This window comes from Artibeus jamaicensis, unplaced genomic scaffold (assembly GCF_021234435.1).
Source record: "Artibeus jamaicensis isolate MK-2021 breed Jamaican fruit bat unplaced genomic scaffold, CSHL_Jam_final contig_525, whole genome shotgun sequence".
Classification (NCBI taxonomy): domain Eukaryota; kingdom Metazoa; phylum Chordata; class Mammalia; order Chiroptera; family Phyllostomidae; genus Artibeus; species Artibeus jamaicensis.
In genome coordinates this window covers 12,272,930-12,343,866 of record NW_026521874.1, presented here as the reverse complement: position 1 = coordinate 12,343,866, position 70,937 = coordinate 12,272,930, and the positions used below count along the sequence as shown (strand labels likewise).

At 53.5% G+C, this 70,937-nt stretch overlaps 1 protein-coding gene across 3 annotated transcripts; it reads right to left on the bottom strand.

The window, feature by feature from the left end:
* Positions 1-10,637: 10,637 nt before the first annotated feature.
* CMKLR1 (chemerin chemokine-like receptor 1) lies at positions 10,638-51,522 on the bottom strand. Of its 3 annotated transcripts, XM_037156132.2 has the most exons (3): positions 51,155-51,522; positions 15,348-15,423; positions 10,638-14,720 (listed from the first exon to the last, which is right to left on the bottom strand). In XM_037156132.2, exons 2-3 carry the CDS (start codon positions 15,348-15,350, stop codon positions 13,605-13,607), a joined length of 1,119 nt encoding a protein of 372 aa, XP_037012027.2. In that variant the 5' UTR covers positions 15,351-15,423; positions 51,155-51,522; the 3' UTR covers positions 10,638-13,604. The 3 variants fall into 3 exon arrangements, with proteins under 3 accessions (XP_037012027.2, XP_037012028.2, XP_053525737.1); XM_037156133.2 differs by lacking the exon at positions 15,348-15,423 and having other exon boundaries at positions 51,155-51,520; XM_053669762.1 differs by lacking the exons at positions 15,348-15,423; positions 51,155-51,522 and adding an exon at positions 48,803-49,201.
* Positions 51,523-70,937: the final 19,415 nt, after the last annotated feature.

Below are 70,937 nucleotides of genomic sequence, written 5' to 3'. Positions count from 1 at the left end.
CAGGAACCCCCAGCTCTGCAGCCACTGTGTCCTGGACTCAGGGCACTGCTGATCCTTAGCTGTGTGGCTTGGGCACACGTCTGGACCTCCCTAAGCACCTGGTTCTGCCTCTTTAAAGGGGGGGGGCGCTCATCACCATGGTCTCAATGAGCATTTGGGGTAGAGTGAGGTCAGGTGGGTGAGAGCCAGACCTGCCTGCCCCTGTGCTGTTCAGGGAACGTTTGGGGAGGGGCCTGAACATCTGTCCTTAACATCTCCAAAGACCCAGGGTAGGTTCTTAGTTCCTGGCAGCCCTGAGCCCCAGGGGACACAGCTCGGGAAGGGAGAGAAGACTCAGGTGATGCTAATCCTATTACTGATACATTAGCCACCCTGCAGGATCACAGAAATCAGCGCCCACTCTGTGGAGCTTCTCCATCCCCACTGTGCCAGTCCCCAGGGTCTCAGAAGTCTGGGAAGCAACTGCACGTAGATGAGCGGGAAAATTTCATTCCACTGCGGCAGCGCCTAGACCCCGGGCTGCAGCAACAGTGATAATGCAGCCCAGAGTCAGGCAAAGGTGGGTTCAGCTCCCACCAACATTATCAGCTCCCCAGCCAGGCCCCCTTGGGCAAGCAGCTTCGCCTCCCCGAGCCCGCATTCCTCCTCTCTGAAATGTACAAAAAGTGGTCAGTAATTGTGGAAGCTTGTTAATACTGACCTTCAGGGTGATCACTGGGACACATTCCAATTTTTAAGACCCAAAGCCTGTTGCGAGCGGCAGAAAAAGTCAAGAAGTAGTGGTACTGCGTGTCTCTCCTGGAGACAGAGCAGGGTCTGTTAGGGAGGAGGAGGAAGAAGGGACGTTCGGCCCTCACGTGTGAGGTGGGATTGTGCAGCCAGGCTGCGGCTGAAGTCAGTCGAGGTATTAAGGGTGGATTTTCCAACTTCCTTTATTGTATTCCTTTAACACACAAAAGCCTTGCCCGGAAGTTGGCTCGTAGATACCGCCAGGATGAGGAGCGGACCTCTTCCCTTTACAACGCCAGTGCCTCCCACCAATGACTGGAGAATACAGCCTGACGGGGGCAGTGTGGGGCGGGGTGGGGAGAAAGGCCTCCTTTTGCTGGAGGAGAAGAGGAGAAGCGTTCTGGAGAGTGGGCTGGCCAGGGGTTTACTTGGTCTTCCCTCTCCCAGCTTTGCTCCAGGTACACAGTGACCTTCAGACCAGCTGGATTGCCCCGTGCCCATTCTAGCTGAGAAGAGAGCAACTGAGGTGTGTGCGGGGAGGCAGGTTATATTTGGGGGGAGCTAAGGGAAGCTTGTCAGCCAAGCCCAAAGCAAAGGCCTCTGTCCATGGTTTTCCGCTCACTCACACAAGACCAGGGAGAAGGCAGACATCTTTCCACGCTGGGGAGGGCAGAGGGCTCGCAGGCGCTGCAGACGCCTCCCCCACCTCTCCATCGACCAGGCCCCACCCTCCACACACCCCAAACCACCCCAGGACAAGAGCAGGGAAGGGCAGTGTCTTAGAGGCAGCTGAGTATGTTTTTTCCAGGGGAAACTTAGCTCGGGAACCAAGTTAAAACTAACACTGGGACTACGATGATGAACCTGTTTAGATCAACGTGCCATGGCTGCTGCAACCAAATACCGCAGCCTGGGGGACGTAAACGACAGAAATGTACTGTCCGGGTTCTAGAGGCTGGAAGTTCAAGTGCAGGGTGTCAGCAGGGTCTGACGGCTTCAGGTCTCTCTTCGTGGCGTGTAGACGGCCATCTTCTCCCTGTGTCTCTTCTTACCCTCTTTCCTCTGTCCGTGTTTATACACAAACTTCTGTGTTTATGAGGACACCAGTCATATTAGAGGACCCAGCCCAGCGCCCTGATCTCAACCTGATTACCCTGTAACACCCAGGTCCCGATCGGAGAAACTGGGGGTCAGGATGTCAAAATAGGAATTTGGGGAGATGCCATTCAGCCTGTAACATGGATAAAGCTTAATTTTTGTTTTGGGGGGTTTTTGGGGTTTTTTTGCCAATGCAGGTTAGAGTTGAGAGGGGTTGAGAGGGATGTCACCAAAAACACCGGATCCGCTCCAGACAAAGAAATTGCATTTTCTTCATACCCCCAGATGGTAGCCAGCACCCAATGTGCAGCCCCCGTGCATCACGGAAGCAGGTTGGGGCTGCCTCCCGAACCAACAGCTTGCCTTAGACGCAGCCCCGGAGAACACAAAGCAAATGCAGGCTCTCCAATCAATGAAAAAAAAATGTAGTCAAACATGACAACAGCGAGAGCTGGCAACCTTTCCAGCCCATCACGTTTTCCAGGTGCGGCGTGAGCCCTGTACGTGGATTATCTGACCGACTCCGCGTGCGACCCCAGGAAGCATTCCTCTTCTGTTCCCAGCCCCACAGACGGGGACACCGAGGCTCCGAGAAGAAACGTTATTTGCCAGATGAAACCGGCCTGATTCCAGACCCAGTGTGTGTGAGCACCACCCACCCCACCAGCCCCTTTCCTGAGCTGGCTGACCTTTTCTGGAAAACTCCAGATATCTTCCCTCTGCTCCAAGGACCAAGGGGGTGTGCAGGGACCTAGAGGCTGGGCTGGTGGGCAGAAAGCTCAGGACAGGCAGATCCGCCAGCTTCCCAGGGCGTGCGCTTCAGGCTTCAGAAGCTCACAGCAACAACAATAATACTTCTTAAAAAAAAACAAAACAGCCTAGCTGTCCACTCACAGGGCATGGCTAAATAAATTCTGGTACTTGTGCTGTATCTCTGAGGCAATCGCTTGAATAATCAACATGATAGAGGGGGACGTTTGGTGACCTGATTAAAAAGAGGATAAAAATGTCACAAACAGAACAGACAGGTTCTGGCAGAAGTGACGCCTGCTTGAGTGTGGTCAGTAGGGTAATTACATGGGTGTAGTAATTTGTAATTTTAATTTGAACACCTCACCTAAAATGTCACACAGTGTGCTTGAGTGTGATATTGTTATGTTACAGAATTACACGTGTATGATTTTGTAATAAAAGAGTTTATAAAAAGGGGTGTTATTTGTGCCGGACCCTGTATATACAAATCTTTCTGCTAGATAGATATTGAAGGGTCTAGATGTCCAGACTAGACTGTAGATGATAAACTAAAATGATAGTTATGCTTATCTTGCAAGATCCCTCAAGTTCAAGGTGACTTCCTTTTTCTTTTTGCTGGTTCAGATATTCTAATTTTTTTTGCCAAAGATGGTGCATTATTTAATATACAGCGATTCCTCACTTATCGCAGGAGTTACGTTCCAGAGACCCCCACGATAGGTGAAAATCCTCAAAGTAGCAGCGTTGTATTTATTTTATTATTTATATATTTTAAGGCTTTATAAACCCTTCCCACACTCCTATAAACCTTTCCCACTCTCTTATTAACCTTTCCCACACTCTTATAAACTCTTCATATGCCCTTAAACACTTTCTACACTCTTAAACCTACGTAATTCTAACAACATATAAAATTCTATATGGGTACTCACCAGTGAAGTATACAGTCGTCCCTCGCTATATTGTGGTTCACTTACTGCAGCTTCACTGTATTGCGGGTTTTAAAAAGCCGCAATAAGTAAGAGCGGTATAGCAAGGGACGATTGTAAAGAAAAAGAGGAAGTCACTACTCTTGGGGGTAAATCATTCTGATTTTCTAAGAAATAAGTTCTTTATTTCTAACAGCTGTTTCCTTCAGGCCCCCCCACCACAACAATTTTGCTCAGATCTGAGAATTTATTTTTTCTGGTAACAAGAAGGCAAAGCTACACTCCGATCAGTTTGCTCGTTATTTTTTACAGCATCACCTCTCTTCACAGGGAGACACACCCAGATGCCTGTCCCTAATCTACTCCCCTTCCCACTGGCATTGAAACCTGATTGCATTTGAATGGTTATTCCTCTACCAGTGACTTCTGGGTGGATCCTGATTGGTTGAAGCCATCTCTTTTCTCCACCACTGATTGGTTTAGCAGTAGCCATGTGACACAGTTCTAGCCAAAGAGATGTGAGGGGAGGCCTGCCGGAGGCCCCGAGAGAGGTACTCTTGCCACACTCGGAAACACTCGCCTCTGCTGCTTGATGCCACTGGAGACTGGACATCTGATGCTCCAGAATCCATCTTATGACCAGGAGAGATGCCGTCCTCGGGACAAAGACTAACCTGTGAATATGACAGAGCAGAGAGAAGGAAACACTCTGGGTCCTCGATGTCATCGTTCAGCTGCTGAAGTCCCAAACTCAAGGTGTTTTTTATTACAGGAAGGAAAGTACTTTCCTCTGGGCTTCAGCCATTTGGAGTTGAGGTTCTGTTACTTGAAGCCAAATGCATCCTAATTGATGTCATCTTATTTCTTGTGACATTTGCTTGGTTCATTTCAAGTGGTCGGTCCAAAGAGCAATGCCAGCTAGTGTGGATGATGACTTTTATTCATTTCGTTTACATGCCCAGCCTTTGAAGATACACCGATTCTGCTTCTCTGCTTCTCGGGGTTATGCGGATGGATGTGTCTGCACCAACACGTGAAAGACTGAGCTGTTGATGGGGGTGGACCATCACACTGTAGACAGAGCAGGGAACAAAGGAACTGGGCACAGGGACAGCTGGGTTCTCACCCTGGCTCACCTCTGGTGGGACTAGTTTCCCATCAGGGGTCCTCAACTCAACTGACCATAAGGACCCTGTCATCTGACCCATTAAAAACAAGCATGCAGCCTTGGCTGGTGTGGCTCAGTGAGTTGGACATCATCCCATAAACCAAAAGGTTGCAGGTTTGATCCCTGGTCAGGGCTCATGCCTCGGCTGCAGGTTCATCCCCACTTGGGGTGTATATGAGAGGCAACCAACCAGTGTTTCTCTCCCTCCTATCTCCTCTCTCTAAAAATCAATAAGCATGTCCTCAGGTGAGCAGCTGTTTCCATGGAGCTGTCTGCATCCTTGAAGATGCTGTGGTCAGGGACCAGTACAATCCAGGACCAGAAAGGGGTGACATTTCAGATTCCAACAAGCTGAAATTGTCCCTGTGATGAACCTGGAAGGGGACCCGGGAGCCCCCACTCCATGCCCAATTTCGCGTTCCCTCAACCCGCCTTGGCTTCTGCAGTCCCACCTTTGGTGCCATCCTGTTGGGGGGAGCAGGGGGGCAAGAGCTGTTGGATGCAATCACTCTCTCTTGTATTCTGAGGAATCGGGGTTGGGGGAGCAGTCGTAGACAGTGACCCCCGGCACCCAGAATCAGTCTCAGTCCCTCCATCCCAGCCAGCATGTGAGTCTTCTCTCTCCAACTCCCGAGAGATCCAAGCCTTTATAACAGAAAGCCTTTCTGCACTCTCTTCTCATTTCTCGGTACCTAATTTATTTAACTCGGGAGGCAGAATATCAAGCGAAAGAGGGCCAACCACAAAGCTATACAGACATGGGTTCAAATGCCAGCTCTTCTACATACTAATATGTTGTAAGATTTATAAAAGAACAGTGACAGCTGTATCCCCAGAGCCTAGCACAGTGACTTGCACATAGTAGGTGCTCAATAAAGACAGCTGGCTATCTGTGTGGTTCTGGGAAATTCACTTGACCCCTTTGAGCTTCAACTTCTTCGTCTTTAAAATTAAGATAGGTTTACCGTTCGGGTCTCCAGTGAGGATGAAGGGGGATGATGGATGTGCAATGCCACTGGCTGCCTGTCACCAGGTCTGAAATTCTGTCACCAGTCACTCCTTCTCAGTGAAGCACTGGAGCCTGGGTGATAACCTGGGCATCGCAAGCTGCCTGCCATCAACCAGGGGCTCACTAGGCTGTATCACCAGCTATTTGCCAAGACTGGGACCGCCTCTCCCATCTTCCTGTCCCAGCTCCATGGCACCAGCATCTGGGAGATGCCCCTGGGTGTCAGGAACTCATTCCATCATCCAGACATTCGCTCTATGGGTGCCAAATATCTGCACAATGGAAACCAGGGCAGAGATGATTCCGGGTTCCGCCTCTCCCAGAGAGAGGCTCTGGGCTCTAGGGAATCTGGGGTCAGGTATCTGGCTGTGCTTCTGCCGCAGCCTCGCCCAGCGCCCAGTGGATTTCTCCATCCAGGATTTCAAAGTGGAAGCATAAACACAGGAAGTGTGTGGTCGTCACAGCTGTACCAGCCAAATCCTTAACAGAGGCCTGGGCCGGAAGAGGACTACAAAACAATAGGAAGCCGGGGAGGGAGGCATCTGGCTTCTTTATGTTCAGGCTGCAATTAATCAGACAAGGGGAAGAAAAAAGGCGGAGGGAGGCGAAACCTCCTCAGTGTGTGATTAATGGAAACCGCCCTCGTGTGTGACTGCTTCCGATGGGCCAAGGGAAAGAACTGTGGCTTCTCTGCTTCCAACTAAGTGACTTGGGGCCTCAGTTTCCATATCTGTGAAATGGGGATCATCGTACCATTCTTCCCAAGTCCCATCCCTTTGGAAAAAACTCCACAATACTTTACAAATGGGTATCAGATTGTCACGAAACTCCACGGTGACGATGCTAAAAAATAACTTCAGCCTATGGTTGTTTCTTCATTCATTCAACAAAAAAGTCTGGGTACCTTTTCTGTGCTAAACTCTGGGCACTGGGGACCCAGAGGTGAACAAGGCAGACAGAGTCCCGGCCCTTGACAGAGCTCAGCCCCGAGTAGGGGAACAGACTTAGGGCAGCCGCACACATATATAAATAAAACCCTTCCCGATGGCATGAAGCACTGTCATGAAAATAAAATATGGACTCTAACCAGCAGTGAATGGAGATGGGGGCTCCTTGACGTGGGGACGGGTCAAGAAGGTCCCCTCCAAAGAGGTGACATTGGAGCTGAGACCTGGAGGAGGAGGAGCGACCAGTCACGCAAACGCCCGTCCGGGAACTAGAGGGAGAGCACATGCAGAGGCCTGAGGCGGGAACAGTCTGGGATGGGTTAGTGTTGTTGCTGCTGCTGATCTGTTTTTTTCCCCTTAACCCCCACCTGAGGATATGTTCTCTGATGAGAGAGAGGGAGAGAACATTGATGTGAGAGAGAAGCATGGACGGGTTGCCTCCTGCACACACTCCGACCAGGGATCGAACCTGCAACCTGCCGGTTTGCAGGAAGAGGCCCCACCCACTGAGCCACGCCGGTTATGGGGATGTGTTTGTTTTCGAGAGGCAGACAGGCTGGCCTGGCTGGAGCACGGCATGAGGCGAGGGTGGGGGCTGCGGTCCTGGCCCTCCAGGGCCCGCCAGTCATGGCCGAGTGCTCTGCAGTAGAAGCTTGCTCGGGCTGCTTCGTGGAGAGTGGGTTGTAGGGGGCAAGCCTGGAGGTGGGGAGACCAGTGAGAGGCTGAGCCCCACCCAGATGAAGGAGGGCGGCACGTGGGAGCCTGGCATCTGCTGAGTGCTTACGCGAGGCGTCTCACTGAATCCTCACTGTGAGTGGCGAATTCTCATTATACCCATTTTACAGATGAGAAAACTGAGGCTTTAGAGGGATTTAGTAGCTTGCCAAGGTCATAGAGCCTCATTTAGTCCTAACTCCAGCTGATGTAAATGGTGCAGCTGGGATTCGAGCCCAGGTGGTCTGACTTCTGAGTGCTTGTGATCCCATGTCAAAGTCATCAATGGCCCTGTGAGTCAGGGAATCGGGCTGGGGTGGCCCCTGGGGGGACTCAGTCCTTCCTGAGACCCTTGGATGGACCCCACAAGTACCCCTTCCCTCTGCGATGCTCTTTTGAATCAGAGAGAAGCCCCCAGACTTGGTTCTGCCCACAGCACAACTGGAAGTGAGAAGTCCTTCCTCAGACATTGTTTTACTCTTTAAAAATCCTTTTATTGATGCAGAGCTTGCTCTCTGTGTTCATCTTACACATACAGACAAATGGATTTTTACATATGAAGACAGCCACGGCCCTGGACAGTGTGGCTCAGTTTGTTGAGCATCATCCCATAAACTGAGAAGTCACGGGTTCGCTTCCCAGTCAGGGCACAAGCCTAGGTTACAGGTTTGATCCCGGTCCAGACACATATGAGAGGCAACCGGTTGATGTTCATCAGGGGACAGCTTCTGTTTGCAAGTCGCTTTACAGTCAGACACGCTGGGGTCTGTCACTTATTAGCTGTGGGCCACTGGGCAAGTCACTTCACCTCTCTGAACCCCCATTTTCTCATCTGTGTGTGGACACAGCGGTGGTCCCTACCAGAAAAACTGCTGCAGGATCCAGAGATGATAGAAGTGAGGTGGCTGGAGGCTGCCCCAACTTTGGACATCTTCATGAAGATGGCCTACTGTTGTCGCTGTCCTGGAAGCTCTGAGACAACGCAAGCTGTCCCACGGACCTGTGCTTCCTCCTCCTTCACCAGCGCTGACCTCGCACCCACGGCCCATTGGCCAGGTCTCTGGGGCAGGAGCTGCGGGATATGCCCAGGTGTATCCCATCACCTGGCGGGAAGAGACTTCTGGAAGATCCCCCAGGACAGAACCTGGTAACCTCCAAGGTTAAACCACAAGTCCAAGTGCTCGTAGTCTTGTCTGCATCAATTCCCCACAGCCATCCAATCCCGGTGGTGATTGCAGCATTAACATGCCCGCGTTCCTTGTAGGTTAATATATGTATTATTTATAGGGCTTTATTATGTGCTCAGAGGGCTCCCCGGAGACATATAATTGTGCTTTGGGAGGTAAATTTGAATAATATTTACAATTAAGTTCCGTCAATAAAGCCATGCACCAAGGCCTCTGTAGAGCTGAAATGGCCCCTGGGTTGGTTTCCCACTAACCACTCCCCTGAGAAAGGCTTGGGGGGCTTTTAAATCCTCCAACCATCCGCCTCCTCCTCAGTCTACCTTTGCTTCCAGAATCCAGGCATCCATCAGCAGAGTCATTTGGAGGCTGCGGCAGCCCACAAGCCCCTAACCTTCTTCAACTTGTCCTCTCCAGAATGCCCCGGACACAGGGCATCATTTCCATACACAGTCTTACTCACTGTGCTGCGGGCCCCTCCCCTTTCAGGCCTCCAGATTCACTCTGCTCCCCCCCACCTGCAATTAACACTGCTCCCAGGCTCCCCCCACACCCCCGCCCCAGCTGCAGCACACTTTCCTGCATCTCCCACCAAACCAGCACCTGCCTCTCCTTCACATCTCAAGTGTCTCTTCCCTGAGAAAGTGTCCTGGGCCTTTGGACAAGGTCAAAGTCCCTCTGCAATATGTGTGTTGCACTTACTGAGGCTGCTTTCCACTCAGAGGGTTTTTGCCAATTATTGGCTGTCTCTCCCACTAGCTGGTACAGGCGCTGATAAGGCCAGAGAGTGAATGCCTACCACGGGGACTGGCAAAAAGTAGGCATTCAATAGGTTTTTATGGAATGGTGAGTGAGTGGATATATATACACACACATAGGTGGTTATGTAAGCGCATGGGTGGGTGGGTGGATGAGTGGACAGGTGGGTGGATAGGCAGGTAAAGGATGGCTGGATGGCTGTGTAGACATTCATCGGTCCTCGGGTGGCCTGATGTGATGCCAAAGAGCACAGAGGAGGGAGTAAGTCGTCCCGGGCTCCAGTGTCGCATCTGCCGTGGTTTGCTGTGTTATCCTGGGTAGGTCGCTACCTGTCTCATATCCTTGATCTCCAGGAAAATTAAATGAGTAGAGGGAAATTTGTCCAAGATGCCTACATTGTGAAATCCCAAATTTGGGGGCTGGTAAGCTGGGAATTTCAGGGTTTCACCCGCTGTCTTATAACACAGCTGTGTGACTTTGGATAGGTTGCTTGGCCTCTCTGAGTCTCAGCTGCTATTCTGCCAGGTGGCTGGGGAAGGCAAGGAGGAGTGTGGGGCAGGACCTCTGTCACTAGCTTCACTCTAGCCTCGGTCTCTTTCTTCCAGAGAAACTTTGTCCTCAAAGACAGGATGCGAGCAAGTCCCCCACTGAATTATTTCACAGCAGGACAAGTGGCTTCCTGGTCCTTCCTGGTCCTGGATACCAGTCCCAGCCACAAATTTCCAAACCCCGGGTTTGGCAACCACAGGCCCAGGGCACCGCAGCTCCAACCAGAGCATCGCGTGTTAGGGAGGTGCAGGAAGGAGAGGAGGTGGCAGAGGGGGCTGCGGAATCCCTGCCCACTTCCGTTCAAGCCAAGCACCGTGTGCTTCTGCAGACTTCTCAGGGGGAAGCTCTCAGAACCTCAGCTCCCTGGTCCGTGCAGTGGGAAAGGCTGAGCCAGAGGAGTCGGAAGGGCCTTCGTGGCTCTCACTCTCGGATTCTATCCTCTCCCACCCATCCAGGCCCCTGGCCCCACCACCCCACCCCCAAGCTGACTCTAGGCTCAGGTTTAAGCCAAACTTCTCCCTTGGCCAGCGCCCAGTCCATTTCCCCCTCCAAGCCCCCCATCCTCCAGCTCCTTCCTCTAAAGAGCTGAAGAAGCTGTGAGCTCAGGCAGCAGACCTGGTTCAAACCCTGGCTCTACCATTAATTAGCCTTGTGACCCTGAACAAGCGAGGTTCGCACTCCGAATGTCGCTCCCTGGATCCCCCAGGTGGGTCTGATGGTCCTCCTCCCACTGGACGCTTTGGGGGACGTGACAAGATGTGATGCCTGCACATAGCAGATGTGCTATGTGCATCAGTGATGCCGGCTCCTTTCCTTCATCGTTATTCTCCACTTCCATTGTGCTGTCCTCCCCACTTCCTGTCCCCACCCCCTGTCCTGTCCCTCTGCCTGCTTCTTAGCACCCCCTGGCCCACCCACCCCACCCGGGAGGCAGCTCTGAGACCCCAGGGTCCGGGTTGTGGCCCCCCAAGCCCAGGCTCAGGGGCACAAGGCAAGCCTGCTGGCTGCCTGTGGAGTAACGCAGGCAAACACACTCTGAATTGCAGGGACTTTGTATGTGCGACCGGTGGCGATCCCCAGAAGAAGCTTCAGGGACAAGATTGAAGAGGCTGTCACGGTGACATTTAAGCATTTGAGGGGATGTCACAGTCAGAACAGGAAGACCGGCGGGGCGGCCAGAGAAAGGACCCGAAGGAGGAAAACAGCTGGTTTGGATTTCGCTCCTGCTCATCAACTTTTCCAAAGACCCGATGATTTCCTGGCTCCCCGGGCCCGGCCTGGCGGGCAGCCACGCCGAGGAAGCAGCCCCGTCCCGGGGGCCAGAGGCCCACCTGGCTGCTGACTGTCTCTGGGACCTGGAACGCGTCCCACGCCATCTCAGGCCATGGTTGCTGCACCCCCACGAAGCTGGAGGTGGAGGCGGATGGGGGCGCTGGGCAACCCTGAAAGCCCCTGTCTGCTCCCCAACCACCCAAGTGCACACTGCTGGAAGCAATTGGAGGCTGCAGCTTGGGATCAGTTCCAAGCTGGCTTGTCACAAGCACAGGGACTCAAGAAGTGAAGGAACAGTCCATCTCTTAATGAGGTGTGAGTTCAAATAGCCCGTGGCCTTGGAGCCGACCTGCGCTCTGCAGATGCTACATCTGTTTAGGTGCCTCTTGGTGGAGGCCGGCTTCGCAGCGAGGGGACTTGGAAGAGAACAGAATGCAGACCTGGGGGGCCCCAGGGGCCTCGGGCCCGAGAGGGTCTCTCTCCAGCCAGGCCTCTGTCCCCACTGCCCTCCCTGAGGCCTCAGGGGTGCAGGACGGGGAGCCTCATGGGCATGTGTGTGGGTGGGTGTCCAGGAAGCCGCATTTTCTCTGCGGTGCTGGGTCGTTTTCTAAATCGAATCGCCAAGCTGACTTAAAGGCCACTAAGCTGTTTATATTAATCTGCTGAGGAACAGATATTGATGGTCAAACCCCCCAACCCCTCTCAAAACCTTAAGACTCTGCAGCCTTATTTGAGCCAGACAGAGATCCGGATTCAAATCCAGACTCTGGCAGAGACCAGCTGGGCCCTCCATCCAGTGGCTTAACCTGCTGCTAAACCTTGGACACCCATACGGAAAAGTGAAGTGAGACGTAATTGTACCTAACTCAGGGCAGCTGAGGGATGGAGGAGCAGACAGACGTAATGTGCTTATCACAGGGAGTGCTGACCCCACGTCGGCTATCGTTTGGGTCTAGGACATTCTCAGCAGACACGCCCTCTACACGGCCGAACAGAGCCCCCGGCTGGCTGCGTGTGTGCTGCTGGGCGAGTTGCCTGCCTCCCTGGAGCCTCGGCTTCGTCGTCTGTAAGAGGGAGAAGGACTCTGCGGCACAGGAAGGTGTTGTGCTGGGCGAGGAAAGGCCAAGGGGCTGCCCGCAGGTGCTCCATGCCTCTGACACCACAGGACCCGCATCCCAGAGGCACAGCTCAAGGAGTCAGGCTCCGGACTGGGCTCCATGACCTTGACCAAGCCCTTGGGTGCACTCAGCAGCTCACGAAGCACTCCCAGGTTGCTTTCTGACATTGATTTTGGACTAGTCCCTGGCAAGGCTGTGAGCAAGGACGAAGAGGAGATGCCCTCCTTGCTCACCTCTCCCCCAGGAATGGGGTAGGGAAGGAGAGAGGGATCCTGGGATGGGGTGGAGGCTGCTGGTGAAGCTGCATCCCCAACCCAGCCCCGCCAACAGAGCAAGTGCAAAGTGAGAACAGGGGTTGGGAGAAGGGCTAGCACCACCCCCACCCCCAGAATAACTACAGCAGAAAAGACCCTCACCCAGGGAGGGGCTCGGCGAGCTGCTTCACGCTGCAGCTACCGGAAGTCCTTCCTCTTCCCTTTCCCTCCTCCCCAGACTCCTCAAGGCAACCTGCATGTGTCGCCCCCACAAAGAGCCCCCGTGACCCCTCAGGACCCGTTGTTTGTCTTCCCAGGGGATCTGAAAGCCCAGTGCATGGTCCTGGGAGTTCATGGGCCCATGTCACCTTCCTCTCCCCGGTAACCCGTGCATTTCCACATGCCCGGACCCAGAGGGATGGCGTGAGTGGTGGGTCTGGCTGGCCGTGGCGTGGGCATGCAGGGAGAGGTGTGATCTGTGTCACACTGGCTTGCTCGGACCTCCTCTCTCACACCAGGAATGGACCCCGTAGCCCTCAGGTGGCAAACGTAAGGCCTGCAGGCCAAATCCAGCTCTCCACTTTGTTTGACCCAACCGGGCACCTTGTTTCTGCTCCCAGAAGCAGGGCCGAGCTCTTGCTTAACCGTTAAGGAGTAGATACATTCATACAGTCCCAAAGTTACATTCGGCCCTTTGAAGGCAACCGTGAGGCTGACATGGCCCCTGGTGAAAGTGAGTTTGACACCCCTGTGGTGTAGAGTATGCATATCATTACTGGGGAGCACACAGTAGGTAGCACGATCTCCCTGTCACATGCTGGTCACAGTTCAGGGGGGTGCTTGTGAGAATTCTCCCTTTTTTGCTTTGTGTTGGTCAAGGCTGGCATCCCAGGAAGCATGGGTTGCCGGTTCAAGGCTGGGAGCTGCATGTCATTCCAGGTCCCCCATGCCACTGGAAGGAAGGGGTTCCAAGCCCTGGACACCCCACTGAAAACACTGTTCTGCCCCGTGCAAAACACAGTGGGTGTTGGTGGGTGCTGAAGAGGTTCCTGCCGCGGTCTTGAGAGGCCTCAGATTTGGACGCCAAGGTTGGGAGCGTCCTCGGGGCTCTCCAGGCCAGGCTAGATCATGTTGGTCTCCTTCTCGTTCATTGAGGACCTCTCGTTTAACGAGGACATCCTGGTGAAGCTCCTGTGGCTGGGGAAGGAAGAGTGCCCTGTGTCTTCACTCAGAGCGTTGACCAGGCGGGAGAAGAGGGCCACCTTGAACTTCTTGAAGTCCTGACCCATGAAGACATAGAGAATGGGGTTCATGCAGCTGTTGGCGATGGCGATGGCAGTGGCCAGGGGCACACCCAAGCTGAAGACGGCACCAGGCACGGCGGTGTGGTAGAGCTCCAGGAGGTAGAGGGTGTGGTAGGGGCACCAGCAGAGGAAGAAGGTGATGATGATGGTCACGATGATTTTGAAGGGCTTCTTGCTCTTGGCCAGGCGGTTGCGCCGCAGCTTGCAGACGATGGTGAAGTAGCAGGCTGTGATGACGAGGACCGGGATCAGAAAGCCACAGAGGAAACGCGTGATGGTCACCACCATGTACCGGAGGGACCCCACGGAGTCCAGGCGGGGGTAAGCGGGCCACGGGGAAGAGCTGGCCGCGGACAGGCTGAAGTTGTTGAAGCAGGATATCTTCCCGTGCACGTTGGCCGTGTCCCGGAACACGAGGGACGGGGAACTCAGGAAGAAAGCCAGGACCCAGATGACCACGCAGGCCGCGTAGGCCAGCCGGAGGCTGCGGTGGTTCTGGGACCAGACCGGGAGGAGCACGGAGATGCAGCGGTCGAAGCTGATGACAGTCAACAGGAAGACGCTGGCGTACATGTTGTGGATGAGCAGGAAGTTGCTGATCTTGCACATGGCCGTCCCGAAAACCCAGTGGTAGTCCATGGCGGCATAGGTGATGTGGATCGGGAGGAAGACATTGAACAGGAAGTCTGCGATGGCCAGGTTGAGGAACCAGACAGTGTTCACCGTCTTCTTCATCTTGAAGGTGGCGATGAAGATCACCAAGCCGTTGCCCAGGATCCCGAGGAAACAGACAATGCTGTAGATCACCACCAGGAAGATGGTGATCACCCCGCTTTCTGGGGGGTGAAAGTCCTCCACGACGATGATGTCGGGATCTTCCGGGTAGTCTTCATCGTAGAGGAAGGAGCTGTTATAATCCTTGTCCCCCATTCTCTGCAAGGGGAAACAGGGGTGTTAGAGGAGTCTCGACTGGAACCTGCTTTGACAGGTTAACTGACACCAGCAAGGCCGATGTGCTTCTCCCTGGCAACGAGCAAGGCCAGTTCTGCAGTTGAACCACTTCCTGCTTTGCTGTTTTATTTATCTAACAAAAGCTGCCCAGCACCTCGTCCATACTGGGTACTAGTCTGAAGCCTTGACATTTATAAACCCTGTTCATCCTTGCAAAAGCTCAGTGGGGTAGGTAGGTGGAGAACCCCATTTTACAGATGAGGAAACCGAGGCACGGAGGGTTTAAGCCACTCATCCAAGGTCATAGAGCTGAAAGTCAACCCGACTTCAGCACCTGTCCTCTGGACAACCATGTTTTGCTGCCTGTCCGGGACCCTCCCTTTCCCTTTACAGTCTAGTGGGGGAGGTAAATATTTGTCAAAATTTTCCTTTTTCGTGGAAAAATCTCAACGATGCTAAGGGTAATGAAGGAGAAAGGCACAGTGCCATACACTTGGTCCCAATCATGTTCCCAAGACGCAGGGGACAGCTCTGCAGGGCTCCCACATTGTCAGTGGACCCCACCGGCGCCCTTTGGAGGCAGGAGTTCAGACCACAGGAGCCCCTCACCATTCACTGTGCCAGCGTCCAAAGCTCTGCTGAGTGGGCCCTCGTCCAGCCACCCTCTGTGCGCCGCTGAGAATGCCTACAGGGAAGAACGAGGAGGCAGCAGTTGGCTCCAGGTCTGAGAGCCACAGCGCTGGGTGGACTCACAGAAAAGGAAGCAGAGGCGAAGCAATGTGCCCGGGGTTCCTCAGCTGATGCGCAGCTGAGCTGGAATTTGAGCCCAGGGTGCTGACACCCGGGAACCCAGGCACTTTCCACCACCAGAGCTCTCCCCACCTCGACACAGGGGCTCCAGGCAGATGTCTTAGCCAGGTGACACTGCTGAGTGATGCTTCATTACCAGTGACTCCAGCTCTCCTCCATCTAAATTCACTGCTGGTCCTCAATGGATGGGAGGTTATATTTTATTGCATAAAAGTCACCTTTTGCTTTTATTAAGATCTACTTGTAACGTTCCATTGAGGACTCTGGGCTCTGGGGACTCAGAATTGAAGCTTGGATGTCACCCTGCTCTGCAGGCTGGGAGCAAATTCCAAGGTTGCCCAATAAGGGGTACCCAGCACTTCCTGGGATACTGGGAAGAGGAGGGAAGATGGCGACATCGCGGCTGTCCCCCCCTTACCTGGGGGAAATGTGGCTTAGTGTTCACAATTCTGCACAAACAAGCGGTCTCACTTTGGCACGTGAGGGTCACCAAGGAGGCTGGGGGCAACCAAGGCATCCAGGCGGGAGGTGGCTGGGTTGGGGTTTGAACTAGGTCTACAGAACCTGGGCTCTTCCCATCACTCCATGCTGCCCCTAAATCATGATCTGATGACCACCACTGAGCATATGCTTGAGGAAGAAATGACCATGTCCACATTCCCTGCACTGGGATGTAGAGGCCCCAGAGTCAAATAAAAGCTGCCGGAGCTCCGGTCATCACACCCACATTCCAGGCCGGAAGAAGGGAAAAGATGAAGGAACAGTGCTCCACAGGAGCTGCCTGTCAGTTGTAAGGCACGAGTCAGAGAAGCGCTCTGAGAAGCCCTGGGGAGAGGTATTTGACAGCCCGGGAGTCGGGCTTCCTGGAGCCAGCTTTCCTAGAGCCCCACGAGGCTGAAGTTTTACCCCAATGGCTGAGTTCTAAAGGACAGCTTTAAGCTAAGATGCTGGAACGAGGGAGGTAGAAGTGCCCTACCCTCCAGCATGGCCCCCTGTGCGGCAGTGGTGGTGTGGAGTGTCTGAGGCCCTGGAGGACGGTGAAGAGGAACGGACTCAAGACCAAGCACTTGGCACTGCGGCATCTGTCTGCAGAGATGCTCTGGGGACACAGATCACGTCATGTCTGGCTCTCCAGCTGGGCTGGGAGCCACTCAGGGTCAGAGGCCACTTCTTTACGTCCTTGACTGGGAGCCAGGCTGGGCCCGCACAGGGTGGCGCTGACATCTTCCGGGCATAGCTGCCCGTCCCCCCGCCACCCCTCACCCTGAGAACCGAGTGAGTCAGCGTCCCCAGTTGGCACATGTCCTCCCCCAACCCTGTCCCTCGGTCATTCCTGGAGGGGGCCCCACTCACAGGTTTGCTTTTGGCCTCTGTCCTGTCCCCACATACAACCCTCCTGTCCTGAGCTTGTTTCTGCCCCCAGGCCAGGTTGTAAGTAGAGGACACATGTTCTGCGGCCCAGACAGGCCACTGGCATTCAAATTCTCATCCTGTACCAACTTCCTATGACTTTGAGCAGGTCAGTTACCTTCTCTGCACCTCAGTTGTCTTAGCTATAAAATGGGCACGATCATAATAGTTTGGCCCTGTTGAGAGGATTGAACGTCACATGCAAAGTACTGAGGATGGTGCTGTTCCTGGGTGAGTACTAGCTTGTCATTGTCATTACCACTATTCTCATTCTTATCACCATCATCATCATCATTATTTCTCAGGCCTCCACTCTAAATTCCCTCCTAAAATGGCCTTTGCCTGGGAAGGTGGGCGGGGCCAAGAAGGCCAGAGGACCAGTGCATTCTGCCCACTGGTCTCCCAGCTCCAGGTTCAAGGGCAGGTCAAAGACAACACAGGTGAGGATTTTGCCTCTCTAAGCTCTGGTCTCATCAGTCCAATGGGGGTAAGAACCCGTCCATCACGTTGTCGGGAGGGTCATGTGAAATGCGAATGAATCCTTTGCCAATTTTAAATTGTCAAGAACTATAAAATTCTTGATATTTGTATTTCTCGTTATTGTATTTCTTCCTCCACAATCAGGAAGCTTATGAAAAAAAGTATCTGTAATTATATGTACATGATATGTGTACATACACAGGCAACCTTTACGTGAGTACTTATCGCAGTGTCAAACCCTGCTGTGCAAGACTCCATGCAATGCTCCCGACGACAGCCCTGCAAGGGTTTTGGTCCGCAGGTGAGAAAAGTGAGGTTCAGAGAGGTAAAGCAACTTGCCTGAGGCCACACAGCTGGGAAGTCCGACTCCAGCGTGACTTCCAAGAATCTCAAGTGAAGGGTCTCATGCCCCCTCTGCCTCCCTGTTGGATCAACAGACCCCAACCCCCACCGGTATGAGTCCCCCAAGCCTCCGCCTCGAACTCCAAGAGCCTGGACCTTCATCACATTCCTGACCCTCCACAGAGCTGCCTTCCCTGAGCCACCTCCCCGGTTCCCCTCCCCCTTCCCTTAAAGGCTCCATGGGAGTCACATCTGCAGTGCCACGTGAGCCCTGGTCCGTGACACTGTGCCCTGTCTCTGCCGGAGCGCCCTGACGAAGCCCCTGCCCAGGGAGAAGCACCGCAGCCTCCCCCCGAGGCACTGGGCTGCTTCCTCATTCCTGACGATGCAAGTTCTGCAACCGGTCACACCTGCCTTTTTGATATGGCCACAAGGAAGCTCTGAATCACGTTTGCAGGTCAAAAGCAGGAACTCCATTAACCCTGCTGGTCTGCAGGGTTCTGAATTGGTTTGGGCTGGTCCTCAGGTCACCATCTGATTATGCTGGATATTGGTTTTAGTTCCTCACAATAAATAATAATTGCTCAGTGCCCTCAGTAGCCCAAACCCAACAACAGATGCTTTAACTGCCCTCGCTCACACACCACCACTGACGCCCGGCACTGGCAGTTATTATCCTCCTGGTGAAGGTGAGGCCGGGACGCTGACGCACCCCCCTGGTGGCTCTGACCCTGAGCCCTGCTCTTAACTACTTTGCTTTCATCTCTGTTCACGCCCTTTCTCATGCCCCAGAGTCCCCAGCTACCCACTCCAGGGACACCTCCTCATTCAAATCTTTTTTTCCTGCCCCTAAGGAATCCACTGTCGTTTTCTAGACAATTTGGCTAAGGTCTGGGGCACACAGGAGAATCACTTGCCAAAGGCAACATCGTCCATCCCAGTGGGTAGGTGAGCCTGTGGCCAGCCTGCTACCCTCTCTGCCCTCAGCTCTCCAGAAGCCTGGGGGGCAGAGGGGCTGTCCTGGCCCGGTTCCTCCTGCGACCCTGAACTCACACCCAGTTTGAAACCAGGGCCTATAGCTGGCCTTCTCTGAGGCTCCTGGGCTAGACTCCCTGGGCCAGCTATGGCCGTCCTTGGGACAGTTCCCATAGGTCTCCAGGGGGAGATGCTAGGGAGGAGATGGTCCCAGAGGCAGGAGACCTGCTGTGGCACCTGAGCAAGTTGCTTCCCCTCCCTGGGCCTCAGTTGTGCAATCTGTAAAATGGGAATAATAGTATTTGAGCCCTGCCTACTCCTCAGGGCTGCTGGGAGGGAGACAGTCTCCAGACGCCTCTTATTTTATATCCCTTTTATCTACTAGCACCCAGTGCTGACCCCTCCTGCCCCCTTCATCTCTATACCGTCCAGCTCCCCAGGCTTATCTCTCTCTGAAGCTGACCGTGACCTACCTACCCACCCAGGTCACCTCCCCCCAAAACTTTCTGCCCTCCCGGTCTACTCCCTGCTCGATAACAGCTTCGTTCTTCAGCAGCCCCCGCTCAGGGCCTCGCACACAGCTAGCCCCAGATAAACATGTGTGTTACCATACTGGCACCATAACTTAGTGGGTACTTACTATGTGGCAGGCGCCCAGCTGTTCCCAAACAGCCCTGCAAGGGGGTGGCATCCTTTTCTCTGAGGTTTAAGAAACCTAGAGCTTGACTGACAGCTGCTGCATCGGTGAGCTCGGGCCACTGCATAACAGAGTCTGCAGACTGGGAGACGTAAAGGGCAGGCTTTTCCCCCTGCATCTGCAGACTGACAGATGGAGATCCAGGGGTTGGAAGGGTGGGTTCCCCTAAGGCCTCTCTCCTGGGCTCGTAGATGGCCATCTTCTCCCTGTGTCCTCACACCTTCATCCCTCTGTGTTTGTGTGTGTGACCTAATCTCCTCTTCCTACAAGGACACCAGTCAGATTAGGGTGAGGTCACCCACTCTAGTGACCTCATTTTACCCTAATTGCGTCTTTAAAGGCTCTGCCTCCAAATACGGCCACATTCTAAAATGCCGGAGGTCAGGGTGCTGACATATACATTTGGGGGGAGACTCAGTTTCACCCATAATGGCTCCGTCCCTGTCGTTACTGTTCTAAGTTCACATGCTCTCTGTGGCTCCCCCAGATCACTCGCTCAGTGCTGCAGCGTCTCACCCCAGCTCTGCCCCAAGGCCTGGCCGTGCCCGGGCCACGCCCAATCCGGATGATGGGCTATACGCGCGCACACACACACACACACACACGGGTAACCATCTCTAAACCCAACAAGGACTTGCCATCTAGAAAGTATAAGAAACTCTTTCCCATCCATCCAAACAGAAAATCCCCACAGAAAAAAACGGGCAAATGATACACCCAGTTAATTTGTAGAAGGGAAACCCGAAACCCAGGCATATGACAAGTGATACTCAGAGACAGGCAAATGGGAATCGCAACCAGTGACACCTGTGTCCCCACCAGACCGTGGCAAGGACTAGAACACTGGACGGCGTGCCCCTTGGCTCAGCAGGCTGAGGCGCAGGCCCTCACGCCACACTGTGGGGACCCGAGAACCCCTGTGCACCCCGCAGCACCCACCCCCAAGGAACACATGCCAGGGCCCTCCAGGGCAGCGGTTACGGGGCGTCCCTTGGCTTTGGTCCCCTAAGAAGCCTCAACTGTGGCTTCCTGCAGCAAAGGCGATCTATTCAGATGTTCCGGGGGAAATCAGGAGGGAAGTGAAAAAGCAGGATTGGAAAGGGGACGAGGCTGCACAAGGACTCGGAATGTGGCCTTGGCTCAGGCTGGGGGCTCAGGAACCAGGGGCCGGCGCATTTATATCGCTCCCCCCTGAGCTGCGAGTCGCAGGGACAGGCTATCAGGGAGACTGGGTACAGAATGGCCACAGGGCCAGGAAACTCGGGCAGCGGCGGCCGATGGTGGGGAGAGAGGGGACGGACGGGTGGATGCTGCGCAGCTGTTGGAAGCAGCAGTTATCTGGTGCACACGCAGCAAGGGGACACGAAGCATCTTGAAGCCACATACCCTCAGGCCCGAGTACATTGGACACATGCACGCGAGTGACACGCACAGAACAGCAACGCACGTGTTGTGAGAACACGGCCAAATCGCAAGGCCCACACTGAACGCATTAGAACGGCTCCCGGGGAGCGGAAACAGGAGGGGAAGGAGGAGAAAATGGGGCTCCCAGGAAACGAACGCAGTGAGAAGGAAAGTAAGACAAGTGTGGGGGCTTCCAGAGGCCGGTGGTGATGCAGATGGACATGGACGGAGGGCTGTCATTAAGTCAGCCCTCTGTCCTCTCCTGAGGTCCAGGAAAACCCAAGCAAACAAACATAAACCCCCGCCGGGCCACTGAATCCCCATGAAGCCATAATGGGCAGGCCAAGGAACAAAGAAGCAGCCTGACCTTGCCCCAGGGGCCGCCACAGTCCCACCCCCACAGCCTCCCTTTTCAGGCAGGGAGTGAACTTGGAGGAGCCAAGGAAGTCCCGGCATCAGGCCAGTGTGAGGTGGCTGTGCAGCGGCCAGGGCCCTGGCACCTCTTTGGCGAGGCCACCTCTGCCAGGGACCAGAGGGCCACCAGGCGGAGGGTCCCGCTGGCCCTGTCCTGCCCACACCACCACAGGCCCTTGCTGGGGAGGGAGTGGGCTGGGGCTCAAGGTCCCATCTGGTTCCTCCCACCACACAATGCCAAAACCTCAGGCAGATGTTCTTTGCTTAATTTTTTAAAAAAGATTTTATGTAGTTTTAGAGAGAGAGAGGAAAAAATGAAGGAAGAAAGAGAGAGAAACATCGATCAGCTGCCTCTCACATGCACCCAACTGGGGACCGAACCTGCACCCCAGGCATGTGCCCCAACCGGGGATCAAACCGGTGACGTTTTGCCTTGCAGGATGATGTCCACCAGTGAGCCATGCTCGTCAGAAATTTGCTCAGTTTTTGTTAAACAACAATGTCTATAGCCCCAGCACAGTCCTGGGCCTTCCTGGCACAGTCCTGGGCACTGTTACAAATGAGGAAACTGAGGCCAGAGAGAGTCAACAAGGGGCCCAAGGTCACAGGTAAGCAAAGAAGATCAAATTACTCATGAAGAGGAGGAAGCTCAGAACCTGCTGGACTGCCAAACCCACTCTCTTTCCTTGCCCACTGCCTTGCCTCCTTGGAACATTCTAGAATCCTCCAGTCTTTGCCCCAGGGGAACCCCCCCAGGAGCCCCCATGATATCATCCTGGCAGGGTTCTGGGTGTGCCTGTTACAGATGGGGCAAGACAAGGCTCTGAGTTCCCCTGAGCTTTTTCCCCAACCCCCTCCACCTCCAGTTAGTGACCCAAATGGGAACAGGCCATGATCCCAGAAGCTCTGGAAAAATTCCTTCGGAAGCAGGGCTCAGTCATTCTTCCATCCTTCGAGGGTGTGTTCAGACCACGGCTCCTGGGCCTGGGCCTGGGCCTCCCCTCACCCTGCAGGCCCGGTGGTCAGTACTGATTTACCAGGGGGACGAGGCTCACTGGCCTGAGGCCGCACACCTAGTTAGTGGCAGTGCAGGGTGCTGATGAATCTATGGCCTCCTTGAGCTGCTGACGGCCTGCCTGCCTGTGTCCCCATGTTCCCGCAGGCTCTGGGGACAGCAGGGCTGAGGGGCATCTGGGCTACACAAGTATGCCTCCTGCTTCCTCTCTGGGTCACCGCCCAGGCCCCTCGGCCAAATGGGCACCCTGAGTCCGCAAAGGACTTGTTCCCTCTCGATCATGTCTGTCTTCCCGTGCCCGTCTGTCTGTCTGTCGGTCTGTCCACGTCTCTCCCTCTCCCTCCGTGCATGCCTCTCGGTGTCTCCCTCTCTGCCTCTCTCTTCTCCATCAAGTCTCCTGTCTTCCCCCTCTGTCACTCTGTCCCTCTTCTTCATCCACCCTCCCCTCTGAGGGGCTCCGCAGCCCCCAACCGCCCGCATCGCTCATCTGCGTGCCCAGCCGGCCCACGCTGCCAGCAGTCACTCACTGGCCTTCCCACTCCGGTCACAGATGGCTGCTATCCCTTTCCTGGTTGCGGCCCCAGACCCAGCGCAGGCGCCTTATCAGCCAGCCGTGGGCGTGGGAGCCCATCAGGGAAACCGGAGGCTCGTCCCTAGTGTCTGGCCTGGCTCCCGTCCCCATCTCCCACCTCCCCCACAGCCCACCCTGACAGGCAGCTCCAGATGCCGCTCCTCCATCCCTCTTGGCCTCCGAAAGGCTTTTAGAGGCCGAGAGGCCTCCCCGAGGGTGCGCCATTTTGTAGCTGGGGAAACTGAGGTCTACAGAGCAAGTGAACCTCCAGAAGCCACACAGAAGAGGACCCTGGGCAGTTTGGGGTGTGGTGGGCATATCCCCGGAGCCCAGAACTCAGCCGGGCACCACTCACACCTAAGCCTCACCACTCCGGGTCCTGCCTGCATGGATTTGCACATGGAAACTCCGAGAGGCACAGTGGCAGCCTTGGCTCCCACCACCCCTGAGCATCAGCTCAGGATGTGAACCAGACTCTCTGCCCCCAAAACCTTTGCTATTTCCACTCGTCTAGAATCACAGCCTCAGCCGGCATCACGGGGCCTTCCAGACACCACTATCCCAATCACAACTGTCCCTCCCTCCTCAGCAATGCCCCCGCTCCCCCAGGCCTGGCCGCTGACTGTGGTCCCAATGTCTTTGCCCACTGTTAATTCTCGGACTGGCCCCATCTGCCAGCCTCGCACCCTTCAGGACAGAGGAAAGGGGCCTCCCAGTCCCTACAGATGGCTCCAGGAGACACCACAGGGGGCCAGTCCTTAGATCCCCCACTCTGAGAGGCTCAGACTCCTCAAAACCGCACAGCGCCTGCTGATGTTCCAGCGGCAGGCCTGGCGGCCAGCCCTGGTCCAGAATTAGCTGTGTTGGGAGAGAATTTCCTCCCTGGTCTCACGCCCACGCTCCGCAGCTCACACTGAGTCACGGTGGTGGGGCGAGAAGGCGCTGGCTGCCTCACTTTCTTTTGGATGAGATGGGGCCGCGTGGGAGCGGAGGGCTCTGTGGGGTGGATGAAGCCAGGAGCTAATGCTCCTGGACCCGGGGAAGCCATCCTGCTCAGGGGCAGAGGCCCCAGAAACCTCCAGCAGCTAGTGGGAACGCAGAAACACGACACCCCCAGTATCTACACCGATGCCTGGCATCCCCCCAGGAGAAAGCCACCCCTTCCTCCCCTATGTGCTGTCCCCAAGCCCACTCCCTGCTGCTCTGTGCTCTACAGGCTGACCAATAGAAGGGACAGCAATAGGGTCGTTGCCCTCTGACCTCTAGCAGTGAAGGTGGTAGGGCAGCAGGAGAGCGATGTCCAATGTCCGGTGCTGATTCCCCAGGCTGCCTCCCTGCAACGTCTCCATCACACGGCCACAGCTGTGCTCCCTGGGTAGTGACCACTAGGTCCTCCAGGCCTCAGCCTGGGGCAGGAGCTCTCCCTGCCTCTTAGACTTTGAATCACGGCACTATCCCTTACGGCACTATCCAGACTTTCACATGAGCTGCTCATGCTCTCAGCCCGTTCTAAGTCCTCCCTTGCCTAAGCTGTCATCAACAGCCGCTGCTGTGACCCTGAGAGGCCAGACCGTCCCTCCCACCCTCTGTCTTTCAACTCCTACGCATTGTGCCCTAAACAACGCAGGAACCTTGGCCCTCACGTCCGCCCCCCTGGGTGACTGGGACGGGGCCCTCAGCCTGTCTCTCACATCAACTAGGATTTCATTTCCCACCTAGTAGCTGGAGAGATCTTTTAAAAATGCAAATCACATTGCATTACTTCCTGCTTAAAAGTTCTCAGCTGCTCCTCTCACCCTCAGAATAACACTGACTCCCTCCCATTCCAAAGTGCTTTCGGCCCAAGCCATTGGCCCCTGCCCCCCTGGACACTGAGCTGAGGCTGGTCCCAGCCCGGGCCCCATTCAGACTACCAGGTGCCATGCAAACACCTCTTTGCAAACCCAGTTCCTCTATGGTATTGCAGATGCAGCCCCCATTCCCAGCCACCAAAGGCCCCCACAAGAATATTTGCATAGATGTCTCTCCTTCCAGGTCAGAAAGCCAATGGAGCCCCTGATCATGGGTCCCACATACAGACACTGTGTGTTCTCTCGGCTGCTCAGTTTGTGTCCCAAGTCATCAGACAGATAAGCCTGTGCCTCTCCCTGTAAACACCGCCTCAGCCCCTGGAGGTAGCCTGTAAACAGACATCCTTCCTTTCTTGTTTCCCACAGGCCTGGGAAGCCTGGGGCCCCATTTGTTAATCCCCTGAAGTCAGCTTTGAGGCACTCACACAAAGAATCGTGAGCTGTGTGCACTGCGCGCGTCTGGAAGGTGGCAGGCTCCAGGCGTTCACATGAGCTGCTCAGGATGTGGTTGGAGTTGGCTGTGGGTGGTGGTGGCAACTGCGTCCCCAAGCCAGGAGCCAGCCCATGACACACACCGGGTGCCCTGCTCCCAGCACAGGCTTGGATGGAGTGGGGTTCTGAAGGGCTCCTGGGTGCCCCCTGAGAAGTCATCGTCTCAGATCCTGCCCCCAAATCCAGGCCAGCGCAGCCTATCATCAGCCCTGAGGACCAGGCTGCACTGAGTACTGCCCTAAAGTGTGGCTTTTCCCCCTGGCACCTGGACACACCTGGGAGGTGGCAGCCAGAGCAGATGTCCCCAGCAACAGGGCCCCCACCTGCTGTGGGATAGGAGAAGAGCGAGGAAACTGAGGACCGAGCTTGTCTGCTTCGGGAGCCCTTGCTTCCCACCCCTGGGCTTCGCTCCCTCCCTCCTTCCCTCTCTCTTGCCCACCAAGTCCCTGAAACTCACACCAGAGCCCCAAGTCAGTGCGTGAGACCCAGACAGACGTCCTGTAAGGAGCTTTGAGTTCCAGAATGTTGGAGTTAACCAATATTAATAATAGCCAGCAAAATAACATTTCATTGAGCATCTGCTATATGTGCCAGGATGCACTTTCTACGCATCACCTCATACAAGCCCCGTGGGATGGTGGTATTATCATGCCCAGTTTAGAGTTGAGGAAGCTGAGACTCAGAAAGGTTGAGTCTTCCCCAAGGTCATGTGGCTACTGAGAGGCAAAGGTGGGATTTGAGTCCAGATTAAGAATGGACTGCTTTTCCATTTATACCTTACAGGCTGTACTTGACAAATGTTCTTAGATCAATTCATGATCTTTGGGGACCTCAGTTTCCCCAACTGTAAAACAAGGAGGTTGGAGTTGATGGTTGCAAAGGCCCCCTTCCAGCCTTAAAAAAAAAAAATGACATGGTTGAATGGCCCAAGGGTCTGACTGTTCCCTGCCTTGAGCCAAGAAAAACAGAGCATGGCTCAGCACCACGCTGTGTGACCCAGGGCAGGTTGCTTGACCTCTCTGAGCCGTAGTTAAGTCCCCTATAAAATGGCAATAATAAAACCTTGCTTTCAGCACATCAGGGGGATCTAGATGAAAAAGATCTCTTAGACCCACTTATAGGTCTAAGATCTCTGGGCTAAAGGTTCAAGGTTAATTTATAAGTCTCCCTACGACCATGCCATGAGCAGGTCTGGGATCCTTGTCGTGACAAGGTTGTTTCAGACTTGTCCCCTCTCCAAGCTCCCTAGTGGCAAAGGAGCACACACTTGGGAGTCCAGTACACGTGGACAAATTACCTCTCTTTTCCAAGCCTCTGTGTGTTCATCTGTAAAGCAGGGCTGATGTGATTTCTCACTTCTAGCGTCATCGTGGGCGAGTCAGACAACAGATGTATGGACTCGGTGCCCGGCACACAGTAGGTTCCCAGCAACGGTTTGCATGGAACAATCAGAGACGCGTCTGTGAGAGCCAGCGGCATTTCTGCCCCAAGGTGGGAAGAAAGCCAGGTTGCAGCCAGGCCAGGTTGCAGATTCTGAACCAAACCAAAGGGCTGTGCTTCCGGAAACCACTGGAGACGAGCCTGGGGGGAGTCTGGAAGCCGAGCAGGCTTGGGAACCCGGCCACAGCTGGCCGCCCCTCTCAGCCTCCCCCTCCCAGACCGCACGCTGCCCTCGCCGGATGAGGAAGCAGCGGCCCCTGCCGCAGCTCCGCGCAGCCCCGTCCCCCTCCCTGGCATCCCCACATCCTCTGCCAGAGCCTCCGTGAGGCATTTTTGGACTTGGTTACAGCCCCTCGGTTGAGATCAAGCTATGGTCTCACTTCCGCCAGCCCGGGCATTGGGGGGTAATAAGGAGATAGCCTTTCTGGGACACAGAGATGGCCTGACACACCGCGATAATGAAGGAAAGGGACTGATGTGACGCACCCAGCAAAGTGGCCCACCCCTTACAGGGTCTCAAACAATCCTGCTTCCCTCTTATTCCCATTTCCCAGATGAGCAAACTGACTCCAACAAGTTTTGTGATCTTTCCCAAAGTTCTCCAACAAGGGAGCCGTGAGTAGAACCCGGAGCTCCCAGCTGGGCTTTTGGCTCCTACTCCCCCCGTTTTCCCTAGAATCATGTCACTGTCACTTGGGGCTAGATTTTAATACCAGCTCCAGAGCACACAGGCTGTGTGACCTCGCACAGGTTACTTCACCTCTCTGAGCCTCAGATGCCTCCTCAGTAGCATCTGTCCCGAGCATTGTGAGGATTCAAGAAAACAAGCTGGCAAAGTGCTTGACATCATGCCTGTCACAACTGCAACCACTTATTAATAATATTAGCAAAGGAGAAACTGGGAAATGTGTTCCCGCTGCTCCCTCAGGGCAGTCCACTTTGGAGGGTCCAAGGAGGGCTCGGCAGGGCCTTCTCTGGGACTGCTCAGAACAGGGTCCGATGTCAGGGAATGTTGGCCAAACCAGAGACGCCGGGAGGCCACATTGTCGGGTCCCCTTCCCAGCCCTCTCCTGTCCCACCTGCTCTTGTCTGGAGCAGCACTAAGGCCCTGAGCACATCTGGCCCAGGACAGCCCCGCCCAGGCCCCCCCCCCCAGCTGCCCTACAGCCCCCTTGCTCCAGACCATCCTGCTCTACAGACTTCCTGCCTCCAGCCTGGAGCATTCTCCACCACGGGCCGGGCCGTCATGGGAGGAAGTGTGCTCAGCGTGGGCCCAGGAGTGTGGTTTGGCACCTTTGCCTGGGAGAGGTCAGAAAACAGAGGCCCTATTGGAGGGAGGGGGAGGGGGAGTGGGCGTGGGATGGGGCCTCTCTCAGACAGACTGACTCAAATCCTTGGGGAAGCTGACAAATCCCAATAAGGCAGCTTGACACCCGGCTAGGGGGAAGCTTAAAGGCCAAGGATTCTGCCCTCCGATGCTCTGCGCCTCCTGTCTCCCTTCCTCCATCCTTCCACGAAATGTTTATGAAGTGCCTATTACGCACCAAGGCCACAGCTGGGCCCTGGGGACAGAGCAGGGAACCAAAGGACATGTCACGTCCCTGGAGGGGCTGGGATTCTCATGGCGGAAGAATAGGTAACAAACCCTAACAGAGAAGGCACACCTCTCTGGAGCCAGACCATCTGGGTTGAATCCCCGCTCTGCCTCTCTCCAGCTGTGTGACCTTAGGCAAGCCACCATGCTGCTCTGTGCCTCAGTTTTCTCACGGGAAAAATAGGGGGGATGGCAGCTCCCCCCTCACACGGTTGTTGCAAGGGGTAAGGGAGGTTACACTGGTAGAGTTTTGAGGCATAGCTGGTGGATTAAAGTGCTCTGTAAATGCTCAAAAATAAAGCGAACATAACAACAGCTGATGGTATATGCTACCAGTAAACTAATGAGAGAAATGGGGCGTAGCGATGCAGGAGGGGGTGCTGTTTTTGGCAGAGTGCTCAGAAAAGGCCTCTCTGAGCTGGTGACCTGGGCGGAGACCTGAGCACTCCAGGTGATGGCAGCCACAAGTGCAAAGGCCCTGAGGCAGGGGCAGGCTTGGCAGGTTCCGGAAGCCCCATGGGTCTGTGCATTCAAAAATCTATTTAAAAAGCAGCTGGTGGGCACCTTCTGGTGCCACACCCTTCTCTGCTAAATGCTGTTGGGGTGAGGTAGCCCCATCTCCACTGTCATGCAGGTGCAAAGTGCCAGCTGCCAGCCGCTGTAGAGCTTGCCCTGGGCCTCCGCTGCTGCAGAAACAGGAGCACACCCGTGACAGAAAGCTGTACCCCGCTGGTCTCACTGTCAGCTTTCTTGGGAGGGTGCAAATGAGTAATGTCTCTGTTAGTCACTGGTGTCTCCTGCCTGGCCCTGTGAGTTGCTGAGTTTGTGGCCCTGGCTCTGTACAAAGCAAAGAGACGGTGGCTGGGAAAATCAGGGGAGCTTCTTGGAGAAGGTGACATTTGAGCTGAGCCTCGGTGGGTGCAAAGCCTTTGCTACATGGAACTGAGCTTCCAGCTTGGGAGCCAGGCTCCCTGGGTTTAATCCCAGCTAGCTGCAGGAGCTGGGGAGAATCATTTAGCCACCCCGTGCCTCGGTTTCCCATCTGAAATGTGGGGGATAGAGGAGTACTTCTTACACAGAACTGTGTTGGGGTTAAATAACAACATGCATACTGTGTTTAGACTAGATCCTGGTTCTGGCTATCTCTCTGTTGGGGAAAAAATGTCTACAAGCATGTCTGTGGGCTGTGGCTGTGACCCCGCCACTGCACAGCTTCAGGGTGTTGGGATGGGGGTGTGGTGGGAAGGCAGCACAGGGTGGGGACCGGGTGGAGATAAGCTGCGAGAGGAAGGGAGGTCCCCTGGCTGTGAACACTGCTCTCCTTTCCCCTTGGCCAGCTCGAGTGAGGTCAGCAACCTGGGGTCACTGACCCAGGACAGGGCGGCAGGACTCACAGGAAGCCCCCACTGGGGTCAGGGAGGGGTCACTGGGGGGAAACCTTGGAGCTCCAGTGCTTCCAAACCAACCGGCTCCCTTGGGCTTCCTTGGCCTAGTGGCTCAAGCTCCCTGAGCCTCGGTTCCTACAGGTCCCTCTGCCGGGGGGTCCAGTCTGGTCCCCTTGCCCCCCAGCCTCACCGGGCACACCACGCGAATCCAGGCAGAGCTGGCAGCCCAGCTGTACTGGCCAGGAGAAAGATGATCCCGCTGCCACACGCTGGGCATCTGGCTGGGCACTTGGCCTCCCTCGAGTCCCCGTGTCCTGACGAGCCCCCACTCCAGGAGGACACGGTGAGTGTCTCCACTTAACAGGTGGGAGCAGGACTCAGATCTGCAGCGGTCCAGGGCCCATGTCCCCGTGGACCCAGCTGCTTGAATGGGCCGATGGCCCCTCTCACTACAAGCAGCTCCCCTTCTCTCCCCAAGGGGGCCCTATGTCTCACCATCAAGGCTCCTCTGTGGGGACCCAGAAGCCCTCAGCCATCCCAGGGTCCTGGGTGCAGCCCTGGGTGAGAGGCACAGACACCGAGAGGCTGGGGGTGATGGCATGGACACCGACTCCTCAGGGGTCCACAGGGTACCCAGGGCCTCTACTCAGAACAACCTTCAAGAATGAAAATACCCATTTTCATTCCCATTTTGCAAATGTGGAAACTAAGGCACAAAGGAGCAAAGCCACTGGCCCCAGATCCCACAGCTAGGAAGGAGGGGCAGAGGGGACATTGAGCCTGGGCTGTTCTGACACCAGGGCCCACATCTTCCATCACCATGACTGCCCTTGACATTCTGTGGCTTGCCCATGAGGGACCCCACCAGAGGCAGAGCCCTACATTCTTGCGCCCACAGCCCCCACCCATGCACAGGGCTGGCAGGGTGGCAGGGCTGCACACATCACAGTCCCACCTCAGAGGCCCTCAGCGACCTGAGACACCTGCCCCCGGACAGGGCAGTCAGCACACACTGGGCTCTGGGACAAGCAGGGGCCCGTCCATCCAGGTGGAGCCCTGAGCCGCCCCAGCTGCACCCTGCCCAGGAGGCAGCCCCAGGCACGAGTGTCCTGGGGCATGCAGGCAGGTTCTGGCCCCTTGGAATTCGCTGGCTCCAGCCCAGGCGGTTGACGAAAGGGCTGGCTCTGCTGCCAGCAACCAGGTCGGTGGGAATGTGAGATCCCACCCTGTTCCCAGGCGCCGGGGAGGAGGGACAGGCCGCCCTCCCGCCACCCCATCACTGAACTGTCACCTTTCCCAAGGCATAGCTCGGGCCTCGCCCCAGGAAGGGTCTGCTGAGCAAATTGTCCCCTGGCTCTCCAGAAAAAACACAGCCAACAAAAGCCCAGAGGGAAGTCCAGAATGCTGAAGGCTGTTGCGGGAGAGGCTGTGGGATGGAAAGTTCTGGCACCCTTGTGGCACAGATGAAGGAGGGTAGCTGAGTGCAGCTGAGAGCAAAGCCAGGCACCAGCTCCGGCCTGGCCCTGGGCTCACCACACAACCCTGGGCCACGGAGTCGGTCTCCCCACCTGAAAAGCGGGCCGAGGAAAAGACTATGAGAGCCTGCATCTGCAGGCCATAGGGGTGACTGGGCATGGGGATCTTCAATGTACAAACCAGAACGTTCTAAGCAAATCAGGGCAGGTGGGTACTCTGGCCCCAGCAGAAGCACCCCTTGAGGGCTTTGTTTAAAGAGAGCTACATCTTGGCCCGACAGGTGTGGCTCCGCTGTTGGGCAGCGTCTCAGCCAAAGGTCACTGGATCGATTCTGAGTCAGGGCCCCTGCCTGGGCTGTGGGTCCCCAGTCGGGGTGAGTACGAGGGGCAGAGGCAGCCGACTGATGTTTCTCTCGCACATGGATGTTTCTCTCCCTCTCTTTCTCCCTCCCTTCCCCACTCTCTAAGAATAAATAAATGAGACCGTTTCAAAGTGAAGAGAGCTGCTTCTTGAGTCAGAGGCCGCTGAGTTTGGATCCCAGCTGTGCCATCACAAACTTTGTTTGGTGTTTTTTTTTTCCATGTCATTCATTTGACAAATGTCTGTGGTGTGCCCAGGCGCTGTGGGCAAAACCCCATGCCTGGTAGGGCTCACTCCCGTGGGGGGACGAGCAAGAGGCATGGTCACTCAGGCCCACGAAGGCTGCCCTTTGGCGAGCCGCTTTGCCTTTCTGAGCCCAGTTTCACCTTAAAATTGGGGGGTGGGGGAACCCTCTATCTGGGACCTCATCTCAGGTGTCCCCTGAACCCTCGAGTCATCGCTCAGAAATACAATACTCAGAAATGAACTCCCCCTGGGTTTGGCCATTTTCCCAGAGCAGGTCACCCCTCTTTCTCCTCCCCCACCCACACCAGCAGAACTTGCAGAAAAACCCATAAAGTCATTAAAAAATTCTTCCCTTTTTTTTTTTTTTTTTTTGCTAAACTGAACTCAAGCAAACCTCCTGCATTCACCTCGAGCCTGGCTCAGCTGCCTGGAGTCACACAGGATAAGCAAGCAGTCACCTGCTTCCCCAGGCAGCTGGGGTTACTTCCTCGCTATAACCCGGCCAGCACTTCCTCTGCACCAGTCTTAACCCCTTGCCTTCTGGCCCCTTCCCAGGTGGGACGGCGGCCCTGGGCAGGGGGAGGGGTGCTACACCACGTTTTTGCTCGCAGCTGTGTCTATATTGGCTTGGGCCAGAAGGGAGGAAAAACAAATCTCAAAAGAGGTTCATGAATCCAGGAGAACAGAGATTAAGAGGGAGAAGGGAGGAAGGGAAATGCGGGTGGGGATGGAACACAGAGCCAAGGCAGAGGGGAGAAATGCAGACAGTAAGTAATGTCCTAAATATTTAGCATGGGTGGGCCACACCATAAGACTCCCAGCCTGGAAAAGAGAAGCCATTTCCCCACTAGGAACAAACGCACTCCGCAGAATGGCAAGCCTTCCCAGAGCCCGGAGCAGCACTTTCTGCAGAGCTTTACGGCGGGGGGACGGTGTGATGTAGTGACCGGCATCCCCAGTGACATCCTGACTATGGACGCAGCCTCAAGGTTCTGGATCTTCGAAGAGGCAGCCCAAACACAACACCCGTCCCCACAAGCTGGTGGCACTGTCCCCACTGCTCCTAGACGTGCCAGGGAAGGAGTGACTATGTGTTTCAGTCTAGACATCCAGGTGGATGCATTGCTGGCTTAATCTGAAGATATTTCCAGAACATCTGGCGGAGGGCCCGGACCAGGTGGCCGTCGTGACGTGCTGCCTGGCGCGGAGTCTCGGTGCTGTTAGCAGCGGGATGCGAGTCCCCAGGACAAATGCTGGAATGCAGCCGCGCTCTCCGCCAGCTGGGGGCGGGCCCGGGGTGTCACGGTGCTCACTCCCTGACACCTGCTGGTCTGTTTCCATGTTCTGATGCCAACACGGACACACACGACCCACACGCAAACTACACCCCTTTCCTGACATGTAGAGAGAGCTTCTTTTCCTCTGAAAGTGCCCCATTGGGACAATAAACCACATGGGTTTGCTACTCGCAGGTCACCCCTTCCTCTGCCCCAGAGCGGGAGGGGCCAGAGGGATAGAAGCTCCTGATACTGACCTTGCCCACCTACACCGGGCCTTGTGCTGAGCACTTGCCTGTGTCATTAAATGTCCATGAGGCAGTGACCACCATGGCCCCCATTTGGCAGATGCAGAAACTGAGGCTCACAGAGGCCGGGCTACTAGTTACAAAGGTCGCCACATGCCAGGCACTGGTGTCAGGAACTTTTGGGGACTTGGGCATCCTTGGCTCTGCACGGGGACAGCTTCTCTCATCGCCTCTGTTTCACAGAGGTAAAGACATCTACCTTAGCTCCCAGGTAGAAGGGGGACCTGCTGCTACCTGGGCGCCCCAGCTGTGGCCAAGTGCCCTGGTCCCTCTGTACCTTGTCCCACCCCATCTGTCAAACGGGGGTGAATCTGGCCACCACCTTCTGCTGGCGAAGGACGACCCCCGAGTGGGAGCAAGTGTCTTGTGGGGCTGGAGGCACGCCTGGATGGTGGCCCCTGTCCAGTGGACAAGAAGCAGGAAAAGGGCTGGAACACGGCCCCTGCACCTCAGCCCCACTGTGGCCCCTCCCAGGAAGTTCACAGCCCTCAGCGATCCTGCCGCGTCCTTGGTGGGGCCTGGTACAGAGGGAATAGGCAGGTTACTTATCCAGAAAGTACTAAGAATTTCAAAATGGTAACTGCAGAGCATCGAGCCTGGGACAGGCCCTTCCGAGGGCCACATGGCTGCCCTGGTGTCATGCCCAAGAAGCTGGCCCTGCCCCTCGGGCCTGGGGGGTTTGGGAGAAGGGCCCTCTCCATCTTGAGCCCCAGCATGGCAGGGCTTGGTGGGGAAGAGGATCTTGTAGGGAGGAGGGAGCAGGGAAGGAAGAAAGGCTGTCCCTCCGTGGCGTAGACAGAATAGGACGGGAGGGCAGCGGACAACAGACCGGAAAGAGGAGACGGAGAAACGTGGGGGAGAGGGGTGACGAGAGGCAGGAGTGAAGAAGAGAAAGAGGGACAGAGGCACAATGAGAGAGAGTGACAGGCAGCCAATTTCAGAGGAAAAAGGCCAAAGGCAGAGCAAGTACCAAGTCTCAGAGGCGGACGGGGAGATGGAGAAGAGGAAGGGAAGAGGCTGAAAGGCCCCTTCCCCCAATTTCCTAGAAAGTTCAGAAGGACCTGATGGACACATCCCAGGGTGGGCAGCGGGGCGACCCCACGAACGAGCATCCTTCCCGGGAGACCCACTGCAGAGCGGAGAGGGGAAGACATGGGGGTGCGTTCCGTTGCATTTATGTGGGTCTAAGTGCATAGTGAGGGCAGCCTCAGGGTGTTTCCAAAACTCTGAAGGATGAGGGGCCTGGTGTGACCTCAGTGGAAACGGGAGGGGCCTTCACTCTGGGATGGAAAGACAGAGCCGGGTGGTAACTGGTGACCACGTCCCGACCAGAACATGCTGGTGTCTTTGGTTAACTTTAACAGGATACGGGAAGTGTTATTTAGTACACAGACTGTTTGGGGGTGCAGTGGGGGCAGGTCCCAGAAGCAAGAGGTAGACTCAAAGTCCTGCTAGGTGTGAGCCACTACCTCCTCTAAAGTTCCCCTCCACCTGTGGGGTGTCAGCCCTGGGGGGAGCCCACGAGAACACACTGTTTTCCCACAGATGCTTCATCAAGGGCTCTCTGGGAATGAGAGGGCAAGTCGACTTGGGAACAGTGGCTGGACCACCCACGGGGGACCCCAGGAGCACATCCCAGCCACCAGGAGGACAAGGTCACAGGAGGGAGGTGCCGAGTCACATGCTGGTTCAAGGTGGATCAGGAGGAACCTACTTCCTGGGGCACCAAGCAAGCTGGAGTCAGGTAAAGCCGGTGTAAAATTCCAAATGTGTTCAAGTGACGGTCAAGGGCATAATGGCACTGGAAGCCACAGACATGCGAGTTTATAGTAATACTTCACAATGACACGGGTATCCGTTCACACTTCTAACATGATTTTTTTAATTTGAATGTCTGACTAGTCAGCATAACTCCATCTAACTGGTGATGTACAAGGCCATCCAAAATCACAAACAGGTTACAGTGCAAACCTTAGTTTCTACTCCGCCACCCTCCACCCAGTCCCCATGACACCCATCACCCTTTATTAGCTTCTCGTGTCTCTCTCCAAACTTTCTTTAGGCAAATACAAATGTAGATAGATCCTAATTTCTCTCCTGCTTTGCACAGAGGCAATAAATTATACACGCTATTTGGCAGCTTATCTTTCTTACCTACCAACATACCTTGGAGATGGTTTCCTATCAGTATTTAAAAATGGCAGCTATCCTTTTTGACGGCTGTATAGTATTCCCTGCTGGATTTGCTATAATTTACTTATGGGGATGGGCATTTGGCTTGTTGCTAGTGTCTTCCTGTTGAACTCATCAGGCTGTGTGTGTGTGTGTGTGTGTGTGTGTGTGTGTGTGTGTTACAATGTTACAAGCAATCATTCTGTGTGTGTACCATTTCCTGCTCATTCTAAATAGCACCTAGGGCACTCACACCCTTGTCCTTAATAATGAGCAAACGAGTTTTAAGCCCTCCCTTTGCACTAGCTATTCTGTTTGCATCTATCAAAAAAAAAAATGCTTCAGAGCCACTTAGACCGTCTGTTCCCACGGAGCCAGGGCACGTCTAGGAAGTCAGGGAAACTTGGTTCTTATCCCAGCCGTTCTAGCTGTTCCAATTCCTGGTCCTCGGTTTCCACATTTATCAAAGGAAGCTAACAGCCCTTCGCGGGCCCTCGTGGGGATCAAGTATCAGGCCGGATTCTGCGGCTGTGTGAAACCATTTATAGTGTGAAGGAGGCAGATTTCGGCCCGAGGGCCCCTTGTCAACCGCAAAAAGTAGATCCAGACCCCGTGGGTTCGCAGAGAAGAAGCCAGTGACCGGCCGGCGGCAGGTTTCTCGTGTCATCCCCGATCTCAGAGGCCAGAGTCCGTGCCCACACAGAGCCGTGGCCTTGAGCAGCCCCGAGCAGCCACCCCTTGGGGCAGCTTTCTGCTTTTATTCTGTTTTAAAATAAAGCAGTGATCGCATTCCTGGGATGTGGAGAAACCTCTCCCCTTCGTGAACTGGCCCGAACCTTCCCAGCCCCTCAGGAAAGGATCCAAAGGAATTTTCCACCCATTGCTCACAAGGAGTCAATCTGGCCGGTGACGAGGTGCCAGGCACGAGTCCTCATCTGCCTCTTTGCAGCACTTGCCCTGCCCCCCCCCCCCCCGCCTCCCTGAGGCCGGGCCCCCAGTGGCTGACAGAGGAGCCTTTGTCCCCCTCCTCCCTCCTTCTCGGCTGCTGCAGGTTTCCGAGCCCCGACCCCTGCCTGACGACAGGTGAAGCCTGAGCGGAGACCCTGGCAACCCCAGAGACACCGACTCATGGGAACCAACACTGTCAGCCCTCGGGGTCCTTCCTGTCCCTCACTTTGCCCCAGACACCCAACAGCCTTGATTACCAGCCCCCCCACCCCAGCTGAGGAATCGCCTCTGACCACAGCTGGTACCCAGGGAAGAAGCCACCAAGAACCTGGCTGGCACATGGGGCCTCGAGGTCCCTTCCCCTGGAAGAGGGAAGTACCCGGTTTTGCCTAAAGATGCTCCACTCAAGGTCTGGAAGCCAGCAGCGGGCTCAGAGCACTGGCTGCTTGGAAAGTAAGGAGCGGGGGTTACAGGGTCAGGAGTTACATGGAGAAGACAGGGGCCAGGCAGCCAGCCTTGGACCAGGCTCATTGCAGCGTGGCCTTGCTCTGCACTCCAGGTCTGGGGGCACAGCCACAACCCCTCAGCATTTCCATGTGCCACCCAAGGGGAGAAAGGAGCTGGTCACCACCAGCCGTGGAGGAGCCACATGACACCTGGAAGATTCCAGAAAGTTATCACTGCCCTGGGGCCAGAGGCACCGGGGATGTCACCCCTGCGTCCTTGCAACCACCAGAGAGGGAGCCGATGCAGCCCCAGTTTGAAAAACCACACCCCCCAACGGGGCGGAGCGACTTGCCCACTGCCCCACAGCGCAGGTGCAAAGAGGTAGAACTTCCCACTCAATCCACCCTGTTGCTAGGGACAGGGACAGCAGGTGACAGAACAGCAAGCACCACACAGTTACTGAGTGATGGGCCGGAGCCGAGCACATTACCCTTGTGAACTCCCATGTCCAGCGTCCCCGATTCTAGCTTCTTTCCTAAAACCTAGAGATGAATAACACGTGCCCTCCCCTAGGTCCACCCGCCCCTTCCTCCCCCACGGCCTGTGAGGCGCTATAATCCTCACCCGCCCTTTACAGATGAGGAAACCGGGGCTGCCCAGCTCGGAAGTCAGGGAGTGTGAAGCCGAGGAGTCAGACCCCAGAAGCTCTCAGCAGCACACCAGCTTGCCTCCCATCCTGACGGACACATGTTCCCAGATGTCAACCCAGCTGGCATGCCCCGTCCTCTCCCAGTGCTGCCCCCCAGCCCCCCACCCCACCCGAGGAAGGAAGAGACTCCCCTGAGTGAAACGACAGTTTTACCATTTCAGCAGAGGGTACCAGGACTCTGCTCCTCACCCACGGCCAAGGACACGGCCAGGCAACCACCTCCGCCCCCGAGCTCCGGGAGAAAGTGGCAGGCCTGCAGGCGGCCGCACAGACATGGGGTGTGCTGAGGTTGTGGCACTGGCCTCCACAGTCTGCCCTGTTTGTCTGAGCTCTGCTGATGGACAGCTTTGTCGTACATGTTAAAGAAAAAAAAAGTCCACCCAGTCTGGCCACTTTACCTACAAGAAAAGGGAGGAGCAGCGAGGCCCCCCCAAGAAAAGGGAGGTGTGAGGAAGTCGGCCCTGCATTCTTCTCCTCCAGAATCGACTCAGTGACTTCTGTCCTCAGGTCCTGCAGCAGCGGAGGCTGAGGCTAGATCCCTGGCTCCAGAAAGACCCCTGGCCAAAGGGCTTCCTGCACCTCATGTCCACAGTGACCGAGTGGCCACCATCATGGACACTTCCTGCTCACCAGTTGTAAGTGCCTCGGTGTGAAAGAGTTGACTGCTTGGATTTCTGGCGGGACAACAGGAAGAGGACAGGCATGTGAGGGGATGGGGCTCAAGACGGGTCCATTTTGATCGAGCCGCCCAAGGAGCACGGAGCTAGCCCTCAGTGGGACTGGGCGCGTCTGGCCGTAGATGAAGAGGAGAGGGCCCGGAAATCACAGAGGAGGAGGGCAGGTGGGCTCTGGACAAAGCAGCTGGGAGAACAGGAGCAGCCCATGCGGTGGACAAGACGAGCCTAGAGCCCAGTATCAGGAGTTTGTCTTCCCTTGTTACAAGCTGTGTGGCCTTGGGCAGGCAACTAACCTCTCTGAGCCACATCCTGGACAGGAAAACATGGCTGCTAACATGCAGGAGGCTGAGCAGAAAGGGGAGTTTAAAGAATTCAATCTCGCCCCGGCCACATGGCTCAGCAGGTTGGAGCATCATCTATCCCATACACCAAAAGGCTGAGGGTTTGATCCCTGCTCAGGGCACATGCAGGAGGCAACCGATCCATGTTTCTCTCTCTCTCTCCCCCTCCCTCCCTCCCTCTCTCCTGTCCTTTCCCTCTAAAATCAAGAAACATATCCTTGAGTGAGGATTCAAAAAGAAAAATTCAGTCTCACTTCAGAAGGTTTTTACCAAGGCCCTTGCGCACACCCCACCTTAAGTGCCCAGAAGCCTAAGGCCCGCTCCCTTTACAGGGGCTGCGAACCGAAGCCCCTTCTAAAGGTTACTACGTTTATTCCTCACTGCACCTCGAAGGGACGATCCTAGCATCACCCTCACTCCCAGCACTTCCAAGTGGGGAAACTGAGGCTGGGAGGCAGTGGCCAATGGGGGGGTCACCCAGCTGCTCACCAAGGGACACAGGCCTTAAGCCCAGGTCCATGTGACTGCACATGGAATCTTTGGGCAGCCGACCCCGTGAAAGAGCGAAACGCTGGCGGCGCCTGGGAAAGGGGGCATTTCGAAGGCAGACTGGGAGGCTGGCTCTGGGCCCATTGGCCCCACGCCCCACGTCTCCAGTGAGTTTGCCGTGACCCTCCCAAGAGGAATGACTGGCTCCAGAGACAGTTTGACGGTGGCAGGAAGTGAGACTGGGCAGGAGCCAGGACCTGCAAGTGGAAACTACCTGCTCCTTCGAGCTGTGCCATCAGCACAGGCCCCCCCACCCCCGGACCGGACGGCCGGAAATGTGAGACGCCGGAGCTGGGAGAGCGCCTAGGACAGGGTGCGAACACAGAGCCTGGACACCTATGCGATTTTATTGACCAGTGGCACCCCCACTGATTAAATGAAAGAAAGAACGAACGCCTGAACCAGAGGCCGCCCAGCAGGACAGGGAGGAGGCCCAGGGCCCCAACCCATCGAACGTCCTCTCCCAGGCCTGCCAGGAATCGGCGATGGGCACGGGGGAGGCATCGCCCAGCCAGGCCCCGGGAAGCTGCCCCTGCCCTTCCCCAGAGCCCTGTTTCTGATTTCCTTCATGGCTGAGGCTTTTCATAGGAGGGGAGAGCAAAACAGCAAAAGAAAGGTCCATTTAGGCCCGACGGGCCCTGCTTCCCCCAGGAGAAGCAAGGCCGCGATCCAGGCCTCCGCCCAGCCGCAGGAAACAGAGGGGCCGGCTTGGGAGAAGCTGTGACTCTGGCACTGCCTACAACTGGCACTTCTTAGCCTCTTGTGGCCCAGGATGTCCGGTGCCCACCGTTGCCACGCCGATGGAGCCAGCCCCCCCCCCACACTGTGGGTTTCAGCCCCGCTTCCGCGCCACGCATACCCCCACGGAGCCACGCAGCACTACCCCGAGGGGGGAAGCCCTCTCACGACCCCCAGGTTACAGCAGAGAAAACAGGCTCAGAGTTGGTCAGCGACCTTCCCGAGGTCTCCTGACCCACCAGCCGCAGAAATGGGTTTCAAAACGGGTCCAGGAGGCAGCAGAGCATCTGCCTCCCCCCCCAGTGGGTGACTGTTGCATTCTTCCTCAAGGGACGCCCTTTTTCTTCATGACCCAAATCCTGACAGTTGGAGAGGCCCCCGGGAGTTTGGTCTGTCAGAAAAGACACAGGAGATGGACGGGAGATTGTCTGTTCTCCCTGACGTTCTGCTCCTGACGTCAGTCGCTGCCCCCCACACCGCAGGGAGGCTGTGGGCCTTTCCCCGCCCAGCCTGGCTCAGCGGGCAGTCGGGAAGTCTGTCTCCCCCTTGCAAACATGCCACAGGCCAACCACAGATGCCGTTCTGCATCAATTCTCTCTCACCCCAAAAGAGACCCCTCGTTTCCTCCCAGCCTCTGTCAGCAAGGCCTGGGCGTGGTAGGGGAGGGGACCTATTGTTCAGTCGAAAAACAGCCACCCTTGCAAAGAAATATCCTCTTCTCCCAGCTGGTTCACGGAGCAGACAACCAGGGAGATAAAGCCACAAGACCACATGCCCTCTGCCAAGTTGGAATTTCCAATTCAATTAGCCTGAGATTGTCTGAAACCCTCCGTTGTCCAGATGTTCAAGTTTAAGCACCGAGTTTGGAGAGGACAAGGCCTGGGGACAATAGGATGCTGTTCTGGTGAGACGGGGTGCCCCGGGCCACCCGGAAAATTGGGTGGGACGGTCAAGGCCCTGCAGACTGTCCAGACTCCCTCCGGCCCCTCCCTGCTTCCACCCACCACAGCAGACACCCCTTCCTCGTCCAGCCTCAAAATCGTTGCTCATGCTGCTCCCCCCGCCTGAAACATCTTTTATTTCCGGCCAATTTCTCCTCCAAGCACTCCGGGCCAACTCGTCCTTGGAAGCAGCTCAAATCCACGCTCCTCGTCGAGGTTATTTCCTGGCTTCCCCGATCGACGCTGCCCGCTCTTTGTTCCTGTAGCACCTTGTGTCCTGAACGCTCCAGGCAGGCACTAACTCAAGTGCATTCCACAACCGGCTTGAAGTCCAAACGACCCAGAGTTCACCTACTGCACTGAGGGGACATTGGATGGAATCGCCGTGCGTGCCTGTGCACCAGGAGCGACGGGCCCCGTGCATGTTAAAGCCATGCTTCTGGCTCCATGAACCCCACTCTGTTTACACACCTGTCTTTTGAGCTCAACCAGGAGCCCCCCGAGGGCAGGGCTCCCCTCTCCCTGTATCCCACGGTCCCGGCACAGAGTAGGGGCTCAGCAAATGCTGGTGGAGTGTGTGGAGACCATGTCTCAGCTCCCTCACCACCTTCCTCTGCTCCTTTAGACGAGTCCCTCTCACCTCCTGAGCCTCAGTTTTTCCATCTGGAAAATGGAAGTGGGATCAGACTCTGCTATGGTTGAAGGCTCGTGCCCTGCCCCCAAATTCATATATTGAAGTCCTAACCCCCACTGTGACGGGGTTGAGGGGTGGGGTCTTCGGAGGGTGAGTAGATTATAAGGGTAGAGGCCACATTCATGGGATGATAAAAGAGACTTTTTTAAAAGAGACTCCAGAGAGATCCCGAGCCCCTCCCATCACTCGAGGATGCAGCGGGAAGTCAGCAGTGTGCAACCCTGAAGGGGACCTTTGCTAGACTCAACCATGCCGGCACCTTGATCTTGAACTTCCAGCCTTCCAAACTGTCAGAGATGACTTTCTGGCTTTTAGAATCCACCCAGGCTGTCGTATTCTGTTATCGCAGCCAGAACGGATGAAAACACTCAGGGATGACCAATAATTGTCTCAGATGATCACTGTCATCAATCTGATTTTAAGGCCACGTCCGGTTGGTAGATCGTCTTTAAAGATAGACGGTCACGTCATCCCCCACCCCCTATAAATAAACACAGGACACTTCCCTCATCGAGAGGATGGACTCTTTTTCTCCTCCCCTTGAATCTGGGCTGGCCTGGTGACCTGCAGTGACCAACATAATGTGGCAGAAGTGAGGCGGTGCTGGTCCCAGTCCTGTATCTCAGGAAGCCTGGCAGCTTCTACTTGCTGCCCCCGACCCTGAGCCTTCAGGCAGAGAAGTCCATGCAGCCCGGCCATGTGAACAGAGACAGCCCGAGACCCCGCAGGATGTGAGGCCACCCTGAACGCCCCGGCCCCGGGCAAGGTCCCAGTTGAATGCAGCCCCCGATCGACCCACCACTACCTCCTGAAATAAAGATGAGCCGTCCCTGCAGAACTCCGCCCAAGTACAGGATCACAAGCAAGCACGTTGTTTCAAACCAGCACATTTTGGGGTGACTGGAAACACAGGGAGAAATTACGGAAACATTCGGTTTCAGCTAGAGACATGATCGAATCTGTGATGCCTGCCGCGGCTCACGAGTAAGGAGTATAGAACTCTATCCCTGGACTAGATAACACCAAGGTCAATGTCAACCTAATTCAATGTCAGTTCAAGAGCTGTCTTGGACCTGCAGGAAATGAAGATTGCAGATTGAGAGGGGATTGTCTCCTCATCAGAGGGAAACCTGAACCTCATTAGGGACCCAATGGGAACTCTGGCAAGACTAAGTGAACCGATAATGCGGTCCCTCTGGGCAGTTTAAACAGGCAACTCAGAGGGAGGAGGGAGGAGCATTCAGCAGCAAGGCCAGACGTGGAAAGAGAAACTCAGAAAGAGAGAGTTGGAAGAAACTGAGCCATGCTGAACGGTACAACAGAGGGCTCTAGGGTCTTGCAGCTGCGGGGACCGAAATGGCCCTCCCTGGAGCCACCTCAGATCCTCAGACTCTTCCAGTTGAACACAGGCTGCCTGGGCAGCTGGTGCAGCCGCCCACAATGAGCCCTCTTCCTTCGAGGGAACAGGAAGTCGCTCTGCTCCATGAGCCAGGCTAGAACCTCGCCCCAGCCTGGAGCACAAACAGAGGGTTCTCATATTGGAAAATCCCCATAGAGAGGCCCAGCCTGGGAACCGAAACTGCACTGGGATCACGGGTACACGCAGAGCCCCTCAGCAGGTGCCAGGCACCCTGCTCGGCACTTAACTCGGACACGCTCGTTTCCTCTAGCCACCACCCTGTGGAGGGCATGTCGCCGTTGTTATCCCATTTCCCCATGAGAAAACTCTCATGCTCAGAGCCACTGGTTTGTACCTAGTGGAGCAGGGATTTCAATCCAGCCTCGATGATGCTATAGACTGGGGCCTGGTTGCACCTGACAATCACCCTGTACACCCTGGCACAGCCTCATTGGTTGTTTACATCCAATGAGGATGGTTGTTTACATCCAATGTCTGTTCTGATTGGTCGGTGCTCTGGGGAGCCAACAGTATGTATAAGAGTGGCTACCTGAACTCTTAGTGTCCAAAGTCAGGAACCCAATAGACGCAGGCAGATGGGTGTTTGCCAGATGCCTCACTGTGGTATCCTTGTCCTAACCCCAGAAACCTGAGACTATGTCACTGACATGCAAAAGGGACTTTGCAAAGATAATCAAGTAAAAAGGGTTTTTTTAAAAAAAATTTATCTTTAGAGAGGAAGGGAAGGAGAGAAGGAGAGAAATATCAATGTATGGTTGCCTCTCATGAGTCCCCTGCTGGGAACTGGCCTGCAACCCAGACATGTGCCCTGACTGGTAATCGAACCGAGATCATGTGGTTTGCAGGCCTGTGCTCAATCCACTGAGCTACACCAGCCAGGCTCAAGTGAAAGGTTTTTGAGGTGGAGAGATTAACCTGGGTTGTCCTGATGGGCCCCACATCATCACATAGGTTCTTACAAATGGAAAAGGGAGGCCGGAGAGTCGGAGTGATTCGGTGTGAAAGGACTCCTGCTGCCACTGCTGGCTTTGAAGCTGGAGAAAGGGACCAGTGTGGGCAGCCTCTAGAAACAAAAAACGGCAAGGGATTGGATGGTCCCCTGAAGCGTCCAGAAGGAACTCAGCCCTGCTGACACCATGCTTTTATCCCAGTGAAACTCACTTGGACTGCTGACCTTCAGATAATAGATAGATCATTAAGATAATAGATTAAGACATTCACACATTAAGATAATAGATCTGTGTTGTTTTAAGCCACAAAGTCCGTGGTGGTTGTTATAGCAGCAACAGGACCCTCATACAACTGGCTCTCTGAGCTCTCAACTTCATCTCACATCCAGAGATTCATAGATTCTGAGCACCGTTCAAACAAATTCATAAGACAAGGGACATGCTTATTTTGAATGTCCCCTGCCCTTACTCACCACCCCAGATCATTGGCGGTGCCCTGCAGACACTCTCTGAACAGCTGTGAGAGGAAACTAAGCCTCAAAAAGGTGATGCGACTTGTGGGAGCTCACCCTGGGGGTGGGTGCCAAGCCCGGGACAAAACCCCAGGTCTGCCGGGTGACACTGCACCCTCTCTGGCCTCCTGTCTCTCTGACCTGTGATTTGCAGAAGGAAAAACAGAGTATGCTAGCTGTTGAGTATTGCGTCAGCCACCCACTCACCCACCTCCTTGCACAAGAGCTGCCCTCAGCATGAGCCCAGGGCTGGGGATCAGAGGACCCAAGTCATGTACCCCAAGAAAGCAGAACCGATTCCAGCATTCTGCCTGGGTTGCAGTTGACCACCCTACTGAGTCAGCTGCTGGTACTTCCAAGATTACCAGAGGGTGTCTGTGGTGGGTGGTGCTTCACCTCCCACCCCTGGAGCCCTGGACTTCTCCCTGGAGTGAGGCATGAAGCCAGGAGACTGGCCAAAATAATCTTTTCTAGCCTAGGAATCCAAGGTCACAGGAACAGATGCCCACAGCACCTCAGCTGTGCACAGGCTAATTCCAATGCCTGCTTTCCTGAGCATAAAAATAGAAACATTGCCCTGGCTGGTGTTGCTCAGAGGATTGAGTGCAGGACTGTGAACCAAAGGGTCACGGGTTCAATTCTCAGTCAGGGCATATGCCTGGGTTACGAGCTGGGTCCCCAGCATGGGGCACAGGAGAGGCAGCCATACACTGATGTTTCTCTCCCTCTTTCCCCTTCCCCTCCCCACTCGCTCTGAAAATAAATAACTAATAATCTTTAAAAAAAAAAAAAACAGAAAGGCTTTCATTGAGCTGACCGTGAGCTGTACTCAGTGCTTTACATACATTAAGTCATTTAATCCCACAACGACCCTGTGACATAGGCACTGATTCTGTTCCCACCCTGCAGATGAGGACACAGGGGCCCCAGGAGGTTAAGGGGCAGAGCTGGGGTCTGAACTCCAGCAGCTGGCTGTTGGGTGTGTGACCCTGTTCTGTCAACAGAGGCCAACCAGGCACTGACATCTCTCTCTTTGACAGCTCCCTGTAGGATTCTGCTTCTCAGTTCCACCCAGTAGGGCAAGAAATTCCATTCTCTCTCTGTTACACTTATGCCCATCGCTGCAAAAATAGAGAGATTCCAAAGGAGAACTGACTTCACTAAATTTCCTAGTTCTGCCCAAAACCAGCATGTTCTGGAGTCCGGAAGCAGCACAAAGTGGCTGCCAACCCTCCTTCCTTGCAACCCAGGCCCAGCCTAGGGCCTCCCCCTCAGCCAGAGGAAAGAAAAAGTCCTAGACTGGCAACCAGGAGCCCCAAGTGCATGTCCCACCAGGTGGCCTTGGAAATGTCACTTAGCCAATCAGGGCCTCACTTCCCTTATCTCTAAAGTCGGGGCGAACACTCCCATCCTTCTCACCATGCTGCTCTGTGGAGTGCCACATAGAGATGGCGCAAATAAATGTTTTCTTAAGTGAATGAATGAAAGTGTGTGTTCCAAGGTCACTTCCCCTCCCTCGGAGACCTTAAGAACAGGAACTGGGCCTGATTCATCCTAAGTTCTCACGTTAACACAGCTTTCACTCCCCACAGGTTTCTTCATACAGGAAATTGATCCTGAGCACCCACTATGTGCCTGGCTTAGTCAAGACCTCAGGGTCACCCATGGCCCACAAACGCCAAATGTATGTCCTCATACGCCATCTCCTTCCTTTTTTCTGGGCAGTGGCTATCATATTGACTCACACCGGGCTTTCTCAGGCCAGGACAACCACCCAGCTGCCTTGCAATCAATAAGTTTGACCCCTGCTAGGAACTTGGACAATGATTCCTGCACTTCCCCTATGCCCAGCACTGGGGAAGTACAGCCCAAGAAAACCCTACCTTAGACACACACACACACACACACACACAGAATGGGACCCTATGGCAGGAGTAGGGTTTCCTTCCTTCAAATCCCAGTTCTTTTGCTCATGAGCTAAGTGACCTCGGACAAACCCCTTTACCTCTCTGAGCCTTACTTTCTTCACCTGTAAAATGGGGGCCGATGATCCTGAAATTTTTCAATATAGGGTTGTAAGGGGATGAAACGATACTGGATATGAAAACCTTTGGCTCAGCAATGTTTGTTGCTGTGCACAACAAAACTCTGATTCTTGTTTCCTTTTTCTAGAAGGGAAAGAGAATGGCAGTTGTCCAAGTTCCAGAGAAATCCGTGTTTAAGGGCCTGGAATGTTGGAATTTACTTCTGATATTTGATGGGGATTATCTCAAGGAAAGAGAAGTATTTGTGGGTCCGTTATTACCATGTTAACTTTAGGATGGACTAATGAACATGGAGACGTAGATTCAGAGAATGGGAGACCCAAGAAGCCACCGTAACTGTGGCAGAGACAGCCAGTTGTCCACGAAACTCCATTCCCTGCCCCCCTACAGTGTGCAACTGTAGCTGGGAAGAAGCCGCCCTGGCCGAGAACTCCATTTCCCAGACCCATGTACAACCAGATTGGTCACACGATTGGTTCTTAGATCTGGTAAAAGGCAGTTTAGCAGCAAACATGCTGCCCCCATGATTGCTTTCATCAGTGACGTTGTCTAAGGGGATAGTAGGGACATGAGATGGGCCACTGAATCACTGCGTGGAAGAGGACCCCCCTCCATTCAGAAATACTTGCCTTAGAATGAACGTCTGTCTTATTGAGCCATTGTACATGTCTCTGGTCTAGCAGTTACTACAGCTACTGCCCAGACAAATACAACATTCAACCTCCTTATTTACCAATGATTACGGATGGGGAGTGAGAGTACCATGCCTAAGGTCACAAAGCACATGCAGCAAAGGTCAAGAACTTTGGTCTCATGATGGTTTGGAGTGGGTTTGCAATTTTCAGCCTGCCCCGCAGAGCGCTGATGGTCCTTAGAGGCGCTTTAAGGGAGTGAGGTCCAGCGGGCTGCGGTCTGGAATCCTCCGCCTCTATCTCAACCAGACCAACACCACTTCTATCTGTTTCCAACTTGTACTTCTTCATGGATTTTCTGTGGTTTGGACCACTGTACTGGTCTGCACATTGGGTGACTGCTAACATGATCCCACTTTCTGTGGTACAACCCAGCAAAGTTTCACTTCTTGTCCATCCTGCCTCCTGGCCGCAATTGCTGACACAGGACATGTTGACTTGCAAGAAGTACATAGACATTTACTTAGAAAGGAACAAAAAACAGCCTCAGTGTGCAGCAAAGAGCCCAGAGACCTGGGCAAAGGCAAAAAGAGGAGACATTTGAGGACTCTTTAGTTTTGGGGTGCATCAGACTCATCTGGGGAGCAGGTTCAACATGCAGACTCCTACTGCTTCTCATCCTCAGATATTCTGAGTCAGAAAACTGAAGCTTTAAGAAATACTCATGGTTATTAATCATAAGGACAGTAATTCCAGGGTTACACTTTGAGAAGTCTTGAGTCTACTTCGTAGCCTCAATACTGGAGGTGATAGCTGCACCCATGCTGCGTAGCTCAAAGAGAATGAAATCAGCCTTTAGTTTTCTTGTACCCCGGCAGGCAGGAACTTGGTCATTGATAATCTACTGGTAAAGAAAGCAATAATAATTTCTACTGGGCTCAGATGGGTGCTACAGGTATAGATAGACTGGTGGTATAGAAATGATAACAGAATAATGGCTAATGTTTATAGAGTCCTTTCCACATGACAAGCCTTCTGTTAAGTGCCCCTCATGTATCATCTCATTTAACCTTTTAATAATCCTAGAAGGTAGTTACTATTCACATTCCCATTTTATGACGAAACTGAGGTGTAAACATAAGAAATCACTGGTTCTGGGTCCCTAAGCTGACAGGTGGCAGACCAGGATCAAGCCCACCCAACAGAACCGAACCCCATAGCCACAGTGCTCTATTGCTTCTCTGGGGGTCTAACATCAGAACCCCACTCCAGGACTCAATTTCCTAATCTGTCAAACAGACATATCAATAGTACCTTTATCATATAGCCATGTGAGGATTCAGGAAATCATCACAATAAAATGGGGTGCAAACTGACAGGCATTACTAAGTAAATATTTAAGAGATGAAACGTCAGTATAAGTCCCTCATCCCATTTTACAGATGGTGAAACTGAGACCTGGCTACTTTGTTTATTCGATGAATGTTTACTGAGCACCTACTACATCCCAGGTCTTGTGCTGGAGACTGAGGATAGAGAGAGAATGACACCCCCGTTCAGGCCCCAAGGAGCCCCACAGGCCAGCAGGAGAGACAGACAGCAGGGCCAGCAAACACAGCACAGTGTGACAGGCACTGTGGCGGGAAATTCAGGCACCTGGAGGGTGGGTCTCGTGCAGATAGGCCTTGGCGCAGCTGCAGGGGAAATTCTCAGAAGGGCTCAGCCCAAGAGGGATGTACGTACCCAAAGTCGAACTTATCTATTTCTGACGTTTGGAGGAGTCAAAGAAGGTCCCTGTGTACCAAGAGGTAAATAACTCATTCCAGTGCCTGACGCCCCACCACTTGTGCACCGACAGCTTAAGTTAAATCTCTTTCTTGAGAAAATGCTGAGCTATTCACCTCCTGCCGGCAGAGGCCTGAATTAGCCAATCCTGCTCATTTCGGCAGCAGAGGCATTTAGAGAAATTTTTCCTTTGAGCAAGTTGGAGGAAGCAGGAGAGACAGCAAGAGCTGCAAGGAGGGGAAAGGAAGTAGGGGACTCCAAAAGGGACACTAGGGCCTGCGTGAAAAGAGACAGGAGATTCGGGGCCTGAGCACCGTCTCACTGTCCTCTCCTAACCACACAGGTCGGAGTGAACAGACGTACGTCCAAGAGCAGCTACAGTCACCCTTCCATGTCCACGGGGACTGGGTTCCACGACCCCCACGGACACGAAAATCCCAAATGCTCAAGTCCCTTATATAAAATGGTGGAGTATTTGCATACACTACACACATCCTTCAAATCACCTATAGATCACTTATAATACCTAATACAACGTAAATAGTGTGTATTATATATAGTCGTTGTACCGTATTGTTTAGGGAATGACCAGAACATACTGCTTATATGTTCGGTAGATACATCCATTGCAGGTCCAAATACAGAGCACATGTCGACAATAACAAAACTTGTTGTGTTTTTTTTTTACAAAGATTTTTGATCTGCAGCTGGTTGAATCTGCCGATGCAGAACTTGCAATGTGGAGGACTGACTGTACTTAATTATTAAGTGTTGTTTGCTTTTAATTTCGCACAAAGCTGGTCTCTATGGCTAAACTGTGCTAGTGTGAAAACAGAGGGGGGAGTGGAATATTTTCAACAGAGAACACTGGTGAAGGGCTCATATCCTTCTTAAATATCAAATAGAGAAAGATAAACAAGCTAACAGGAAAAAAGAGATGGGAATGGACTTCAGCAAGGTAATCATAAAAGAGAAGTGGACAATACGATTATCCAGGCGAATCAGCGTTAAAGAGAAACATAGAGTGAGGCCCCAGGTGCTCTCTCACCTTTCTCATCAGGGAAGCTTGGTCTGTTCATTTCAGAGAGAGGAATGGGGGGGCGGGGAGACAGAGAGAAACATCCGTGTGAGAGAAAGACATCTATCAGTTTCTTCCCATACGTATCCCGCATCCCGACCTACGTATGTGTCCTGACTGGGAATTGAACCCGTGACCCTTTGGTGCATGGGTTGATGTGGCAGACCACTGAGCAACCCGGCCAGGGCTTATCAGGGAAGTTTTAGGAGCTGGATAGCAACCAGCAGGGGTGACGCTGGAATACTTCATCCCAGGACAGCACCGGGAGAGAGTGCGAGCCGGCACAGCCTTTGGGGACCGGGTGGCAGAAAGTCTCCACTGCCTTAAAAACGGGCCAACCTTGGACCCAGCAATGGCACCCCTGGAAAGGTGTCCAGAGAACCCATGCCCAGCGATGACGTACTAGCACGGTCACTGCAGGTCCATACTCTTGCAGGTCCGTACTATTTATAACCCTGGGGGAGAAAAAGAAGAAAACAGCCACGCAGAGAGATGACTGCTCCCTGCGGTTGCTGGTGTAGTGGAGGAACCCGGCGGACGGGCGAGGCAGCTCACAGCCAGGTGCAGCACAAGCAGGCTGCCCAGACGGCTGCTGGAGAAGTGAGCGGAGACACAATGCACTACCCGGAGGGTGTGTACCTAGGATCTTGTTAACCTGTATCACCCCAACACATTCAGTCTAAAGAACTGGGAAACAAGTAGGTGTGTGTATCCATATTTACATACTTCTACACGCCGGGCATGACGCAGGCACCCAGCAAACATCACGAGTCAGTTAGCGAGCCAGCCAGGGAGGGAGGGACGCAGGGGGCACCTGAGAGGCCACCTCTGGGTTAGGGCCCTTCTTTCATTTGCGCCCCGAGTATTAGTACAGCTAGTGGCACAGAAAGTAGGCTCTGCAGACCCTCGCACCACCCCGATCTCGAGCCCCCAGCCCTGAGCCAGTGCTCTCCCCTCTCTGAGCCTCAGTTTCCTCACCTGGGAACCGTGGCCCGGAGCCCTGCCTCTCTCATGGGGCTGCTGTGAGCAGGAGCAGAGAAACTTTAGACTTCTGAGACCTCACTTTTTTTTTTAACAATGAGCGCTCCTGACTTTGGAAATCTGAAAATCATCATAGAATTGCATCCACTTTGATAAAAAGTAAATTTTAAGAAGAGCCAGAGAACCACTCTCTCGGACTAGTGTTCCCCTTCCCTGGCCCCTCTGGGTGGTGTCAGAGCCAAGATCGGTACCTTGAGGCTGGTATCTGCCCGGGTCTTCCGGAAGGCTCCCCAAGACTTCGGTCCACACCAGGCTGTGCAGGAGACCTGTGCTTCCTGACTTCTTTCTCCCGATCACACCAGTCTTCAGCTGTGGCTGTTTGCCCAGAAAGCAGTTCCTCTATTTCCTCGAATCCCACAGAGCGCAGCCCCCGCCCGACCCCTAGGACACCCTCATCCCCGAAGGGGCTCCTGGGGAGACCTCAGTCTGTCCCGAGCTCCTCGCTGGTCGGGGCTGCGGTCCTGAATGGGAGCAAACTCTGCCAGAGAAACAGCTGGAGGGAGGAGAGCCAGAGGGAGGGGCAGGAAACTGGACCGAGTGAGGGTGGGGGCAGCCAGCTGCATAGAGCGGGGGCTGCCAGGGGGGGCTGTCCCTGCCAGCCAGGGATTGGGTTGGTGGGCGGTGGCTGGTGGCGACGCCTGCTGGGGATGACCCGCCTCCCCCCCAGTGGCCAAGCCCAGCTGGGAGCCCTGCCCACTGTCAGAGCACAAACCAGGAGCGCATGCAGCTGGGGGCCCCCGTGCTCCCCACAAGGGCCTCAGGAGCTGCAGATGGCGGGCTGCCAGGAGCAGAGTAAGGAGGAGAGTCCACCACTCTGGGCTGCCTCCTCACCATCAGGCCTTCGCTCACACTGTTCCCTCCACCGGGATGCCCTTCCCGCCCCTGTTCACAGCCTGATGAATAGGCTCCCTCTTTTTCTTTTTCTTTTGTAACTTAAAACAGCAATGAGGGTTTTTTTTAAGTATCAAGTGAACAAAGATTACAATGTTTGATTGTAGAAAATGTCATACAGGAGCAAAAATCTCCTGCGTAACTGGAACGTGCGTGGACATGCCCATTCTGGAGAGCTGGCCGACAAAATGTGCCGGAACTTACGACTACATTCAGACCCTGTATCGTTTCCATACAAATTCTGCTTTTATCCCAAACCCTGATGCCAAAGATAAATAATACTATTAACACTCTGATAGGAACACACACATACATATATGTTATAATATATAAATATCAAATGACGCAGTCAGACCCTATGGGCTGTGCTGTAGCCTGCTTTTTCATTCAGTGATTTTATATAAAAATATATGTGTGTGTGTGTGTGTGTATATATATATATATATATATATATATATATATATATATATATATCCCTCTTTCAATAGCTGCTAATTATTTCACCAGTCAGGCACCAACCATAGCTTATTCGATCAATATTGCTTGATGGTCGATTAGGTTATTTTCAACTTTTAACCACATTTACCCAATTATTTTCTTTTAAAGAACTCTTAAGAACATATTTATTATTCCAAGGTCTTCTGCTCCCTCTTCAGATCTCAGCTTTGCGACCACCTCCCACAAAGCCTTCCCTGCCCCTTGGGGGGTGCTCCGGGCTCCCCTGGGCCCCTTGGGCTCCCCCCGAGTCACGGCACTGAGGTGATATTGTCCCTGCCTGTAAGGGTGTCTCTCCCTGGCCCTGGGAACCCCTTGGGGAAGGGACTGTGTTTTGTTCCCTGTTCTGTCCCCATCTAAGCACCCAGCTTATCGTCTGCATTGTCCCATTGTCACACCCTCATCAGTGGAATCGTCAAAGCAGCTGACAGCCGGGCAGTGTGCTAGGCACTTGCCACCTACGCAGACTGCAACCCCAGGAGGCAGTTATCACTTCTGTCCCCATTTTACCAGGGAGGAAATTGGGACACGGAAAGGTTAAGTGACTTGCCCGAGGCCAACAGCTGGTCAGGGGACAGCAAGGATGGAATTCCAGCTGTCCGGCTCAGGACCCAGCCCTTCGACCCCACACTGAGGAACGGACAGAAGGGGCTACTGAGCACCTGTCGCGGACCAAGTGCTTTCCGTGGAATCAATCCTGTGGACCGCCACCAACGCCGGGGGATGAGTCACGTGTCCATTTTCAGATGTGGGTGCCGTGGCCACAGAGGGAAGTCGTCTTAACAAAGGTGCCCAGAACATGCCCACAGATTTGATTGAACCCAGGTCTGATTCCAAAGCTAAGGCTGCAGAAAATAACTTGTGTGGAAAGGAAGAGAAGGGGAGGAGAGGAAAGGGTCAGGGAGGGAGAGGAAGAGAGAGAGAGAAAGAAGAAAAAAGAAGATGGGAGAAGGGAGAAGGAAGGAAGGAAGGAAGGAAGGAAGGAAGGAAGGAAGGAAGGAAGGAAGGAAGGAAGGAAGGAAGGAAGGAAGGAAGGAAGGAAGGAAGGAAGGAAGGAAGCAGAAAGGGGAGAGAGGTTCTCTTGCTCTCTTTGGGCCTGAAAGCTTGGGCAGGGTGGGGAGTGTGTCCTTTCCCATCAGACCAGCCTTAGAACCTCATCCTTCTCTCCCCACCATGGTCAACTATTCGGTGAAATGTAGACTTAACACTGTGCAGTCTAACTCATTCATTTCCAGTATACTAAGTGGAAGCACAGAGGGGTTAAGTCACTTGCCCAAGGTCACACAATTCCCCAGAGTCAAAAGTCAGACCCAGCCTGCCTCCAAAGCCCTCTCCTCCTGCCCTGCCACGCTTGCCCAGGGTACTGAGAATATCTGTTCCTGCCTTACTGCACAGATGGGAACACTGGGTCCAGAGAAGGCAAGGAACTTGCCCAAGGTCGCCCAGCCGAGCAGCAGCGCCAGAGTCTCCTGGTCCAAAAGCAGAAGGCATTTCCACAATGCCCAGGGGAATCCAAACATCGCCATCTAAAGGTCGTTATAGAGACCAGCAGTCTCAAAGCGGGCAGCAGCTGCCTTGCCTGGGGGCTTGTTACAACTGCAGACGCTCAGACCTCACCGCACACCGCAGAATCCAACCCTCTGGGGGCCAGCGGCTGCAGGTTAGCAAGCTGCTGGCAGATTCTGGAGTTCACTCAAGTTTGAAAACCAGTGATAGAGACATTTCCATGAGGAAAACACTCTGGATTCCAGAACAAGTTACCTCGTCAACCCACAGAATATCGGTTCAGAAGGGAGGCTGTGGGATCATATCCACCGGGTCTCATGGCATCTCGGTCATCACCACTGTGAGCCATGTGACCGTGGCGAGTCTTTCCACCTTGAGCCTCAGTTTCCTCATCTGCTGTGCACGAGGAGGGATGGGGTGGAGAGGAAGAAAGAGGAGGAAACCAAAAGGGGGAAGAGGAAGAGCAGAGAAATGAGGGAGGGGGAGGGAGAGGAGAAGGAGGGGAGGCAGCCTTCCAGGACAATCAAGCACCTGTGGGGACCTGGGAAGGGGGGCCAGGTGAGTCCAGTCTCTGGCTGGACTTGTGGAAATTGCCTCGCCCCCCTTCAGCACTGGCACTGCAGGCCTCCTGGAGGCTCCATGCCTCCCAAGCCAAGCCGAGGCTGAAAGGAGGTTCGGGTTTTATCAGCTGTCAGGATGGGCAGGGTAGGACAAAATGGCAGCTGAACTACAACCCGGACAGGACGCTGACGTCAAACCAGAGAGCCGGAAGGGCGGGCTTTGCCAAAACGATCTGCACATAGCAACCTGATCCCAAGGAAAGTCACCAATGATATATTGTCGCTTTGTTCAAAGGGGACCAATCCCCAGCTCCCACGAAGACAGCCAACCAGAATAAAACCCTGCCACATTCCCTGCTTGGGCGTGACTTTCCCCAACCTCAGTCTGAGGACTGGGGAACCTCACCCAGGCGTGCAAACCCCAATAAAGCTCTATACTGCCTAACGTTGTGGTTGATTGGCACTTCTTCCTCAGAGGAGCCTAGAAAACCTTTCATTTGGTGCCGAAACCCAGGAGGAGTTGTTGTCTGCTGAAGACTACTCCTCTCCCCACTCCCCAAGGAGGCCTCATGGCCACCCCACCAGTCCGGACTAAGAACCAGGGTAAGTGCCGCTGCACTTAAGTTTCTGGTCCCCGAACGCTGATTCCGGGCCCCCGTCTGCTGGGAGAGACTGCTCTCACACCGAAACCGCAGCGCTGCGTCGGGGCGACCCCTCCGGAGGGACTGCCCTCCCCCACTGAGAGGTTCTGGGACCGGAGGAGACATCCCTGGACCCAGACCCCCATTTTTACCGGACCAGCAGATTGGGTTGAGGGACGCCAATTCCCATTTGCTGATCCTCGTGGGACCAGGAATGGGAGGGCAGGAGAGTCCAAGCCAGATCCTAAGTCACCTCTAGGGTGCCTTCTGAAAAATTTGAAAGTAATTGACCCTGGCCTCAAGTGAAAACGGCTGATTTTTCTATCCACTACGGCCTGGCCGTTATATCAGCTCGGTAATCATGAAACCTGGCCTCCTGAAGTCACTTTTGATTTCGTCACCCTTACTGACCTGGATAATTTTTGCAGACAGACTGGCAAATGGTCTGAGGTCCCCTACATTCAGGGCTTTTGGGCCTCACACTCCTTCCCAGATCTGTGCGCCCAAAGCTCCACAGCCCAAGTTCACCTCACCCGAGGAAACCCTGAACCCGTCCGGACTCCTAAGCCTACTGCCCCAGAACCTCCCGTCTCTTTCTCTGATTCCCCTGAAGATCTTGCTTCTCCTCCTCCTCCTCCTCCTCATTATCATCATCATCAGCTCCCGCCAACGGCTACTCCAGCCCCAGCCCTCCCCTCTCAACCAGATTCTCCCCCTCCCTCTGAAGACCTTTCTTCCTCAGTTAGCTCAAACACCCGCTCCCACCTGAATCTAGAGCCCCTAGACTCCCGCATTTGCCCCCTCCGGGAAGTGGCAGGAGCAGAAGGTATCATTTGGGTCCATGTCCCTTTTTCACGAACTGACCTCTCTTCAATTGAAAAATGCCTAGATTCACTCTCCACTAACTCTACCAATTTTATCAGGAATTCCAGTACCTAGTCCAGACTTATGACCTCACATGGCATGACCTGCACATCATTTTAACTTCCACCATGACCCTGGACAAGTGTGACCGTGTCCGGACTACGGCTAGGGCTCATGCAGACCAAACCCACACCACCAATCCCCTCAGGCCAGTAGGGGCTGAACCCGTGCCAGAGGCAGAACCAGACTGAGACTACCAGGTAGGACAGGCAGGTCAGAGGCGCCACGACCAAATGGTGGAGTACCTGATAGCACGTATGCACCAATCTGCCCAGAAAGCAGTCAGTCACGATAAGCTCAGAGAGGTCACCCAAGGCCCCGGAGAAAATCCGGTGCTGTTTCTCAACAGACTAACCAAGGCAATGGTGCTCCATACCCACCTTCACCCAGCTTCTAACACTGGGGACACTGTCTTAGCTACTCACTTTATCTCCCAGTCAGCCCCAGATATTAGAAGAAAACTAAAAAAGGCCAAGGGTGGCCCCCAAACCCCCATCTGAGATCTGGTAAATATGGCATTTAAGGTTTTCAATAACCAGGAAGCAGAGGCTGAGGCTGCCCGCCAGGCTTGCCTACAGCAAAAGGCAGCCCTGCAAACCCAGGCCATGCTGGCGGCCCTGTGGCCGGCGGCAAATAGTGGCACAGGGGTGAAGCCTAAGTCTGGGCCAAAGAACACCCCACCGGGGGCCTGTTTCAAGTGTGGCAAAGAAGGGCACTGGGCCCGCCAGTGTCCTCAACCTCGGCCACCAACGAAGCCGACAGCTTGACCACTGAAGGAATGCCTGACCCCTTAGAGGCTCGTCCCTGGTGCCTCCACGCGGGGGATCAGCTGATCAAGGTGTGGACTCTTCCCTGGCCGTGCTGGAACTTCTTGGACTCCCAGATGTCTGAAGCGGCCCGGACTCAAAGACCCCCATCACCCTCGCCAAGCCCAGTGTAACGCTGCAGGTAGCGGGTAGTCCATCTCTTTCCTAGTGGACTCGGGGGCTACCTACTCTGTTTTACCATCTTTTTCAGGACCTCTTACTCCTTCCCAGATCTCGGTCATGGGGATTGATGGGACCCCAACTCGCCCATGGAGAACCCCCCTGCTTAGCTGCAGTCTGGATGGCTTTCCCTTTTCCCATTCATTCCTTATCATATCCTCCTGCCCTATTTTGCTTTCAGGACGGGATGTTCTCCAACTATTAGGCACCACTCTCCAGATCACACAAATCCGGACCCCTTCCTCCTCCCTTATTCTCCCGCTGTTAGAAAATCCAATTCCTCCTCCAGCTCCACCTATATCCCCTTCCCTCATCAACCCACAAGTATGGGACACCTCTACCCCAACCGTAGGTTCCCATCATCCCCAGGTCATCGTCTGCCGCAAGTGACCCGACAGTTTCCCATCCCGACCCCAATTCCCCATCTCCCACGCAAACCTCAAGGGTTTACCTTCAACCAGATGCTGCTTCAGGCCCAAACCTACTCGGCCCTCACTGACGAAGCAGAAACAGCTGACCTCTAGCCCCTCCCCTCTACGCCCTCCTGACAGCAGGAAGTAGCCAGACCCTTGTCCTATCAAAGAGGTCAGAATGTCAGGATGGGCAGGATAGGACAAAATGGTGGCTGGACTACAATCAAAATGGCGGCTGAACTACAACCCGGAAAAGATAGCTGACGTCAAACCAGAGAGCCGGAAGGGCGGGCTTTATCCGCATAGCAACTTGAGCCTGAAGAGAACCACCAATGATATATTGCCACTTTGTTCAAAGGACCAATCCTCAGCTCCCACGGAGAGAGCCAATCAGAATAAAACCCCACCATATTCCCTGCTTGGGCGCAACTTTCCGGGACCCCATTCTGCAGACAGGGGAGCTTCATCCAGGCATGCAAACCCCAATAAAGCTCTATATTGCCTAACTTTGTGGCTGATTGGCATTTCTTCCTTGGTGGAGCCTAGAGAATTTTTCATCAGCTGGGAGCCGCATCTGGCAGAGGGAGGACCCTGGGCTCCAAGCCAAGCAGGCCTCTGGATGCCAGAGGTGGAGCTGAAGCACACAGCCCCTTCGGGCCCCAGGAAGGAACAGGTGGAGCTGGGCTACACTGGAGATAATCAGAAGCCACAGGACCTTGGCCACCATTCTGAACATGGCTAAGTTTGGCTTTTTTGATCCCCCTGCAGTAAAAAAAGGGTTGGGGAGGGTGAGATGGTGGTGGTGTTTTATTAATAGGATTTTGAAATCTAAGGTCTGACCTAGGGACCCTGGGCTGGAGAGAGAGGCAACAGCCTACAGAGTAAAGAGGCCTCGGTCTATCCCCTTGAAGACTGGGTAGTTCCAAGACAGTGGATCAAGCTTCACCTTGATGCTCAGGGAACATGAAGGGACTGTGTTCAGGAATCTGGGGGCCACATCCATGCCTGGCTGGAAAGCACATGGTGATTGATTAGCAATGCCTGCCCTAGACCTGGGGAAGGGCGCTTTGCCTTCCTCATCCCACTCTGCCCTCCAACAAAAGTCCACCCTATTGGTCTCAGAGGCCAGGGGGCTGGTTCCTGCCTGCCCCATCCTGTCCCATCTACTGGCCGACCCTAGTATAGATGATCTTGGTTCCTGCTGCCCTTGGTATTTCTGACTGATCTTGGGTGTTCATGGGTTCCTCACGCTAGTTAAAGCTAAATGGTTAAAGCTAAAAGCTCTCAAATCAGGAAATCTTCAAAGACGCTTTCTATGGCATGAGGATTTTCTGTAAGTCCACACTATGCCTGTTTTGGACTTTCTCGAGGGCGGAGACAGGCCACCCTGGAATGCAGGCTCCACTTCAGCCATGACTGGCTGCGTGGCTTTGGGCAAGTCCTCTGGTTCATCTGGTGCCCACTTGACTAAATTATAGATGTGATTAAATTGTGAATCTTGAGATGGGGAGGTCGTCCTGGATTATCCAGCTGGGGCCAATGTCATCCAATGGTCCTCCACTTGCTGCGGGACCCAGGACAATTCCCAAACCTCTCAGAATCTCAGCTTTCTGCTCTGCTGATGGGAGTAACAAAGCACCCACCTCCCACCACCGTTGGGAAGATGACGTGAGTTGATAGATAACAACATGCTTAGAACGGAACTGGGCGCACAGTGCTCCAGGATGTGAGGACTAGGCATTCAAAAGGCCTCGTCTGCAAACGCAGCCCTCTTCTCTCCCCGGGGCACTGCTACAGGCTTGTTGGGCGCGTTTGCTAGAGCATGTGTGAGGTGTATAGGGAAGGGGGCTCCCAGCAAGTGCTTAATACACGGCGTGACATCAATGCTGCAGGTCATTTCCAGAAGTCCAGCTCCCCCACCTCCCTCCCATCTCTGGCCTTGCAGCACCTACCAGTCTCCATTCTCTATGTGCTGTCAGCGGTGTAGCTGGACCTAGGTCCCCAGATCTGCATCCTGGCTCGGCTAGTCCCTGGCTGTGTGAACTTGAGGAAGTGACTCCACCTCTCTGAGCCTCAGTTTCCTCCCGAACCTGGAGCTAGTAACAGCACCTGCCTGACAGGGTGTTGTGAGAATTAAAGGGGTTGGGTGCTCACAAAGCTCCCAGGGCAGCGCCCAGCGTCCTACTAGGCCTACGAGGCGCTAGTTTGCAGACTTGAATTCACCATCCTGGCCACTTCTTTCTCCTCCCTGTGCCCCCTCCTCCACCCCCACCCAGCAACCTACAACTAATGACTCGGCTTTTTCCCCTTCACTGTTAGAAAAGCCCATGGCCTCCCAGATGACTGGACCTAGATTCTTCAGGTCCTCAGACCTGCCCCTTTCTTCCAGAAGAATCTGTATGGATCCCCAAAATATAAGGCACATGAAAACAGACCTGCTTGGCTAGAGGGGAAGAAAATCAGGAGCCACACCCCTCAGCCCCTCCCTGCCTGAAAATATTCCAATTAATTCATTGACCCCTCCCACCCACCCCCACCACCATCACCTTGGGTGTGGAGACATTTTCATTTTTTATTTAGATATCATTTCATTTCATTTTTTCATTCTATTTAAACTTACAAAAAAGTAGCAAGAACGCCCATACGCCTTCACCCTAAGTCACAGATTCTTTATATTTTGCCCCGTTTCATCATTTTCTGCCAGCCTCCCTCCCCTCTCTCTGCGCACCTTCTCCCGAGCCCCTGGCCCACCAGGAGAAGCCCAGAGCTCGAAGCCCACCCACTTATTAAGGACCCGCGGGGAAATCTGAAACCCGAACTCTCACAAGCAAGTCGGCCCCAGAACACCAAAAGGCGACTACGAACTTGAAGTTAATAAATGTCTGATTAAATGCCTACAACACCTCAGCCAGTCCACTGCTGGTCCCGGCACTTGCGCCTTTCAAAACAGAACAGCCCAGATCGCGAGAACAGGATGAATAATTCAGTCTTCAGATGTAGTAGGAATTCTTTTAGAATCTTTCCAGATATTTTTATAAGAAGTGCGTATGTGTACTGGGATCTGTAGGGACATTTCGAGGTTGGCCGTGATGTGGGGTGGGGTCCCCAAAACGTCAGCGATGCCAGGGCCGTCAAAGGCCCGAAAACATCCTCTCCTGGCCCCCGTCTCCTGGAACCTCCCTCGAATCGGGCGTCACAGGGGGATTTTTTTCCATGGATTTTTTTTACAAGGAGGCCATATGTACCTTTTTATGTGGGTCATTACAAAAAATAAAAAAAAAATTAAAAACACGGAGCAACACGAGAAATTCGTCATAGCAACAAGGCTGCCTCTCCTATTTTTGAAAAGCAAGCTTATCCCTCCTCTTCTTAGTAGAGAAAGTTTATTTTCCTGCTGGGGCCTCTGACTCAGAGACAAGCTCAGAGCTCGGTCTGCCGCCACAGGGGGGGGGGCTGGCCTGGGGCCCGGGGGGTGACGTCCAGGGGTCTCAGACCTCAGAGCCCGCTCAACTGGCACGTCTTCCAGGCACGCAGGTGCCCTTGGGTGTCTGGTCACCATCCAGGCCTTCCACTGAGGTCATTCGCGTGCTTCCAGCCTGGCCTGCCTTCTCAGAATGGCCCCACCGTGCAGCGGGCAGCCGAGGACTAGTACCAGTTCTATAAACAGGAAAACACTTCCCGAGCAGCTGGTCAACCCCAGGCACAGAGGACCCTCTCTCCTAGGACCACCCCATGGTCCCAGAGCTAGAGGGGCTACAACTGTCAAGCAGGGGGCCTCAGATCCTGGCTCAGGGCTACCCTTCACTGGATTAGGGCCCGAGTCCTATCAGGTGATCAAGAAAATGTTCCCGCAGCCTGAGAGCTTCAGGGTAGTGACTGGGGGAGAGTAGGGGTACGGCGGAAGTTCTAATCCTGCCCCACCACTTGCCACCAGCTGTGTGACCTAAGGCAAGTGGCTTAACCTCTCTGTGCGTCACACGGGTTATCATAGAGGGCCCAGAAGCAGTAACAGTAACAGTGAGTGGTGGAGGGATGGCGTGTGTTAACCCATATACAGCACATAGCACAGTCCCCGGAGCACAGCCGACCCTCAGTCATTTCCTGCCTCCTGTCCTCTCCAGCACTCTGACCCATGAGAAAGCCCCAGTCACAGGACCCTAAGCGACTGAGGAGATGGCCTGTGTCTAACCCAACACCCTCCTCCATTTTCCCGGGCTTTCCCCTTCCCAGACAGTCCCCATCTGAGGCACCAGAACATGGAGGGTTCATAAATCAGATTTCCTTCTCTCTGTTCCACTCTACCGCCTGTTCCGAAGCAGCTGGCGGCCTCCTGGTCGCGTCCTGTCACTGTGTATGTGACAGGCGCTTGGATCTCGAACATAAAAGGACTTTTATGGGCCCTCCCCACGTGCCCTGTGTGTGGAGTTGGGGCAACCGAGAAGAGACGAGGGCCCAAGGGCTCATCCAGAACTCAGCGAAGGAAGCCTGTGAATTATTCACCCTGAAGGACATCTTCCTATCTCGGGGTGATTCACCCCTGCGGGAGGCAGGCAGGGGGGATCTGCCCGTCTCCACTGGTTTAACAGTTCTCAGGTCGTGCGCCACAGAAAACTGCACAGTCACATGCAGCGTGCAGACCTCCCAGAGCTGACGATCATGGGTGGCCACGCTCTTGGCTTCATTTCCTGCCCACAGATGTCTACCTTGGTTTTCGCTGTTGGAGGCGTCTGGGTTCCCAAAAGCCTAATGGGACTCTGACATCATCCGAGACCAAGCTCCGCTCAGCCACCCCGCAGCCCCGGCCTTGACTGGAGGTCGCCAAACCTGGCGAGATTCAGGCTCCCCGAGGCCTCCCTTCTTCTGCTTATTCAGCCTTATTCCTTCCCAACACAGAGTTGGCAAGAGCCAGGGGACAAATGCCCTGCTGAAATTCAGCAGCTGTCCCCAGAGCGGTCCAGGACAGGGAAGGACTCCTGCCAGGACTGTGGGCTCCATGAGGCCTGGGACCACATCTGTGGGACTTTCTGCTACAGCTGCTGCTCAAATGTCAAAGTCTATGAGTGGAAATCCTTGATCACGGGTCAAGCTTCAAGGGGTTATGTCATTATAATGACACAACTCTGACAATGACATCTCTTGTTTTCATTTATTAGAATGTAACAATGACCCCGAACCTGGCACCCATGTCCCCCAACCCTGGAAAATTTACTGATGGTCTCCAAAGGGGCCATAAACACGTAAAACTTACATGGCGGCAGGTGGGGGGCGTGGCACAAGGTTTCCTGAACAGGCAGATCCAACAGTTAAAAGGGGTGCTGGAATCTTAAATGGGTAAACGCAGGAGACCACAAATCTGATCCATAGTGGTACCTCTAGTGCCGCAACGGGTACATAATAGATGCTCAAGAAACGTTTGCAGGATGAATCGATCATGGAATGAGTGTTGAAAGCCACACACTTCCTGGTACAGTCTAACCCTGCCACTCTGGAATAGCCTGAATGGATCCTTTTTTCACACAGGAAGGGAGAGGTGAATTAATGGTGCCAACAAGAATGAGTGGTAACCGATGTGGAATGCAGCCCACCGCTGGCCGGCAGAATGTTCTCGGAGTTTCTGTTTCCTGCTCTGTGTTTTGCAAAAGCCTCCCCTCCCAAAAAAAAACTTTCCACAAGACCTGGTTTCTCTTCCCAGAAAACTGTTGTCTGCACAGGAAAGGAATAAAACTGCATCTCTTGGCCCTGGCTGGGTGGCTTAGTTGGTTGGAGCGCCTTCCCAGAAACTGAAAGGTTGAGTGTTCAATTCCTGATCAGGGTACTTACCTGGGTTGAGGGTTCGATTGCCAGTCAGGGCACATATGGGAGGCAACTGATCCATGTTTCTCTCCTTCTCTTTCTAAAAATCAGTAAGCGTATATGGGATGAGGATAAATAAGTAAGTAAGACTGCATCTCTTGAAAGGTATGCTAGAATCTGGTTAGCCATCTCTTCTACCTGGACTTACCTCTGATGGACCTCAAATTTTCTTCCCCAGACCAGGTTCTTACACAGCAGAGCAGGGACCAGCTAGATGCTCATCTTACAAGTCAGTGAAATTCAGTGAATTTTCAGCGAATCCAGAGAGGAAGTTTTCATTGTAAATAACAGCAGCAGGAGATGCAGCAAATGGGCTCCCGAAGGCACTGCAGGGGTGGGTGGGGGGCGGAGGTGGGCACATGGGCGCCACCTTTTCTGATAGCCATGCCCTGAGCGTCGTAAAACCACTCACACCCTTAGGCACACAAGTGGCACTTCTCAGACTTTGTCCTAAGAAGACCGCTAGCACTGTGCACAGATTTATTCAAAGAGCTATAGCTTAACACATTTAATAATAATAGTAAATTACCTGGGAACACAAGTGTTCAATTATGGCGTACCCATCGGAGACATTAAATTATCTAATAAAATCATGTCTTGAAAATATGCTCGAAACTTCATAAAAATCAAAACAACGCTTGTGCTTCAAAGGATTATCATCGGTGGGGAGAAAACCCACAGAGGGAGGAGAAACTGTTTGCAAACTATATGTGACAAGGCGCTTGGATGTCAAACATAAAAGAACTTTTACAACGTGCTACACCCGGCGGGTGTAGCTCAGTGGATTGAGCACGAGCCTGTGAACCAAAGGATTGGGGTTCAATTCCCAGTCAGGGCACATGCCTGGGTTGCAGGCCAGTTCCTGGTAGGGAACGCACGAGAGGCAACCATACATTGATATTTCTCTCCCTCTCTCCTTCCCTTCCCCTCTAAAAGATAAATAAATAAAATCTTAAAAAAAAAAAAAGACAACTCCATCGCCCAACTGAAAAATGAGAAAATGATCCAAATAAACATTTCTCTGGAGGAGACACACACAGGGCTGATGGGCCCACGGAAAGATTCTCAATGACCTCAGTCATTAGGGAAATGCAAATCCAAACTACAGTGAAAATCGATCACACCCAGGAGGAGGGCTGCAGTAACAAGCGTGGGACCAAGTGGGGGGAGGTGGTGGGAAGGGAAGTGGTGCAGCCCCTGTGGAAAAAGGAGAGACAGAGCTACCTTGGGACCCAGCAGCTCCACCCCTAGACAGACCCCAAGAGAAGCAAAAACTCATGTACGTGCAAAAACCCGTATGCAAATGTTCATAGCGGCGTTAGTCATAACAGCTAAAATGGGACCAACACAATGTGGTATATCCATACAACAGACGATTGTTCAGGTACCAAAAAATGAAAGACTGATATTTGCTACAAGGATAAACCGTGACGGCATTATAGAAATGAAAGGAGGCAGACACTACAGGCCACATGTTGCACAATTCCATCTGTATGAAATGTCAAGAATAAGCAACTCCGTAGAGACAAAAATAGGGATGTGGTTGTCAGGGTTGCCGAGAAACTGGCAATAATTGCTAATGCATAAAGGGTCTCTTTCTGAGGCAATGAGAATGTTCTAAAATTGACTGTGGTGCTAGTTACACACTTTTATGAACATACTAAAATCCATGGAAACATACATTTTAAATGGGTGAATTGTATGACATGTAAATTAGGTCTAAATAAAATTATTTTGTATATAAGTATGTAATACATGTTATAGATGAAGTATATTGTATACACTACACACTGTATAAGTATCTATTAAGTATATGATATGTTTGTTATATATGAACACATATTAAGTAAATGACACTTGGCGAGTACTAGATTTAAAAATGTCTCTAGGAGCATCTGCGATCTTGGTCCCCAGCGTATGTCATCAGTTTGGCTCCAATAAATTCACAAAAATTCTCTTAAAAAGTCTTGAAGTAGATTGATACTACTCACCCTTGCCCATCAAATGTCAGAGAAGCATAAATGCATAGCTCTGAGGGTCTAAGCTCATCTGCTCATTTTTCGTTTAAGCCGCCCGTCACAGTTACAAAATTCAGGCACGTTTTGCCTTCTACCGCACAATATGGCCATGCTAATTTTGATAGAAAAATAACGTATTTTCTCTGAATCCATGAATACAAATCCTTGATCCTCTAGGGAAAAAGAAGAAATATTTAGAAAAGAAGGAAAAATATTTAGTAACATGGGGAAATGGTCGTAACATCATGGTGGGGGTGGGGGGAAAGAAGGTATAAAGCTCTGTTTATAGGATGTGAGTGGCCTGGGTGGCTGGGGGGAAATACATATATGTGAAGAGAAAAAAGACTGGAAGGAAATGTGCCAAGGTATTAGCAGTGGTTTTCTCTGGATGGTGGGATTGCAATTTTTTAAAACTTCTTAGTACTTTTTTCCTTTTCCATATTCTTCTTGAAGGTAGCTTGCATAGTACTAAACAATAAAAAATGTTTTAGTCCAACAGATGATACACAGGTGGGAAGACATGACGCAATGTTTTTCTCCGGACGGCTTGGCAAACCCGCGTTCTGGCGTGCGCATGTGCGCTCACCCTGGGGATCGCAGCTGGACCCCGAGTAGAATGACGTGAGCACACATGGACGCTCCCAGCATCCCCTGCTCTCTGCAGGTGCCGGGGCGGAATGTGGATTTATTCCCAGAGGAGAGATGAGGCCAGAGGCTTTGCAGAGTTCCGGGAAGAAAGACAAGCAGATAACCATTACACCACGACAGCTGGAGGAGGCAAGTAAGGACTGGACGTGATGTCGAGGGCAGAGCTCTGGACCGGGTGGGTATCAGGAGACGTGGTTGCTAGCCTCCGCTGTGCTTCCAGCTGACTTAGTCAAGTCACCTTCTCTCTCCAGGCTTCTGTTTCCCCCTCTGGAAAACGAGGGTGCTCGGTCCCTCTAGTTCTGATGGCTGAAGATTTCGTGGTCTCACATCTGCTTTGCTTCCACCATCCATGTAACAATTTGAAGCCCCTTATACTGCCTGCCCCGCACAGCCCCTGCCCCCAGAACCTCAAGGGACAAAGGGGGAGAATCTCTAAATTGACACATGACACTTTTCAAACCATCTAATCAGAGAAGAGTTTCTGAAGACAGCAGAGTGAGCAAACATCATCCCCCACCCCCTGCGACCCTGCACTAGGTCAAGCATGAGGGTATTTATTGAGCATCAAGCAGGTGCCAGCCACCAATGACCCTGACCCACTCTCTCAGGCTTACAGGATGGATGATGACTAACGATTACAGACCACCTATCCTGTTTGACTGGGGGATTCATGTATAATACTGTTTTTATAAACCTCTGTTAGCCCTTTGAGGCTAATACTATCATGCACATTTTACAGCTGAGAAAATGTCAACTTAAGAGAAGTGAAGAGCTTTGCCCCAGGTCACAGAGCAAACGAGTAGTGAAACCAGGGTCCCCACCCTGGTCAGTTGCACCTCGAAGGTACCTGTGATTTGTCAGTGGTTCTTAACTTTACAGTTTAGGGGAAGGAGAAAAAAAGACCTTAATTAAGACTTGCTCAATCCCAGCCCTTTTGATTTGGCTGTAACAAAGAACTGGAGGAAACCAACATTGATACCGAAACATCAGGCTTGCTGTTGGCTTTCTAAGAGCAAACTATGAGCTCATACAGATGCATTTCTATGCAAACGTAATGCCCTGGAATATGAACAAGGTGCTGAACAAATATTGAATCATAACGTAAATTACACTCTTTCAATTCTTTCCCAGCCTTCTCATTGCGTCTAGGAAAAAGTCTCAATTTAGTGCCCACAGGACTCTGACACCCTCACCAACACTTCCCAATCTCCCTTTCTGACACAAAGAACAGGCGTTATTAGTCTCAGAGCCTTGGACAGGCAACTGTGTCCAGCTAACATTTAATAACATTGTTTCATTTTCCTTGTTTACTGGGTGGGAGCTAGTTTATGGTTACCTTCTGTTTGAGAAAAGCAATAACATAACTGGTTTTCTATTTACTGTAGTCATCTAAATTTTCCTTTTGAGCTACATGTACTGATATTTTTCAAGAGTACCTTTACTGACATTTTACATGAGGTTTAAAAAAATGTGAAATTCATGACACCGCAGAGGCGGTACACAAGCAGGACAAAAATTCAAAAGGTGGCACTGGGATGACGAAGGCTTGAGCAACGCGGCCCCACGAAATTAAAAGTAACCCAGCCATGTAATTATATTGCCCTGAAATATATTGCAAGTTACCTAAATAGCACAAATTCACAGTAGCCCATCACTATTAAAGTGCATTTTTGAGGGCTTACGTATGCGGTTACTTTAGCAACAGAGCTATAACTGAATCATATTCAAACCACAAGATATATGTGCCTGAAAGCCTAATTATTGGAAAATTATAGACCTAAGAAATACAGCCATGCCTCACTGCACACTACAGGGTCCCTCATGGAAACAGGATAAAACACAACGACCCAGAAGCCATATGGAAAGGAAGAACCCTTTACTCGATTGTGACCCCCTCAACCACCTGTGCATGCAGAACCGCACTTATTCATTCATTCACTGATTTAGTCATGTGAGCAATCATTCACTGCAATTTTAACCGAAACCACCAAGTGCCCTGCAAATACAATGAAGGACCCCAGTGAGCCTCCAGTCCAGAAGGGGGCGCTAGACATCATGCCCAACCTCACACACCTGAGTGTCAGCCTCCTGGGTTGTGTAAAGAGCACCGTTCTTTGCAAACGTATCACAAAGAAACCTGCCTATCCTGGAGTTAGTCACAGAAGGCTTCCTGGACAAAGTGACCAAGTTGAGACCAAAAGCAGGGATAGGAATTAAGCAGAAGTAGAGGAGGGGGAGGTAAAAGGGTAGGGCATCCATGTAAGTGGATGAGCTCTCACACCCCAGGTGCCCCCTTGCACAGTGAGCATCTCTCCTGGGGCATCACCCGGGAGTGACCCTTGCATTCAAAGACATGTGTTCCACGTGCCTTGGCCCCTAAATGCAAGCCAGAGGGGTCTTTAGTGGGGACATGGATATCCAATCCCAACACTGAGGAAAAATAGAGATGGTGGGATTTGAAAGAGTGATTTCGACCACTGAGAATTTTTATCACAGGCACCAACATAGTGGCTCCCAGCGGGGGCTGCACTTGGGGCTCTGGAGAACTTCCAACTCTCCAAGACCAGGCCACGCCCTGGTCATTCCATTAGACTCTCTGGAGGCGGGGCCAGAGACCACTAATGTCTAAATCTCCCCAGAGGAGTCCAGGTGTGTGGCCAAGGCTGAGAACTACATAGAAAACCGAACCCCTGTAGAAGATTCAAATCTGCAAAAACTTACTGAGCACCTACTATATATACATCAGGCACTGGGTGGGTAAGAAGCAGATCCCGTGATCATTTAAGAATCACTACAGAAGGCTTCGCCCACTTTTGACAAATGCATGCTGGAGCCAAGATCAAGCTGAACAGCGCTCTGGGCACATGAGTCGCCGGTGGAGTCTGGTCAAAATATAGGTTCTGATCCAGCAGGTCTGCGCTGGGGCCTGAGTCTGCACTTCTTAGGAGCTCCCTCCTGTCTCCACCGGGCCAAGAACTGCCTGTGGGTGGCAAGGTTCTGAAGGAAACAGGTCAGATCCCGAGTCTTCTCCCCACCACTTCTCCGCCCCTCTGACAGTCCTGTGCAGCTCCTGGAGGGGTACCATGTATGGGGAAAGGACAAAATGCAGCCTGCCCGGTGTGGACACGTGTCCCCCAGGCTCCAAAATCCTGTCATGCCCCCGGCCCCCACCCCACACACAACCCAGAGCGTGGGGTGAATTTTAGGAAGAAAGAGAAGAGGGCAGGGTGGGAGGCTCTCCTACATACAGCAAGTCTTCGAGTCATTGTGTCTAATTAATCACTTGTCCTTGGCAAAGTCAATGGCCATTTGTTTTCAAATCTGCACTCCAAGGGTGAGAGATGGGGCTGAAGTTGGAAGCAGGAAGGTCTCTGGAGTGAATTCTTGGGAAGAGGACAGAGGGGTCGGCAGGGCCGGGGAGGGTTGGATGGGGGCAGGGAAGGAAAGCTTGCAGAGGCCAGGCTACTCACAGGAACGGGAGGACCTAGGGGGGCGGTGAAGGGAAAGAGCCCCCGGCCTGGGGGCCAAGTGGTCCCCAACCCAGTCACTGCCCACGTCCCCGACCACCCTAACAAACAGGGTGGTGGCTGCTTGGCTCAGCCCCTCGTGGCCCCGGTGGAAATGCAGACCTATTTGTGCATTGGTGGGAGATTTACCAGCTCTTCCTTTCATTTTTGAAAATATCTAAAAATATAGTTTCTTTAAATACAACATCTCCTGGCTTGTGGAAGCTGGCTCAAATTGTGACACCATGTCATCCACCGAAATATGTCCGAGGACCACAGACGAAGTGCGGACTGCCCGTGTGTGGCCTCTGCAGCAGAGACCAGGGGGTGGGGGTTACCTGGAAAGGGAACCGGCCTGTGGGCCGGGACTTCCTCAGGATGCTCGGAGCTGCAGAATGTGGGCGGGCAGTTTCCTGAACACAAGGGGAGTGCCCCCCCGGAGACCTCCGGAAATCCCTGGGGGGGGACACTGAGGACAAGTGAGGTCCTGCAAGTAGGGGCTGAGAGCCCTTGTAATTTGGCCTTCACTGTCCCTACAGCCTCATTTGCATAACTCCCCTGGGCATTCACTCTAGTTATGTAATAATAGAACACTACTACTGAGCACATACTGTGTGCTAACATCGTATAAGTTCTTCATGTGTACTAACTTGTCTAATTCTTGTAACACTTTATCCCCACTTTACAGATGAGGAAAATGAGGCTCAGCAAAGTGGCTTAACCAACGTCACACAGATATTAAATGGTCAAGCCGAGATTCAGACCTGGACGACCTGGCTCCAGACAGAATTCATTCTCATAACTATTTACAGCCTTGTGTCTCCAGCACACAGGGGGTGCTCAGGAAAAGTCTGTTACATTGAAACTGAGTCTTTGTGAGTCAGATCTACTAGAACTGGATGCTATCATTTCAACCAAGCTTATGTTTCTCTTTCAGGAACTGGCTCACAGTTTCTGCTGGGGCAGGTTCCTCGCCTGGGAAATGTCCTCATTGTGCTCAGTTGGTGCTAAATCACTCAGGCACCGTCTGCAAACAGAAGGAGCCCCCGACCTCCCCTCGCCATCCTTCCAGACTCTGCAGCCTCTTACTTCTGTCTCGCTGCCTCCCCCACCCCCACCTCTTGGGATCTATTTCAGATGAATCCCCAGAAGCCTGTCTTACTGAGCAATGGAGCCTCTGGAGTAACTTCTCAAGCTGTGGATTCCACCTGAAACAGGGGGAGCAGGCTACCTGCCCAGTGTTAAGCCCTAGGTGAAAATTCCCACTCTCTGGAAGGCAGAGCTCCCACCTATGGGAGTTCCGTTTCCCTGCCCACTGCTCATCGAGACGTGGGAAATACACGCAGGAAACAGGACAGACTGTGAGGCCACGAGGCCACTGTCACCAAGACAGGCCACTGAGGCCAAGTGCAGGCTCACGTTCCATGGCTCTGGTTCCAGACACGCTGGCAAACATTCATTCTTCTCCCAAGTATTTGTTGCACCTACTATGCGCTAAGCACTGAGGTGGGTGCAAGGGAAGTAGCACAAAAT